This window comes from Rattus norvegicus, chromosome 11 (genome assembly GCF_021556685.1).
Source record: "Rattus norvegicus strain SHRSP/BbbUtx chromosome 11, alternate assembly SHRSP_T2T, whole genome shotgun sequence".
In the NCBI taxonomy this organism is placed as follows: Eukaryota; Metazoa; Chordata; class Mammalia; order Rodentia; family Muridae; genus Rattus; species Rattus norvegicus.
Genome location: NC_141544.1, coordinates 45,795,275 through 45,850,274, shown reverse-complemented (window position 1 = coordinate 45,850,274; position 55,000 = coordinate 45,795,275). Strand labels below are relative to the sequence as shown.

Sequence of the window (55,000 nt, the reverse complement as noted above, 5' to 3'; positions counted from 1 at the left end):
CAGATGGGATACACAGTCAGTTCTTTTCTCTTGCTTCTCTTGTTTCTCTTGCTTCTAAGATGGGCAACCCTGTCAAATGTTCTAGTCCCTTTGGTTTGGACAACTTATTAGAAAATGTCTTAAGTTTCTGGGTTCTACTCTTTACTTTCTCATATCTGTCTCTTTGTAAGTCACCCGTTCAACATGATGCTGAAAGTGGAAATCAGAGGTGCCAAGTCGGAGCCCTGCTGGGTAAACCCTTGCTGTACCCATTTAATTTTCTCACTGATATGTTCAAACACCCAACAAAGGCAACTTGAGGAGAGGAGGGTCTGCTTCGGATCCTGGTAGATCCATCATGAGCTGGAAGGCATGGAGCGAAGGGAGGCAGCAGGCCATGCTGCACCAGTCCGGAAGCAGCGAGAGATGAAAGTGGGAGCTTGGCTTGCTTTCTCCTCCTAACTCTCAATTCACAACTTACATTTAATTAACCCCGCCTAGACAATCCCTGGCTGACATGTCGGGAGGCTTCTCTCCTCAGTGCTTCTGCCCCCTGCCATTTGATTATCAACAGGAAGCCCTGCCCTCTCACAAATGAGTCCAAATCTGATTTCTTCCTGGGCCATAACAGAAAGGATGTCCAGTGAGGACGGCTGCCCCTGTGCCTCACTGCTAATTAAGAGTCAGTGTGTGGTAGGAGCAGAGACAGCATCGGTTTGATTTAAGCCAAAACTAACAGGAAATTGGAACTTCTGTGACTTTATTTTGTGTGTGTGTGTGTGTGTGTGTGTGTGTGTGTGTGTAGTGTGTGCATGTGTGCATGGGTGTGAGCTTGTCTTCTTGTATGCTGTATGCATGGGTCTAGGTGGGTATGAGCTTGTCTTCTTGTGTGTAGTGTATACATTTGTGCACAGGTGTAGGTGGGTGTGAACTTCTCTCCTTGTATGTTGTGTATACATGTGTGCATGGGTGTGGGGGGTATGAGCTTGTCTCAATCTCACTTTCTGAGACAATATTTCTTCCTGGATCTGGAGTGTACCCCATTTTGCTAGCCTGTTCTCTTTCGTCCTTACCATTCTGTCCCATCAGGGTTGGGGTACAGGCACACATTGCTACACTGGCTTTCCCATGGGGGTTGGAGATTCCGCCTACTCGCATCCAATCACCATACCCATGAAGCCACCTTCTTGGCACATTGTTACACTTCTGCTTGTTTGTGGCCTGGGTGTGCTATGAACTTGCTAAGGTTTTTATAAAACACAAATCTATTCCGTGTGAAGTATCTGGAGCAGCCATCCGGTTGGTGGTAGTCTTTGCTGTTTGGGATTTGGCAATGGGTATTCCAAGAAAGGAAAGAGAAACTCACCGAACATGAGGAAGGAAAGGCTTCAAAGACAAGCAGTGCCGGATACCTCAAAAGTGGAAGCTCTACATCATAGCCTTCCCCAACACAGCACGGCCTCACCTTTCTTCTATGGTTTCCATGTTTCCCAGAACCACGAGCTGTTTACAGCCAGGAGAATTTTTGCTGTGACATAAAGTAATTCTGTCCTCTGGGATCCCCTAGGATAGCTGAGGTTTTGGAGAGTTCCAGAAACAAGAGCTTCAGGTCTCTGTAGACTTGCTTTGCTGTTGTAGGTCTGCCTGTTGTAGAAACTACACAACGGGGCTAGTTTTTCATGTTTGCTACTTGGGATCACTCACCCCTATCCAAATGAGTTGTGTTGTTTAAAAAAACAATCAAGGAAACTACTTTAAAATGTTCTTCAGTTGTATCAACATACTATCTTTTAAACTCATTATCTATCAGCAATGTATTTCAAGATTATCTGAGACTAAAGAGAATGAATGGGAATCCCCCAGCTGAAACAATTCGATAAAGCGGATTCTTTGTTTTTATTCACTGTATCAACTTCTATTTGAGTGATTAAATTATTTAAGCTTAGGTGTGCCGCAAATTCTGCGTACCTGGTGCATGATGGCATGGATCGAAACAGTTTATCACTGAGTTTTGTGCTCATGCTCAAGAGCCTGTCCGAGGTTCCAGCAAGTCAGAGAGATCTAAGTAGAAGGCCATGCAAAAAATTAAAGGTAGATTGTGCTGGTCCCACAGTCATAAAGGCACATCCTGCTTTCTCTGCCTCCTCAGCCACTGGTCAGACTTCTGTCCACAAACCTGGCCTTTCCCTGGCCCCGTCTTCCTTCTTCCCACCTGTCTGGAATTGTCAAGGCATCTGAGCCGAGGCCAGCATCTCACCCAATGAGAGGATTGTTATGAACAGACATATGCAAATACATCAGCATGTCTAATTACCCATCCCTGTGACTGTGATGGGGCAGAGTCTCCCTCACCCCCCCACCCCTTGCTTATAGCATCAGATGCTGACTCTCCCCAGCATGCTGGCCCTCCCTTCTTGGGCCCCACCTCCTCTGTCCCCAAAGTCAATAGAAAACCAGGTGTGTGTATGAGTTCTGAGGAGGCCAGGGTGAGGGTGGGGAGAGGAAGAGAGGGAGTGGAGAGCCTTTGAGACAAGGAGATTAAAAATAGGATCAGCAGGAACTGGGAGTCTGAGTTTCTCTTCTCTGAGAGTGAGCCCTTGCTGCTGTCATCTCTGTGAGCAGAGCAGTCATGACTCTCTGGGTAAGAAAAGAAGACACCCAGGCTCCTCCACAGAGAGCCTGGTCCCTTACACTCAGGCTTCAACCCTCAGCACACCTGAAGAGAACAGTCAGAAGGGGGGAAAGAATCCACGTCAGGCTTTGTCCAGCAATGCTGACATAGTTCCTTAATAGTCTCAAGTCAGCAGTGTCACCCATGTAGGAGAAGCTGCACCCTGCAGTGGTGGAGCCCTTCAGGTCCATGCCAGGCCACTGAGGTAGAGGCAGGAGCATGAATATAGATGGACTCAGTCCGGTCCAGCTCTCAGCACCAGGACACTCATGTTCTTCAGGCCTCCTGCCCTCCCCCTGCCCTGTGTGTGCGTGTGTGTGTGTGTGTGTGTGTGTATTTGTGTGTCTGTGTGTGTATGTATGTGTGTGAGTATGTTTGTGTGTCTGTGTGTGAGTGTGTGTGTGGTGTGTCTGTGTGTGAGAGTGTGTGAGTGTGAGTGTATTTGTGTGTCTGTGTGTGTAGTGTATGAGTGTGTGTGTGTATGTGTATGAGTGTGTGTTTCTGTGTGTGAGTGTGTATGTGTATGAGTATGTGTGTATGCGTGTGTGTGAGTGTGTTTGTGTGTGTGTGTGTGTGTGTGTGTGTGTGTGTGTGCGCGCGCGCGCGCACACATGCTGTCTGCATACTTAGAACTTCATCTGTCACAGCCTTACTTCCTAGAGCCTGAACTTCAGCACCCAGGGCTGTCGGGCCACAGATAAATCAAAGGCTCTTCTGAGAAGCTCCATTCAGCTGTCTAGGCAGGGTGGTGGGAGCTGCCTCTGTTGAGTCTGACATACGCCCACTCAGCCCAGCTGCAGGCTATCTCAGGCCACATCCCAACATGGCCACCTGCCCAGAAACAGGCTCAGCAACTCGCCTCCCCGGACAGGAAGGAAGCGCTCTGAACAGAGCAGACAGGCTTCTTACCCACACTGGGGGTCAGCTTGGGAATCTTCCTCCTGGTCCCATCTCCCCCTTGCCTTGGAGCTCAGTAGAAGTTATGAAAGGACTGACACACCAGTCTGCGCCTTCCCTCTAGAGGCCAGTCAGCGCTCGCTTGCTCACTGCGATTTAGAAACAAGCTCTGCCTCTCCACTTCCTGTGATCAAACATTCTTGTTAATAGCTTTTAGTAAAAGCCAGATCTCCCGGTGCATGGCTCTGCTGCACATGGACTGAATTAAGAACAGGGGGCTGTTTTCATGTCTAGAACTCAGCTAATGCCAAAACAAATGTACAGTAAAACATTGCTGGACACCCCACCTCCCACCCCCATCTCTTCCCTTTCTCTCTCCCATCGGAGTCCACGGGAGACACTGAAGGAAGTTAAGGAGTGAGAATGGTAGGGATTTGAAATCCTGCCTGGGGGAAGTGTTGGGTCCCCTCAGAACTTAAGTTTCCCAACTATTTTTCTTATTTTGGAGTCCCACTACCCTGGCTTTCTGGGGTGTCGCTTTACAGTACGTGTCAATGGCTAAGTGGAGCCCTTCCAGAATAGCTAGCTTCTTGCTTCTATTAAATATTTTCTTCATCGAGAACACCCCCCAACCCAGTTCTTGGAGGAAATACTCCAGAACGTGTTTTTAATACATAGGCCCACAGGCCTCACGGTATGGTCGTACACAGTTGCCCTTGTGAAATGTCTTCCAGGGTAACCCAGTAAAAAAACAAAGCACTGAACAGGCATTCGCTTAAAAAAGAAATACCTTTATGTTAGTCTAGGATTCAGTTGACTGGGTGTCCTGCATATTTTTTGTGGGAGTTGACTCAGAACAAGGCAACTCATTGAATAGTATGACTCTTTAGCATACAGCTGAACCCATCCTAGAAAGTGACTGTTCCTTTGAAGTGTTTTATTGCTTAACTGCTTCTAAGTAGCAGGTACTGAAGATGACTGACTGTTCAGGCTAGCTCACCTGACACCGTGTTGCTAGCTCGCTATCAGATCCGGAGGCTGGCATCGCTACGCTGTGGTGAGAACCTAGAGACTGTTTCTAGCATGTTTTCTGATAGCTTCAAGACCTATTGACTGGAACGGGAAGAAAATGAAGCTCTAGTCTGCAGCTTTCTAGAACTTTCTAGATCTTCCTAGCTGGAAACTCCTAAGTAGGAAGAACAAATACTGAGTTCTCTCTGTGAGATCTAGAGTCAGGAGGGAGTACCTGTCCCTTGGGGAGTGGTGCCAAAAGAAGGCTTCCTCTAGCTTATTCCAGATTCACAGTGTTGTGGGGGGTGGGTACCGTGGACTGAGCGGTGTAAAGACTCGGAGGCTTGCAAACTTTCTTTCCAGTTCACATGCCAATGTCAATGGAACCCGAGTCTACTTTCCCAGATCCAGCACTCAAGATCTAAAATTAAACCCAACGGTCATCAGTTGGCTAGGCTCTATGACAGGAAGATCTCTGAGTCAGCAAGAGGCATAGCACTGGGCCACAGCTCTTTCTCTACAAAGTGGCCCAACCAGGAGCTAAGGGCTACTGGAGAGAGAGGCACCAGCTAGAATGGGGCACTATGTCTAGGATTTCTGATCTCCTTTGAGGCGAGTGTTCTCTTAACCCTCCAAAGGAACAGAATAATTCCCCAAGTGACTTTTAGGTGCACTGGTTTGTTTTTGGGGGGGTTTATTGGGGGGTGTTAATCATGGTCTCATTGCCTGTGGAGCTCTGCCTGCTCACGTGGAGCATCTCCTGGGAAACTCCGAGAGATGCTTTATTTAGAAGGCACTCAGCCTGTGAGTCATGCAATTTTCTGCTGTGTTTTTCTTCTTCAGTCTTCCTGCTTCCATAAACATTTATGTGAAGACAGCCTATTTCGCTGTGTTTCCAGAATCGTCCGCCACAGCTGTTCTCTCTCCACCTGAAGTCATCAACTTTCACAACGAGAAATAGCCCCTGTCTGCTTCAAACGTTGATAAAGACCAAAAGTCAACACATAAATAGGGTTGAAAGGCAGAGCCGTGACCCTTCGGCAGAATGGCCTCCTTGCTCGGTGGGTTCTCAGGAACCCCAGTAAATCTCGACTATAGTTGTTTAACAGTACCGTGCACCCTGTGGGCAGAGACACAGTTTCATAACACTTGTGAGATTCCAAGCCAAAGAAATCAGCGATGATTTTGTCTCCCACAGGATCCTTGGAAAGTTGATTTCTATCACTTTGGGGAAGGAGATAGGAAACATTGGGCATTGTAGGAAGCAGACAACCGCTTCCTGCTCATATTTTCCTGTAAAAATTGACACTTCAGTCAGCCCACAAGTAGCTATTTATTGAAACAGAATTCTCCAGACCTAAGACTTCTGGTATGATCTGGTTTGGTCCTGCTCCAGTCCGGGGAAGGCATACAGGATTCTAAACATTTGAGGAATAGGCAAATTCTTGTGTGATCTAGAATCTCTCTTTCTCTCTCTTGTGACCACAGCATGCCTCTCCTAATTGCAGTTTCCCAGCATCCCATTTTACGGCAAACAGCAGCCAGGACTTTGCCATTCTTGTTTTTCCTCCAATGCAGAGTCATCTGTCTTCCTTTCGGTTATTTCTCTCCTGTGCTCTCACCCCATCGGCCTCCGGTGCCAGAGAATTCAGGAGCCACGTTTCCCGTATGTCGACTATGTCACTTCTGTGGAAAATCCGTGCTCCTGAGAATGCATTGCTTGAGAGAGGGGAGGCATTGTTCATGTCCGCATTGCTGTCCTTGTATGGGAGTCTCCTGAGTTGAAGACACCAGTGGGGTGCTGTGATGGCGGTGAGCACCAAGCCAGCCAGCCACATGGCTTCAGCTCTCAAGCCTGTTTCTCCTAGGTGTATGGGCCTTGGGAGGAAGCATTGTTGCTAGGTTCAGTGAACTCTATCTCTAGTTCCTCCATCTCTAAAATGAGCTGAAGAATGGGGCCCAGTTCCCTGCACTATTTTTTTGTGTGTGTGAAGATTGGAGGAGATGCTCTTTAGACCCTAGAGAGTACTTGGCTCGAAGTCCTTACAGTGAAAATCTTCCTATTGTTTCCAGTGAACATTCAGGCCTGAGAGGGCATAATCAATGGGTGACCACAGTGACTTTGCACACCATGATGTGAAGGAATGGATGCTACTGAAGTGCATCCCTTGGATAAAACCCTGATGAGCCCTTCCCTGTGCTAAGTGCGGCACTGAGTGTACATAAGAACGAACAAAGCTAACGGCACAGAAAGTGCTTCAGGTAGCTTGGAGTCTGGAGGGAGAGCCGAGGGTGCGGTGGGCAGGACAAGCTGCCTTGATCAGAGAGCCTTTGGGTTGAGTCCAGTTCCATTAGCGGGGAGGGATTCACTGGGCGAGCCGATCTTCTCACTTGTCAAACGGGAGTAAGCACTCACTCACCATGTCATTAAGAAAAGCAATGACGGTGGCTGGGGAGATGGCTCTGTCGGTAAAGTGTTAGCTACACAACTGTAAGGACATGAGTTCAAATCCCAGAACACACATTAAAATGTGTTCGTAATCGCAGCACTGTGAAGGAAGATACAGGTTTAGAAGTATTATGCAAGTTCTTAGATAACTGGAGCTGACTTATGTAAGCACCTGCTCTGCCCTCTGGCACTTACTGGGCAACCATCCAGCGCAGCCCACTTAGTGAGTCCCCCACCGGTGGGAAAAACCTGCCTCAAATAAAAGAAAGTATGGGTGACAGGTGAGGAAAAATACCTGAGGTCCTCTGGGTTCTGTTTGCACACAGCCATGCACATGTGCTGCACATACATGTACACGTGCACACACACAAACATATCCATAGTTAGAATTGGATCCTTTCAATATGTTTTCTACTATTGTAACCATGTCTGCATGTGTTTATGTAGTCAAGACAGAAATGAGAGAATATGGTCCGAGGGGACAGTCTGGCAGGGAAGGTGTAGAAAAATGAGAGCAGACATGGGAGGGCTAATCATGCAATACTCAGAAGCTGGTGCACTTGGAACAGTTGAGAGTCCAGTACCATAGAACATGGATTCAAGGCAAGGGAGGAAGAACTGACACTGTACAAATGACAGGGCCATGCTCACATCCTGACCAGTGCTGACACATTAAGTCCTGACTGCTCCATTTTCAACAGCCACCTAGTCAGACAACCCCAGAGTTCTGACCTGCTGCTTTTGTTCCAGGCCACTCTCTACACCTTTTGTAAAAGTCCTTATCTTAATCACAGCACACAAAACAATACTTAATAAAAGAAAGTAGAAAGGAACAAGAAAGCACTAGGCCAGACATAAAGACCACTCATGTTTCTCGAAATGGCTCAGTTATGACGGTTGGCTAATTTTGGATGTCAGTTCAATACAAATTAGATGTCACTTGGGAAGAAGGAACCTCGATTCATAAATTGTTACCTTCAGACTGGCCTGCAGGCTGAACGTGGGGAATCATCTTGTGGGAGGATGGCAAGCCCACTGTGGGCGGCACCATCCCTAGGTGCTCATGAAAGCAACCTGAGCAATCTGATGATGCAGCTTTTCCCTTGGTTCCTGACCTGAGTTCCTGCCTTGGTCCCTCGAAGGTGGACTATAACATGCAAAATGATGTGAACTCCCTTCTCCACTAAGTTGCTTGCGGTCCTGGTTATCACGGCAACAGCAAGCAAACTCTAGCAGTTGTCTTTTCCAAACTGGCATCTCTAACTGGAATGGGTAGGCAACTGACGTCTATTCACTCTCTTGACTGATCTGGGTATATCCCGGTTAGTGTTTTGAAAAGTGGCATTTTTATCTAAAAGACTTATTTCATACCAGATTGTGTTTTTCAAAAGCTTATTGTGTTCCTAAGACTGTTTCTCACAACGTTTCTTTAAGAAATATTTTTTTAAATTTGGGAGTGGGGAATCAATAAAAATTCTGGCTGCACAATTCATCAAGATTGACATCTTTACTGTACAAATGTGGGGGCTCCAGTTCTAAAGGGGAGCTTCTGTAGGCAGGAAGGACCCACATTAGTGTGGCTGTGAGGTTTTCCCCAGTCACTGCAGTGTCTTGGAACAATATATGTGGTGTGTCTATGGTGGTGGCTAATTTGCAGTTTAAAGCCCGTTAGTCATTTCTAGGCATTTAATCCATCTACTGCTCGTTTTCCTCCCATCTGCCTCCCACAGTCACTTCTGCTCTCTGTTTGTTCCCCTGTTAGAATTTGCCTTGGATACATCAATTACATACAGTTACATTGTATCCATCAATGCAACTCTCACGGCAGACACAGGGTCTGAACCATGTGTTCTCATCTCATAAATCTAGACCCCACTGTGGTCCAACGGCAGGCATTTTATTCCTCCCTATCCTTTCTTTCTCCCATCCCCAAAGCAAGCAGAGAAAGCAGAGGCACGAAGCCGTCCAGCAGTTCTGTGATAGAGCTCACGCTGTCTGTCAGAAGGTACTTTTTGCTCTGGTTCCATTCGATTTGAAGTTATGACTGCTGAAGCTTTCCATGCCCTCCACAGTGACTCAGCCCATGTCCCCAGGGTATTTCCAGCCTCTGATGCTTGGTTCTCTTGCTCTGCTTATTCATTCCCAGTTGCTGGGTGGATGGAGCCAAGATACCAGTGATTAATGACTCAGTGCTATATCAGGAATCCCCCGAGCTGACTCAGCCCCCCTTCTCTACAGTCACCTGTCAGAAGCATAGCTGCAGACACCATGTGTGCCTCTGGGTGGCCAGGGCTCCAGAAATTGCCATCGGATCAGAGCCCTTTTGCCCATCCTACTTTAGGGTTCTCTTCCTTTGAGTGAGGTCTCTGAAGCAAAAGGCTGCTTGGCGTTGGCATCATGAAGTCACCAGAGACCTTCATAGTGCCAGGGTGCAATGAAACATTTGTGTTTGACAACTATTGATCGAATAGTGGCATGATGTAATCTTGGGACATTGTGAGGATAGTTTTGTGAATTGGTTTTGCTTAATACAGAAAGAATGACTAGAGGAAGAAAGTATTTTAGCCTTACGCCCGACAATGTATTGAAACTTCTTCTAAATAAGGTGTGCTTAAAAACATAGGAGGAGAAATTAACAGAATGAACCACGTGCAACTTCACCAGCACACAGCCTTGTGGCCCATCATTCTGGCGATCTGGACTGTCCTGCACCTTGCCCTGTGGTTTCTGCCACTGACATTCACTCCATTCTTTTTTTTTTTTTTCCTTTTTTTTTTCGGAGCTGGGGATCGAACCCAGGGCCTTGCGCTTGCTAGGCAAGCGCTCTACCACTGAGCTAAATCCCCAACCCTCCATTCTTTTACCCTCATTTTGACCCTTCCTTTAAAAGTGACAAAGATGACGTAAGTATGTGCATGGTGCCCAGTGTCTCCAGACAACTCTTAAGAGTCATTGATTCATTAGAAATACTGACAAGATTCGACATAGAGACAACTCATATCTACAGTTGATTATGGTAAAAAGATGCAAGAAAGCCAACAATGCAGACGGCTCCATGATGTACAACAGGGAGCAAGCTAGGCTCGAGCTTGGAGGAGTCCCCTTTCCCAGCATGCCCAAGCAGGATGTGCTTCCCTCCTCTACCAGAGACTTGCTGTGACACATATGCACTGCTGGAGCTGGGAAGACCCAGGGCTGAAGGCGTTCACCTGCGCTGTTCACATGGCTCCTTCTCTCTGATGTATGTGAGAATTTCAGCATCCAAGAGGAAACCCAGCACCAACCATTCTTCTTGGTGAGAAACAACTGGAAACACTGTGAAATCTAAACCTTCAGGTTTGCAAATGGAGGCAAAGATTCAGCCTTTCCAACAAGGTCTGCCTAGAAAGGCCTCCATGTAAGCATCTCTGAATAAGCCTTCAGGATCCTGGTCAGGGTCCTGAGCTGTATCTGCCTCTGGAGAGCAATGGGCTCCCAGGGGATGGTGTATGCAATGGGGTGAACCTGGTCTCCTCTAGTGGCCTCATTGAAGTGGGATGGCCAGAGTCTCCTCACTACGGTGGGATGAGCGGGGTCTCCTCACTGCAGTGGGATGGACGGAGTCTCCTTCAGTGGTCACTGCTGTGTCATCTCCTTTCTGTATACATGTGTCTCATGAACTCATTGTCTTCCTCTACTTTGGGAACATCAGCACTACAGGGCTGGTATCTTCACTCAGACCTGAGCATCTCCTGACAGAGTCTTCCCATCATCCTTATGGAAGCAGTCTTTCATTCAGCCACGTGTTCTAAGTTTAATTTCAGAGACAATCTCCATGTTGGCTGGGATCCTTACCCATCCATTTCTATTTTCAGTACCTAGAACCTCCTGGCCCCCTGTTTGTCAGTAAATGGTTCTGTAGAATGAGCTGGCACTGTTGAAATCCCCCCACTCATTGACCTATTGCCTGTAGCTCCAGAGCACCCCTTACTCTGGAATGTGAGGGAAAACAGAACTGCTTCACGTCTTTCTATACCTCTAGCTGTTATAGCAGCACCAAACAATAGCAAGTTCCCCTGGCTATTCAGTGAGTTAGTGAGAGTGCGTGTATGTGTTTATGTGTGTATTATGTTTATGTTTGTATTGAGAGAAAGAGAGAGAGAGAGAGAGAGAGAGAGAGAGAGAGAGAGAGAGAGAGAATATAGTATATGTACCTGATAAAGTAAATGAATTACCAAAGGCTGTCATAAAGCTTCATTCCTTCAGGTGGGGGACTTTCATTTAGTCCACTCAGGGGGTGGGATGATAATCACTGGGTTCAAAAAAAAAAAGAAAAAAGAAAAAAGAAAACCCATAACCTTTCATGAAACCTTGAAGAGGGCAAAGATAACTCCAGGGGCAATAGGAGTTCCATGCTTCTGAACCCTGTGAGTCAGGAAGATTCGGGATTTCTATGGGAGAATGGGGGTGGCAGGCTTTGTTTCAGATAATGGCTGTCATCATCGAAGGCTCCCTTCAAGCAGCATGTTTGGGGTTTGCTGGGACTAGATGATTCTGGTGCCTCCAAGCAACAACTTTCAGAGGAGCAGTGCTGACTGTGAAGGAGGAGGAGGAGGATGGGGAGGAGGAGGAAGAGGTGGAAGAGGAGGAGGAGGAGGAGGAGAAGAAGGAGGAGAAAAGAAGAGGAGAAGGAGAAGGAAGAGAGGAGGAGGAGGAGGAGGAGGAGGAGGAGGAGGAAGGGGATGAGGTGGAGGAGGAGTGGGGGAAGCACTCGCCCAATCTGGGCATGAACAGTTACTCATGAAGGAGGGAGTAGAGAAGATGGGTGGAGTCAAGATGTCTGTATACACCCAGTCAACAGAGCTCTGAGGGCGACTAATTGTGGGTGAAGGAGCAAAATGCAATCTTAAACTCTACTTCTCCCACTTAGGAGTGAATGGATGGAGAACACACAGGAAAGACAGTTATGGAGAGAGAGTGAATTCAGCCTGAGGAACATGAAGTTATGAGATGCCAGTGACTCACATGGTACAGAAGAACCAGCTGGGTGTAGAAATCTGGGGTCTGTTGCTCGGAACCAGTGATTATTCCGTGGCGGAATAATCTACATTTGGTCATAAAGCATTTGACTGACATGGGTCAATGAAATCCTAAAACAGGCAAAGCCAGGAGACAGGAGCTGAACAGAGACTTTTGGGCAACAATGTTTCACTCTTGAGCACAAGAAAATGTTTCTGCAAAAGAAACAGGGAAAGCAGATCCAGGGATTATGAAGGGGGGAGGGGCCTGTGGGGGTGGGGGTGCGGGGTACCAGGCTCAGCTTTAGAGGAGATAATGTCAAGATCTTTGCAGGATTTTGGAAAAAATGTCTGAGCTCCCGAGTTTGCCATGGAAAGCCCTCTATTTGGCCTTGGCTGGACCCCTTGCCCCTCCTTTCCTATGGCTCTGTCACTGGCAAGTCAAGAGTGGGGGACTGAGCTTGACTTGCTAATTCTCAGTAAAACACTCACCATGGCTCCCTGAGAGGGATCACCATTTGTTGAGAACTCAGGCTGCAGAGTTCTTAGGAAAGCATGCAAGGCAGCGGGGACAGCCAATCCTGCAAAGACATAGGCAGACAGTGATGGGTGCTGAGTGGCAAGGCCTGTCTGGAATGTTGAGTGGGGGAGACTTAAGGAGTCGGAAATGCTGCGTCTTATGAGGAAGGAGGACACATGGGTGGAGCAGAGATGATGAGTGGGAAAGGAAAGGGGAAAATGCTGTTAGAGGCTGTGTGTGTCCTCCTGAGAGAAAGATGCCTCTTGCTCTGAAAGAAGAGTCACCAGGTTCAGGATGGGTCAATTCCATGCCTTTCTTGAAACTACTCACTGTTGACTGTTCACTTTTATTTCTTTAGGAAAGTAGTTAGTGGATTTGGGGGTTTTGTTTGTTCAATTGTTTTTACCTTTTTTGTTGTTGGGGTTTTGGGGTTTTTTATTGTTTTGTGTGTGGGGTTTTTGTTTGTTTTGTTTTCTCAAAACTGAGGCATTTGTGGGATAGCGTTATCAAAGAGAAAAATGAGTGTTCGTAAAAGACATTCAAGAGACAATCAGCTACCCAACCATAAGCAAACAAGGCACCACAGATACATTGTAGCATAAGCCTGCTCTGGTGTTTGATTGAGTGCAGGTTGGGAGGCAAAGAGGTTTGTGGTGCTTGATCAAGCTTGGAGAAAAGGAAGCTGAAAGAGACACTCTCTGATGCAGCCGAGTCAGTCAGGGTCATGGTGAGTCCAGAGAGTGGATCCTGAGAGGAAATAAAACAAAATGACTCCAAGTGTTTATCCAAGAGCACCATTTGCATTTACTAACTCATCCGTGGAAAATTCTAGTGTTCGCCTTAAGAAGGAGTGAGTGTAAGGGGGACCACTAGAGACATAGAAGTGAAGACTGGCAAGATGGCTCTGCTGGGGGGTGGGGGGTACGGGGACGGAACACACGCCTCTCACCAACCTGATCACCTGAGTTCCAGCTCCACATCCCAGAGCAGAAGGAGAAAGCTGACTGGCAACAGCTGCCCTCTGACCTCTGTCTACATGCACTGTGGGGCCCATAGTAGGACATGCATGTACACATGCATACGCACAACAATAATAAACTTTTGGAAAAAAAATCTAGAGGGGAGAAGGAAGTTAGAGGTGGCTTCATCCTTGTGAACCCCGTCACTGACAGCAGTGGATTGCTTGAACTGGGGTAAGGGGGACGGTGTCTCTGGGATCGGATTCATCATTGAGTGGAAGGGAGAAGACACAGAGAAGTGGCCCAGGATGGTGTCGAAAGAAAGAAACCTCAAAGGATCAGCGAGCTTTAGCACTCGGTGCTTGGTGGAAAGTGAAGACAGTCAGTCTATCTCTGGCACTTATGGTTACGGGGATGATTGACATTTTTTCTAGGCCTGCAGAGAACTGTTGTTTTCGGCAAAATGCTTGGGTTCTAAAGAGATTTAGAGCCAGACATGCTGGCGAGAGTCCGGAATGCCCGCAGCTGAGGAGAAGAAGCAGGGTGATGGGGAACTCAGGGCTATGTAATGAGTCGGGCCAGCCTGGGCTACAAAAGAGCTTGTATTGAAAAACAAAAGCATCAATTAATTTAAGTAAGTGCTTCGGGAGGCTTGCTTGCTTGTTTGCTTGGGTCAGCTTCCAGTGTGTTCGTGCGCATGGAATGAGCTGCTTTGGAGACAAGGCCTAGGTCAGAGCATGGGAACCATTTGTACTTCATACATACTACATGTAGTTAGTCTAGGGTAATTGCACGAGGTTATCTGCCTGAGTTATTACTTCAACTTGCCACATTGAGGCTGCGGGTGGAATTTCCCATTTATAACATCGTGTCAGAGCAGAGAGAGGTTCAGGTTTGGGAGCATTTTGGAATCCATACTTTTGGATTGGGATGATCAGCCTGTGTGTTGTTCAAAAAGAAAACAAATTGCTAAACCAAACTGAAGTCACCTTCTATGGCTGAACTCCCTGCAGTCAACTCCAAGATGCTGTGGGTTAACTCTCAGTGTTTGGCAGGTGTGGTCACATCAGAAAGTCCCAACAGTGATGAGAAAACATCTCTATCTAAGCCAGCATGATACAGCCAGGTTCACATATGTGAAACACATCTGTCTTTAAAGAATTATGACTCTCTCTCTCTCTCTCTCTCTCTCTCTCTCTCTCTCTCTCTCTCTCTCTCCTTCTCTCTCTCTCTCCTTCTCTCTCTCTCTCTCTCTCTCTCTCTCTCTCTCTCTCTGTGTGTTTACAGAGGTAGTGCACATGCACATGTGTGCATAGCTGTAGGAGGGAGCATGTGGAGGTCAAAGATCAACCGTGGATGTCACACCTCAGGTGCTTTCTATCTTGTTTAAGACGGGGTCTCTCACCAGCCTGGAACTCATAGCTCTGCTGACTAGCCAGTGAGCTCTGTGGACCTTTCTGCCCCTGTATCCCCTGCTCTGGGATCACAAGTTCATGCCACCATGCCCAGTTTCAGCAACTGAGCTGTCTCTCCCTAGCTCCTACATTATAAGATTCGTAAAACTAGTTTTGCCAGTTAATCAATAAGAATTCAAAGCTTGATTTTTTTTTTAAGTAAGACTGGGTGTTTTTCAGCAATGTCTGCCTGCTGTATCCAACACGCTCTGGTTTTGGGTTAAGCGACTTGGTATAGAGGTTACTTTCTTCTGGGGGAAATTCAGACACTAGAAGTGATATTCGGTCTATTACCATGACTGCACATTTTCAAATATTAATACCTGGTTGTCACTCAAGATTAATGTGTGATTATTTAGAATAAAACATGTCAAAGCCATCAAGCTACAAAGCACCCCATTCAAATAAATAGATCTAAGACCACAGCATCCCGCAGAAGCAATTGAAATGTATAAATATATCTACTCTGTCCATCACTGAAAAGTTTTTATATAGTAAACATTTGAAAGATTGGTGTTTTATGTAGAAAGCAATACCCTTGGCAGTTCTGGTGCCAGAGAATCAGTCAGTCTCATGCACTTGCTTTGCATCTTTCCCAGGATCACTCCCCAGATACTTTCTAGAGTGGTCACTGTAGAAAAGCAAGGCTGGTGTAGAAACAGGATGACTGACAGGCGGTTGGCATAGGAACAGGGTGACTGACAGGTGGTTGGCATAGGAACTAGGTGAATGACAGGTGTTTTGCTCTTGCTGTGCTGTTGTAAAAATATAAAAAATTTTAAAGAAGTATCACTGTCTTTTATCTCCACTAGGTCCTGCACCGAGGTGTCCCAAGATATCTGCTAGATATCTTGGCGGAAACACATCCCCAACTCCGTGGCAGCCCAGTGTCTTCTGCTGCTGCTGCACACTTTCCTGCATTCAAACCGTCACATAAAAGAACACACAATGCAATAATCTTTGACCCAATTGGTAAGATATAATTGCCCACCTAAACATACCAAACCCAGTACCACCCATCCCTTAAGAACATTAATAACAACATGTAAATACACAGAGCAGAATCTTAATGTTACCTGCCATGGCTTCTTGCCCTCTCCCTCCTCTCTTTTCCTCCTTTCCGTTCCAGTCTCCTCCTCTTCCTTCAAACTTCTCTCCTGCCCATCCTTCCTTCTCCTCCAATGACAGGCCTCCTTCTATCCTGCACCTGCCCTCACCTGTATTTTACAAATTCAATGGGAAGAAAGTTCTGGTGAAGTCACCTGAGTCCTGAATACTGACTAGGCAGCTGTCCTTGGGGCAGTGGAATTAGCATCAAAATACAGATAACTCCAGGGCAAGCCACAACATTATTGTTTTGGATTCTTTCAAACATCCCATTTAGGGATGTCCTTCAACTCCCCTGGAACTTCAGGTCCTGGGAATTGTCATCAAGAGACTCATAAGATACTCATAAGAGCTCATGATATTAGCATTTGGTCTGTACCCAGCATTAGGGCCAATGCTTTATTTGCCTTTATTTTTTTTCCCCAAAGTACCAAAGATCCTAAGATAGATGCTTTTCTTCTTTACATTTTAACAAGTGAAGAAACTGTCACGTGACAGCTGCATGGTTCTCGTGCTTGCCTGGAGAGTATGGTGACCTGGGATCTCTGGAAACCACATAAAGGTGACAGAAGAGAACTGACCCTCTCCAGTAAGCTGCCCTCTGCCCTCAGCTCTGGAGCCATGTGTTCCCATCCCCCAATCATAATGAATAAAACATAAAGGGGTTTTTTTGAGTGAAAAACTGAAGCCTTGAGGATTGAGTAAGCCAAATCCCAAAGCCATTAAAGGTCTAGCTGAGAATCGAACCCAATTCAGCCCCAGCAGAATAGATGCTCATCCATTTCTATGACCTTGGAAGAGTGATTGCCATGAGCAGATCCTCAGGAAAGGGAGGCTGGCAGACCTTCTCATGGTCGCCCGTTTGCCTTCCACTGTCCACATGGACGGCCCTAAAAGTTAGATAGCACGAAGAAAACTTTAACTCATTACCAAACCATTTTCTTCGACATTTTCCTTGCTGTGTCTCTGTTTCTAAAATTGGGTAAAGCTGGAGAAAGCAAGCACAGAACTCACGCAGCCTGGCTTTTCCATAGAAAGTTTCCTTCACGGCTTTCTTCAGTGTTTGAGGTGTAGCTTTGGATTGAATCTTACCTACCAATAAAGTGCTTCTTGTGGACTTCCCTGTCTAAGGGCCTTGTTAGGACACTGATTCCTGATTTTACTCCTCTCCTCAGGTCCCCTGCCCTTCATACCAAGCCTGTCAGGTTCTTCCAAACCAAAAGAACTTCCAATCCCCAAGAGATGCTGAAAACACATCAAGGGCATCTTCCTGTGAACCAGCAAGTCATCTAACCTTTGCCAACCTCACACAGAAACCCAGGAGCCAGAGGATGATGACTCTGGAGACAAATCCAGCTTTCTCGCCAATCTTAGGAGTGGTTTTCCTCAGGAGTGGAGAGCCTAGAAAACAGACAGAATAGAAGATTTTTTTCTAACTCCAAAGTCCTTCAAAGAACTAGGGCTACACTTGCAGCTCAAGAGTCATCAGTTCCACAGAGGGAGTGGAGCTAGATGAGAAAGAGATGGAATTATATGTTCAGTAAAATATATTTTAAAGAAACGGGAGAAAGGAGGTACAGTTCTGTCTCAGAACACCTAGGGAAACCAGAGCCTGAAACTACCTCTGCTCCTGTGTAAACGTCCCTGAAGTATAATTTGAAACACTAAATTTATCTATCTATCTATCTATCTATCTATCTATCTATCTATCTATCTATCTATAGATATCATCTTCTACTTATGTGTCTGTCTTTCAATCATATATATATATATGATACATATGTCTGTGGATCATTATTTATCTACATCACTTTGGTCTGTTCTTTTATTTATCTACCATTCACCTGTGCATCTATTATATATCTATTATGTCTTCATAGCTTTGTGTCTTTCTGCTTATTTATAGTTTATCTGATCCTTCATTTCTTTGTTATGTGTCATGTTTGTTTATCCATATATCCTCGTGTCATCAACCTGTGTATTTTTTCTTTGTATCCAACTATATATCTATCTAGTTTCTGTCTATGCATTGTTACTTACCTATCATGTGTCTACCATATCATCTACCTATTATCTATCTATCTATCTATCTATCTATCTATCTATCTATCATCTATCTATCTATCATCTATCTACCTATCTGTCTCTCTATCTAATTATCATCTAAATCTATCTATCTATCTATCTACCATCTATCTATCAATCTATCAATCATCTATATCTATCTATCTATCAATCATTTATCTATCACCTATCATTTATCTATCTCTGTCATCTATCATCTATCTGCCTATCTTGTCTACCATCTACTCATTTTTAAAAATTATTTTATTTGTTTACATCCCAAATGTTGCCCCCAGTTCCCCCTTTCATCAACTTTCATCTACCTGTATGTCCACCCATCATTACCCTCTCCTTAGATATCAATCTAGACCAATGCGTTATATTTTATGTGTATATAAAATGATTGGTGACTGCTTAGAGAGGATATTTTGCTAATAAAATAACATAGACCTTAAAGTTTAGGGTATGCATCAAACATACTGCCATGTTTGTTTAGTCACCTGAAATATCAGTTTTCCTTTTTAGAAAGTAGGGAATGGCTCCTTATCTCTGACACTCAGGTAGACATTTCCGTTTTCTTTTCTTACACACCAAATGTCTCTCAACCTAAAACAGAAGCCTGTCTTTTGTAATGTGAGCAAGTTTTCTTAAGGCCCACTGAGTTTGGGGGGTCCTTTTCCCCACAAAGGGGTTTTGGATGGATCCCACTCTAGGGGATTTTTCAGTGGTGAAGTTCACACATCCCCAGCATCCTTTGAGCAAGGCCAGGTGTTTCATGCCATTTCCCATCTGCCCATGGCTCCCTCAGGGAAGAAGAGCGGAAGTGCAGTTTTGGCATCTGTGCAATGAAAAGCAACAGAAGATGATCCAAGAGCATCCTGAGGCATTCTGCCGAACCCAGCAAGATGATCTACAAACAGTAACGTCTTCAGTACGACACAAGACCCTTCTTCCCCTCTCCCTTAAAAAGGGCTCCTTCCTTCTCCTGTTTAAACAACAGCTATCTCAGATATAGCAATGTCACATTGGACTCAGTTCAAGCCATACACACAAGGAGGGAAGTGCAGCTGTCAAGGAACCAACCCAGTCAGAAGTACCCCAGACAAATGGCTTCACATCTCTGCCTGGTTTCAATTAACAGCAGACTCTGGGCTGGTTTTACTCCTACCCTCTTCTTCGGTAACTTTAAACAAAGTGATTTGTAGTGTTCTGTCTTCTATGGTATCTTTCCCAGTGCAGACAGAGGATGCTCATGGAAATAGCTTGAGCCAAAGTTCAAAGCAGATTACAACATCTAAGGGATACCTTGAGATTTTTATCTTTGCCCTGGAAGAAGAAGGACTCAAGTTTATTCATTGTTCCTGCTAAAGGGCCAGGACTTGTGAAGTGGGGTTACCCAATTATTAACAAACTCTATCGTTAGTCATGTGACCTCATTTTCAGGACATTTTGTCCTGTAGATAATAAACGAATGCATTAGGCTGCAAATAGCTTCAGCTGAGATAATCTGCTGAAGCTCTGTTTAATGACAGACTTCTTTTAGTGAGCAAAGGCATTCCTCAGCAAGTGAAGGCTTCCTCCATGTGCAGGCACTTCTGTAGTTATCAAATAGCAAAATGCTATTGCTGAAAGATCTTAGAGTGTGCAACCTGACTTTGTCAGTATATGCATAAGGAGGAGGAAGGAAAAGAAAGGGAAGAATAAAAGGAGGAGGAAGAGGAAGAGGAAAAGGAGGAGGAAGAGGAAAAGGAAGAGGAGGAGGAAGAGGAGGAGGAGGAAGGAGGAGGAGGAGAAGAAGAAGGGGAAGAAGAAGAAGAAGGAAAAGAAGAAGAAGAAGGAAAAGAAGAAGAAGAAGGAAAAGAAGAAGAAGAAGAAGAAGAAGAAGAAGAAGAAGAAGAAGAAGAAGAAGAAGAAGAAGAAGAAGAAGAAGAAGAAGAAGAAACCAGTATACAAGGTTAGAGCTTTTCAAGAGGTCATGAAATTTGACTCATAAATTGTCTATTACTGCATGTATATTCCTATGAAAGAAAAGAGTTCAAAGTGATTACACAATATTTAACCCATGAACAGGGCCCATCGGCTTAAAAACTACCACTCCTCTTTCCTACTTGAAAAGTTACAAGCACAGTGCTCCTCTGCCTTGATGGCCAGTTATCCACTGGAAAAAAGCAGAACTAGAGTCCGTCATTCCCCATGCTGTGCTTGAAGTCACCTGCATGAGTCCTTTCAACATGGACTGTTGCCTCAGGAAGGCAAGGCTCTTTGTCACAGAGCAGCACATTTCTTCACAGGCCGCACTGTTCCCCAGAAAGAGCACCGTGTAGAAGTCTGTCCTCCCGGACTCTTACACCAGTCTGCTAGGTCCGCATCCTGGGTCCGCCATTCACATGGTTGGTAAAGTCAGAAACTCTCAGCTTTCTCCATCTTGGTTTCCTCATCCAAATAGCAGACAGGCAGAGTGGTTGTCAGAATTAAATGTCACTTGGAACAGAGCTTAGACAGTTCTGTGGACAGGCTGACTGTCACAAGCACTATTTCCCTTACTCCATCCAGCTTCCAATGACCTCCAGGTGTGTTCCTGGGTCTTTATTGCTCTGTCACATCATCTTGGATCCATTCGCCAAACTTTTTATGTCTCCTGAGAGAGAGAGAAGACTTTGAAATTCTTTTAATTTCAATGAGAGTCGATTAATTTAAAATGGGATCCAAGAGCAACCCATCACCCAGTGCCACTTCTGTGGCTGTCAGAGGAGCCAGGTAGGGTGCAGTCTTGTCCCTGTGTGTGAGTGTGTGTGAGTACATGTGTGTATGTGTGGGGGGAGGTTTCACATCCTCATATGAGGGTGATTCCACACCAAGCTTACCACAGGAAAAACATTCACAGAATTAAGAAAAAAAAATACATCCAGGAGCTCAGTGGGTAAAATCATTTGCCCCCAACCTAGCAACCTAATCTGACCCTGGGTCTTACATGGTGAAAGGAGAGAACGGACTCCAAATGTTGTCTTCTGCCCCCCACCAGAACACCTGCAGTTTCACATGTTGCACACACACGTACCACAATAAATAAATTTTAGTAAATTCTCACTGCTTAAGAATACATATAAGTGGAATATTGATTATATAATTTGGTGAGAAGTTACACAGTCTATCAGACACTGATAAACTATAGTGAATTAGCAAAATGTGACCAAGGAGAAAGAGTGTCCCATTGTGTATGGCCCACTCCTTACTTAAGTGTGGCCCATGGATGAAGTAGCGTTCATAGTTCTTAGTGGTGCTGTCAGAGTTACACATCTACAATTGAGACTACTTGTAGCTATTAATAGCCAGAATGTTTATGAGGAAAGTGTGCTGGTTATTGAACCCAGCTACCACCAAGTCACACAAAAAGTCTTAGAGTGTATAATTTAATCTCCCGGGAGCCAGAAGACACGTATGGTCCTTGTAATTTCCGAATTCGAGATTGCAAGTGTCAACTAAAATGGAATCGTATCGCGGTTAAAATTGTAAATCCCCAAACATCACCAGGTACACTGGTTACCTTTGTTGCTGGAATAAAAACAACTTTTTAATTTTTTTTATTTATGAGACTCAAAGTGGCCTGTGGGTGACTTTATTTTGGCTTATGGTTCCAGTGAGATAAGAGGCTGTCATGGAGGAGAATCATGGTAGCCAGTGGCAGACGCGGCAGCAGGAGCAGGGAGCTTAGAGATTGTACCTTCAATCAATGCAGAAAGTGGAAAGTGTGCAAGAAGTGAGGTGGAGCTGTGGGCTCACAAACTTTGCACACACACATGCATGCACGCACACACACACACACACACACACACACACACTCACACTCAGCTTCCTCCCACAATGCCTCACAACCTAATGTTCCATAACCTCTCCAAGCCAACAAACCAGGGTTGAAGGCAGAATCCACCACTCACTTGGTGTGTGATCTTTATTGGGTCCCTTAATATTCCTCAATGTTGGCTTTCTCGTTTGTTTGAAATCATACAGTACAATGGTTGTGTCATTCAGGTGAAGTTGGATCGGAGGACTTAGCACCCAGGGAGCACTGTGAGCTTGGGGAATGGTCATCCAACTGTAGTCACTACTGCTTTACCTCTCCACGAGAGCAAGCTACTTATGTACTGGTAGAGGGTTCGAAGTAGACCACAGTGTCCTCTTGAGCAGAATAATCTCTTCAATAACCGTTCCACGTGGTGCGTCCGTTAACTACCCATGCACTACCACACGGGCTTACAGGTTGTACCATGGTTGTCACAGGTGAGAAGCTCATAGAGAGGAGTAATTTTCATGGAAACTCCATGCCCTGTTTACACTCTCCTGACAGTCCCCCACACCAGTGCTTACGGCTCTATGTAAGACTCCATAGCCCAGCACTTTCTAGAATCCCCTGGAATGCTTGCCTCTGTAATTGGCCTCCAGAAAGAGTCAGAATGAGACCAAATTCACACTGACACCACTTGGCTAACACCGTCAGGATGAGGCTGCTCCAGATCCAGCACTGGTATGAAAGAGACATGTGCAGCATGCAGTCTAGGTGGGAAAGAACTCTGGGTTCCATAAGCTGCTCAGATTTGGGACAGCATGAATTGCTATAGCGCTGTCTTACACACTCCGATTTACATACTGCTCCGGCAGGAAAATCTATTTCTATAGAACTTGCTAGTAAACCTGGAGTCTCTAGTGTGCAGATTATCCCTTGCCTATTTTAAAACACATTTTCTCTCGAAAGAGGACAAGAAAATCCTTGTAATTTGTGACTTGAACATGTAAAGTGTTAAGGAAAGATCAATGCTCCAAGATCGGAACTGTAAGGCAAGTCTCTCCTTGTCCACATTTGAAATCTCTTACATGCTTACATCTGCTTCTTCGTGGGTCAAAAAAAAAAGTATGGATTTTCCTTTAGGCTTACATAACAAGTGTTTCCTTTTGACACTTCAGTGAAAATTATACAGAAAATTTCCACAGACCTGAAAGGCTGACAAAACAAGACAGAATCTCCAATATTTGAACCCGGGCCTCCCAGACAGATCTCTCTCTCTCTCTCTCTCTCTCTCTCTCTCTCTCTCTCTCTCTCTCTCTCTCCTCTCTCTCTCTCCGTCTCTCTTTCCCCCCTCTCTCTGTCTTTCTTCATCCTCTCTTCCTCCCTCCCTCTCTTCCTCACTCACTCCTTCCCTCCAAGCCCCCAGGTTTGGAAGCCAATAAAATCTCTCCCACTCTCATAAGAATCTCTGAAAATATCCCTCTGCTGTGAGAAATGAGCTTCAAGCATCTTCAAGCAGAGCATCAGAAAGCTTTAATAATTTGAGAAAGAGGAATGACATTTCTTTCTGTCTGGTATTCCTGCCCTGGACCTTGGTTCACACATAAACTATGCCTGGGAAACGAGGCTAACTTGTTTTCATTAACCTACAGCTGTCGTCCCACTAATGGATCAGACTCCCAGGCTCCGCCTTCTGCCTCAGGACCTCTCCCCCTCAGCACCACTCTGTAGAAGTGTTTCTTCATGCCATCCTGGGAGGATGTTAAAGGCTGGTTTGGTTGGGTGTCACATATGTGTTAAGTGCATGTCATAAATGTAGTAAAACATGTACTTCCCTCCTCTTAAGGAATAGTTTACCCTGCTGTACTGCCTAGTAAGCCATTGGAAGGTTTCACTGCTGAGTCAGAGATAATGGTACAGGGTGGAGACAGAGGCAGGAGATCACACATTTAAGGTTAGCCTGGGCTAGAGAGTGAGCTCAGGGCTAGCCTGAGAAACTCAACAAGACCTTTATTCAAAATAAAAAAGCAATAGGTGCTAGATAGACTATTTGGTACTTAAGATCCCTTTCTACTGTTTGAGTGGACCTAAGTTCAGAGGCCACATAGAGAAGGGAAGTAATCTGATATCTTCTGGACTCTTCAGATACCTGAATACTCATGGTACATATGTATGTACACACACACACACACACACACACACACACACACACACACACACACACACACAAATTCTTCCGAAAGTAAAGTGCAGGGGTGGAGTGCTTACCTACCATCAGGAGGCCTAAAGGACAATCCCTAGCACCATAAAGACATCAACAGTGTGCACAGAGTGAGTTGTAGAATGGGTATAAACTTGACCCATTGTGGGGAGCAACCACAGAGTCGATGGCAAAGCATGCTGAGGGCCCCACAGACCCAGCCTGACTGAGTGGGTCCCAAACACCTCTTGAAAGGCCAGAGTCAGGGATTTCTGTTTTCCCCTTAATGCCCTCCATTGACCTAGCAGAGCAGCATACCTGTCATCTCTACTGTGTGATCCTCTAACCAAAATTACAAATGAGAAACAATAATGATGCAAATACAAAATATTTTATTAATAATGACTGCTGATGTAATCAAAACAATAGCTTCACAGGAGAAAGCATTTTGTCAGAAAGACCCCAGTTCTTGGGGGATCCCAGCTATCCCATGAGGAAAGCAATCAGTTGCCATTTTTGTTCACTGACCCTATTTATAAAGTGTATTCCCATCAAACACCCTTCTCAACATGATTGCCTTCAAGAACTTCTAGATCCCATGGCTCAGTTCTGATTCTCCCACCCCAGGAACCCCCTCCATCCCCTCCCTAGGTCCCGACAGTGGTGGCCTGTCTCTCCCAGTGCTAACTATGGTTCCTTTCTGTAGCTGTGAGACAGTCCATTGGCCACAACCTCAAAATGATGGCTTCTCTGTTCATCTTCCTTCAATCTTTAGATTTCGATGGTTCTGGTTTTTCCATCTTTAATTCTTGCAGTGGCTGTGATGGGCAGTGTTGCTGTTTTTCTTGTTCTGAACACAGGAGAAGCTGAGGCTCAGACAGGGTTAGCATCTGCAAAGCTCACACACCCAGCATCTGTGCAAAGCTCACACACCCAGCATCTGTACAAAGCTCACACACCTAGCATCTGTGCAAATCTCTCACACCCAGTATCTGTGCAAAAACTCACACACCCAGCATCTATGCAAAGCTCGCAACCCAGAAGACAGAGGAGCGGTCATGTGATTCCAAGGCTCTGGCTCCTCTTACGTCCTCCCCATGCTCCATTTCACAGCTGCCCTGCCATCCCGCTGCTCTCCACCAGATACTCTCTCTCATTTTGCATCCTGTCTCCCCTTTCAAGGGAGCTTTAGGGAAAGGACATTTGCCAGACAGCACTCTGAACGGTGTGTCCTCTATGAAACTCTCAGGCTAACAGACTCAACACTGACACCCATTCCACAAACAGAGCTCACATGTTAGTGAAAGCATGTCAACTTTGTGTTCTAAGGTAAGCATGTATCATGTATGACACAATAAACCTAGTTAACATGTACCTGAGATTTACCAAGACAGCACAGATCTTGAGTTCTCACCACACATGCTTCCATGAAGTTAAGTTTGAAGTAATGAATATGTTAAATTGCTTGTGTTTGAAATTACTTTTGTGTGTCTGGACTTGACAAAAGCAATGTAAGGAATGGAATGAAGGTCTTATTCTGGATTACAATGTGAGTAGGCGGCAGCTATGAGAATAAGGAGATCATGGTGATAGGACATGAGGGAGCTGGTCACACTGAGGTCATGGTGCAGGACATGAAGGAGCTGGTCACACTGCAATCATGGTGGCAGCAACATGCATCAGAGTGTGGTCACACCGTGTCCACACTCAGGAGGCATAGAGCAATGGATTCTGGTGCTCGAGTCACTTCTTTTTTATCCAGTCCCAGACCCTAACCCACAGGATGGTATCACCTGTACTCAGGTGGGTCTTCCCATGTCGATTAAACTATTTTAGAAGCTCTCTGACAAACACATGCAGATGTTTGATTCCTATGTCACCAGATCTCATCCCATTGACAGTGTTTGATCACACATTGGCTGTGATAAGAATTTCACAATGTTACTATATCAAAATGCCACATCGTACACATTATATACTTACAATTTTTACTTCTCAGCTGTATTTCAATAAGGCTGATGTGATGTTACAGGTTTGGAGGTAGGGTCATGAGAGGTGGGTCAGCCATCAATGGGTACCGCACCAATTGCAAGTCCCACTGTACCTCTATGGCTCAGAACCTTCCTGGGACCTCCCACCTGCTACTTTCTCCAGGGACTGATCTCTGTGAGTGGAGTTATTTGTGGGGTGGTTTTGCTTGGATTATCTGTGTCCCCTGCAAATTTTACATCATGGGGGCATTTCTGTTTAAACATCTCAACCCTATGGAAGATTGCTGATTCCAGGTTTTTCTTTCCCCAGTGTTTTATCTTTAAGGGAAGATGACTTTTCAGACATACACAAAATGGAAGTGATAATACAGAAAGCACCCATCGTCTACATCCGGCAGTTATGACTACTTGATTTATTCTATTCTATTTCTACCTGTTAACCTCTTCCCTCCATCTGCCTTATTTTTTGATGCATTTTGAAGCAAATTGTACCTATCAGTGGATTTGATGTGTACATAATTTCCTGTGCAGATCATTTTCAGGAGTCCAGTGTCTTCTGTGCTTAGGGGAGAGATGCCTACAGTGAAATATATACATCCGGCACATACCGCTCTGAGAGTTAGGGCAGGTTGTATATGCATGTACAATTCTACACCTGTTAGACTAGAGCAAGGCTGTCGGTAGAGCTCTCTCACGCTCCTGCCCAGTTTATCTCTGTCTAATTAAAGGCATCCAGTTCTTCCGTTTCTTTTGCATTATTCAGGAAATACTGAAAGAAGGAAACTTTGGGTTTATTTACATAGTATGGTTGGAATTTGGGGACGAGTTAACTATTTAGAGCCTGGCTTCTTAAACTGTGGGTCATAACCCTATGTGGGGGTGTCATGAACAATGTGACAACAGCACAGAGTTTCTGGATGTGCAAAAGCCAAGAATCAAAGCCAAAGAAAATGTGTGACAAGTCCTATGTTGCAGCCTGTGACTCCATAGCAACCGTTGCCCTGAACCTCACGAGCATTTTTGCACCGTGGACACCTTCCCATCATGCAACACTGACAAACACTGCCCAAACACCTTGGCTCGGATTCTACATTATCGTATGTCATGAACTGTGGTATTTTTATTGAAATATATACAAGGCATTCTGTTTGTATAGAGGCATAATGGCTCATTAACAGAAAGCTGAGCCATTCCAGCCTTCTCTGCCACCATTCCTGAGAATCAAGTTTGAACAATGTGAGAATAGGTTTGTGTTGAAGTTTTGATTTTAAGAGTTAATGACTCGAGTCACTTAAAATCTATCTGAATGTAGTTTGGCTTGGGATTAATACGAAATTTCCAACAGTTTTGGAAATGGCTCTCATAGTCTGCAATCTCGTGCTGCATGGTCATGTGAAGCACGTCCCAGCATCAACAGCTATTGAGAATCAAAGCATCAGTGAACCCTGAAGACATTCTATAGCTGTACCACGTCAGACATTCAGCCACGATGTAATTCTTTAGGGAAATATAAATGTATACATCATCTCACTGATGTACACTTTGGTTTTCTCCTTTAATAAACAATAGAATCACATTTGCACCAAAGTGGTGTTATACAATTCATTTTTTTATCATTTGTTACCAGGGACTGTTTAATTTGACGGTTGGGTGGTTGTGGACACAGGGTCTCATGTAGCCCAGACTGGCCTCTAACTCACGATATAACTGAAGCTGGCTTTGAACACGTGATCCTCCTGCCTTTACCTCCCAAGTACTGGGACTAATTACAGGCATCTGTCACTGTGCTCAGCTAAATGTTTTACCTGTATGCTTATTTTATACACCTGCATACAAGAGTGGCTATAACATACCTTTCAGGTAAAGGAGGTCACGAGTGTCAAAACATCAAGAGCCTTGAGCATCGACATGCAATCATGAAATGCACAACCTGCCTTTGGAACTATTCACTCGGTTGGTCCTTTCTCTGGATTCTCTACCACTGGCTGAGGCTTGACACATCCCCCATGATTGTTTGAGCTGTTTAACAAGCTGGTTAACTTTGTGCCTCTCCTGTTTGGCCTCCCCAGATTCTGCTGAGCACTGAGTGTGAACAGCACGGGTTGCAGAGATGACTCACAACAGGTTAAGCCTGGAGATTTTCCTGTACTCATCCCCCAAAGGTTTCTTGGCCCAGTCTGGCATTGCCCATTGGACACGGGGTACAGTTGGAATGCTAGGGACACCTGTTGAAGCTGTGGTGCACAAAGCCCAATTCAAGTCTACTGTGAGTCACCCAGCACATGCTCCTGACTGAGCTGCCTTTGTGTCTGTGTCACAGGATGCCATGCTCGGAAGGATCCTTGCTGGCATGAGCTAGTACATTCCTCTGCAATTAGTGAGGTTTTGTTGGATTTTCAATGTCAGGATCCTGCCAAAGAAAGTTGAAGGAGGAGGAGGAGGAAGAGGAAGAGGAGGAGGAAGAGGAAGAGAAGGAGGAGGAGAAGAAAGAAGAGAGAGGAGAAAGAGGGGGAAGAGAAAGAGGAGGAGGAAGAGGAGGGGGAAGAGAAAGAGGAGGAGGAAGAGGAGGAGGAAGAGGAAGAGAAGGAGGAGGAGAAGAAAGAGAGAGGAGGAAGAGGGGGAAGAGAAAGAGGAGGAAGAGGAGGAGGAAGAAGAAGAGAAGGAGGAGAAGGAGGAAGAGAAGGAGGAGGAGAAGAAAGAAGAGAGGAGGGAGAAGAGGAAGAGAAAGAGGAGGAGCAAGAGGAGAAGGAGGAGGAGGAGAAGAAGGAAGAAATCTGTAGTAAAGGGCTCTCGGTACTGTAAGGAGAGCCCCCTTGGCAAGCTGTAAAGATGAAAAACTTGGAACGAGTTGTATAGATGCCCTTGGACAAAGTGTGACATCTCTATGACACTATGGATGACCGTCTGTGGATACAGAAAAACTCCCAAGGATTTTGTGAAGCAAGGTGTCCCCAGATTTCTGAAATCAATTCAGCATGGCTGCTGCATGGGCTCAGAAGCCTGCTCCTTCAGTCCTCACCTACAGCCCTCACGTGGACACAAGCTGTAGGTTCTTGCTGAGGATTCTAGAGTTGCATCACAATGGCAGAAGTCCCTGCTAAGATTCTTTGGTGCTTACCATGTAAAGCTGTCGGGCTTCTAGCAGGAGGCCAGTGGCCAGCCACGAAGTGGTTGAATCTGCCTAGAGTAACCATTGACCAGCCCCAGAAACTAATCAAGGGTGAAATACATGTGAACTGGCAAGCCTAGATTCGAGAGGACAAGCGGGAAAGAGTGTCATCAGAGAGTCTGCTGGGAGAGAATGGATAAAAGAGTGAGTGAAAGGCAGGTCTGGACCCATGACCTGGTTTCCTGAGGAACCAGTGAGGCAGGGAGAGGAGCAGTCATTGTTTGAGTTGGTGATGCAAATGGGACACCCAATAAGGTGGTGTTTGGAGCGTGGGAAGGAAGGTGCAGTTGGAGTCACCATGCACAAGACAAGAGATAATGTATTCACTGGGGAGAGTACTCTCTTCAGGGAAGGACTAGGCTTGAGTCTCAGTGTCCCACCAGAGGTAAAGACTCTCTTACCTGAGAGAGGCATTCCCTCATGTGCAATAGACATAGCCCTCAACAACTAGAAACACCTGCATCCTCTGGTTCCTCCAGATCTCTGTTCATTCTAACATCAGGCTACAGCACTGAGCTTCTAATGAGAGAGGATGGAGCTCGTAGACGCTCCAGTTGGATCGTGGCCTTTGATTCCGTGTGGCATCCTGGCTCCAGGGTGGCGTCCCGTGGCACCCACTCATGCTGTGGTTTGACGTGAGTGAACCAGCTAGAAAAACCTGGCACATGGGTTTCAAGTGTCGGATAATTTTGAGATCTGACATCTCTGAGGTACAGGCTCTCCCTCCAACCTTCTGAAGGCCCTCACTACCGAGATACCTCACAATAGAAAGGCAGAGGTTGGGAGGACTGTGGGGAGGAAGACACCCTCCTCTGACTATACTCCAAGATGGACCCCTGGACACCTCAGGCTGCAGAACTCCATCAACATGACAGGGATGCAGGGGTCTGTCTTTCTTTGTCTTCCCACGTGGGCTCAAGCTGTTTCCCCTGCCCAGGGGCAACTGGAGACTTTCACACCTCCTTCCTCTGTCACCCTGATACCTTCCACATGTGGGACACAAGGGAGGCCTAAACCCGTTTCCTTCTTTGACTCTGCTGATTGATTGCATATGCCTACTCCGTGTGGGTCTGGGCTGCCGGAGGATCTGACACACCCATAACCCATCTGCTCAAGCTTAGAGAGGGCAGAGACCTGGAAGCCACACGTGGCAGAGGTCTGCCTCTCTGCTCCTTGACAGGAAATACACTATACTGCCAGCTCTCTTCCCGTTGAGCATGTAACTGTGAAGTGGGCAGCCTCCTAAAGACCCTCATATATTGCTGGGCAGGTTGTGCAAACCCATTAAGCCTCGCTTTCTTCAGCTGTGCAATGGGGCTAAAACCAACAGACATTAAAGAATGGGTTGAGCTGATTCTGGTAAATTCCTCCTCATCAGTTCCTCCTCAGGGAATTCTGCTTGTCATTTCGTTCTTCGCTCACATCTGCTCACATATGTGCACCCACAGAACTCTTTACTGTCTACCTAGGGAGGAAGACAGACAAGGAGAGAGGGCCACAGGATCCCTGTGCTCATTTGTCTGAGACCAACCTGCACGGTTTCCAGTAGCTCTCCCCGAAGCCACACTGCTTCCCGTCAGATGTCTGGTGCATGTTGCCTTCCCCCACCACCCAGGCAGCCCCATCCTGAGTTGATTTAGGGAAGGTCTTTCATGTGGCCCCCTGGATCTCTAAACCCCTCCTGGAGTAGATTTATTCATCTCAGTTCCCATGGTGCTTGAGTTTGATTTGTTCCTGGACTTCCCAGCCGAGCCTCGAGATGGGGAAGGAATCTCCTGTTGATGGCAGCTATGAATGCTGGGAAAGAGTCAGCCGCAGCTGGCCCCCAAAGCAGGGCAAATGGGGTGCAGAGTGGAACACTCACCTGGTACTTAGCCGTACTCCTGTTTATGTGTCCACACACCCTTTTTCTTTCTTTCTTTCTTTTTTTAAAAGCTATTAGAAGGACCCATAGCCCTGATGATCTGGAAGACTGCACAGCCATTGCAATGCCTTACTCAACTTGCTTCTCTGCTATCATAGATGAAGTGTCCGTTATCAAATCATAAGCGTCCCCACGCTTATGCGAGTGACCCTTGCGTTTCCCTGGCCACTCACTCCATGGTGTTTTGACAAGGTTGGTACTTTATCTCAACTTCTAGCTATTGGCTCAGAAGTGACAATGTGCGTTTTTCAAGTTAATGGCACAGAGGAAATTAGTAAGGTGTGTATAAACTGCTGTGTACTGCACGTAGTAGGCTATCGACCTGAAACGGTTGAGAAGCCCTGATGAGATGGGCTGTAAAAGGCAGCTTCCAGAAGGCTCCCTGTGCATCAGAGCTTCACAGCCTAGACCCACATCAGCAAGTGTTTTCTTTTCCTTTTTTTTTTTTTTTGGTTCTTTTTTTCGGAGCTGGGGACCGAACCCAGGGCCTTGCGCTTCCTAGGCAAGCGCTTTACCACTGAGCTAAATCCCCAGCCCAGCAAGTGTTTTCTAGTGAAGGTCTAGACAGCGTGTTTGACTTTGTAAACCATACAGTCTCTAGCAGCTATTCTACTCTGATCTCACAACCCAAAAGCAGTTTATGTGGGACACGTACTGAATGACCATGGCTATGTACCAAAACAAACAAACAAACAAACAAACAAAATGTTATTTGTAAACACAGACAGTGGGGGCCAGCATTTGTCTATGGCCCATAATCTGCTGCCCATTTTCTGAGAATAAAATTTGATATTTAGGACAGATAAAGACTGTAGAGTATTTGCCCAACATGAACAGCAAACCTAGCCCCCAGGAGACAAGCCTGTCTAAACTTAGTGCTTAGAAAGTAAAGGCGAGAACATCAGAAGACAAGGTCATCCTGAGCTACATAGAGTTTGAGGTCAGCCCCGGCTTGATGAGACCCTGTCCAAAAACAAAGGCCTAGGTGTCATCAGAATTGAGACTACGGAGCCGGAAGCAATGTTCATCCTTCAGTGTTTGAGCTTTGGACATCCTGTGTAAAAAGTTAGCTCCCTAAAACATGAGAGCTCAAGTCTCCTGTCCAGAGCATTAGCCACAGCAGCACAGCCCCACTGCAGGGAGGAGACAAGACAGAGCCCCACTGCAGGGAGGAGACAGAGCCCCACATTCCCCGCAGTCTATGAGCCTCTCTGGGAGTAAGCAGCTTTGATTTTTCTTCTTCCCCAAAGTCTGAAACATAAACAGTGAGGCCTCTTAGGGCCTAGACTTAAAAAATATTAGCAGTAGCACTGAAAGAACTCAGACTGAAGTCAGAAGAAATCACACAAAGGAATCGGTCTCAACTAGGGGTGGTTTGGCCCCAGGGGGACCATTTAGCAGTGGTTTTTATCTCTCTCTCAAATTACTGAGCAATGTGGGTCAAATCCTCTCAGTAGTTAGACAGGCTGTCCCCATGTCACTTGCATACATGGACATGACAGGAAAGTCAAAGTAACCGATAAAAACCATTCTGTGTGTCTGTTAGACTTTCCTGTAGAGACCACAGTTGCCGCCAAGCACCCTGCACAGGACAGCTCCCTTCTGGCCCCAGTGAAGAACTCTGCTGGTGTTGAGACAACATGGACCGGTAAATAGGAAGCCCTTTACTGGCTGACAGGGTTGATCTGCGGTTCGCACAGTGCAGCCTTCCTCATTGCTGTGCAGGAACTCCCACTTCGGAAGAATGAATGAAATTACGCATGCAACGCCGGTGCGGCCTGGTCACTGGTTGCTGGGCAAAAGCTAAGTCCTCACTGCCAGCTAACTCATCCTGGAGGGCCTATGGCAGACTCTGGGACATTCTTCAATTCTTCCCACCCATCCCCTCTTCGCTTTAGGCCTTGTTTCCCATGGCCGTCTCCTCATTGGGAACAGGAGTGGCCTTGGACACCTTTCAAATGCGGGGGAGTTGGGAAGCCACACCTCAGTCTGCTTTTCTATCTGCCAAATTATTAAATTCCTCGTAGCCTTTCCTCTGGGTTCTAGTCTTGAAGGCTTTAGTTATTTGGGTTTTCTCCCCATTTGCTCTGTTCCTCTCATAAAAGAACCCGCAGTCTATCTTCCCCTTGGAAGGACTTGCCCAGTGATTTTTATAAGTCACGTGGCCTTCCTTTCACATCTATGTATGAGGGCAACTTGAGTGACAGTCTGTGTGGCTGCCGAGGGAATCTGGCCCACTTGGTTCAATGAGAAGTAAAACCTATGGTGTTGTTCAGGGGGAATGGCTCTAAAGACCTAGTTTAGTGCCTAGCTGGTATCATGCACCCAAGGACACAGTGGGGGACATAGGTGACAGTTTTTATTCTTTGGTCATTATGGGTCGATTTGTGCTCTTCCCCTCCACAATGAGACCCAGGGCTGAGGACATGGCTCAGTCAGTAAAGAACTTGCTGTGCAGATACGAGGAGGTGAGCTCAGTCCGCAAACCCAAATAGGCAAAGGCAGGCACACTGTGCTCACTTGCAATCCCAGCAGTGGATGACAGAGCCAGGCAGGTCCTTGGGGCTCACCAGCCAGCCAGACTACCTACTCTGTGACTTCAAGGCCAATGTGAAAACCTGTCTCGAAAACCAAGGTAGACCGGACCTGAGGAATGGCACCTGTTCTCAATTCTCTTCGAGATTTATGAGATGAGGAACAGCTGGGTCATACGGGAAATTTAGCTTTCTGGGAAATCACTAGACTTTCCCCACGTCTGTAGCATTCATGGTCCTAGCAGTGATGTGTATACACATTATCTCTTCTGCTCTATGAATCTGACAAGGTTGGTGCATTTTATCAAGAAGGTTCCTGAGAGTGAGGGCTGCTGTACAGCCTCGTGCTTGCCTCACTTCATCAACTCAGAATTCGATACCACATCTGTGGGTAAAATTCTCGGGTCTTCAGCTTCCTTCTTCAGAGAAAAAGAAAGATCATCCAGATGTTTATCCAGATGTTGACCAGAAATTATGAGAAAATCCCAACACCAGTTGTTTAATATTATGTTAAGACAAATGTATTTTTACACACACATGCATACATACTTTACTTTGATACTATATAGACATTAACATATATATGATCACACACATATATGTAAGTGTGTGTATATATATACATATATATAGACATACAAACACATGCATGCACACATATATGTACATACAAACACACACACACACACATAATTTCCCTAGGGAAACACGAACATATAACATCTCACCCTAGGAATGATTTCAACAAAGTCCACCTTGATGGCCCAATGAAATTATTGGAGTTACTTACAGGAAATAACTAATGGGTTAGTGACAGGAGCACGGTGACATCCATCAAAAGCCCACCCAGCATGGGTGAGGACTCATGAAAGCCCTATCCCCAGAATCCCCAGTACAACTGGCAGTCATCTGGACATGTCAGAGCCACTTTTTGAGTTTTAGTGAATCTCCCTCCATGGTGGAGTAATTTGTTTTTCTGTCTGTCTACCTATCATCTATCTATCTATCTATCTATCTATCTATCTATCTATCTATCTATCTATCTATCTATTATTTATCTATCAATCTATCATCTACCTATCAGTCATCTATCTATATCTTTATGTCATCTATCTACCTATGTATCTATCAATAAATCAATCTTTCATCTACCTGTCTATAATCTTTCTGTCGTCTATCTGTATCTCTATTATCTATTAATTTTATCTACATATTTAACTAATTTAAGTGTCTACTGTCATCTTCTATCTAATCTGTCATTAGTTTAAGTTTTTAACTAATCTATTTAACTTACCTATCATCCATCTATCTAGCATTTATTTAAGTATTTAACTGCTCTCTATTTAACCTATCTATATATCATCTACATATCTGTCATCACAGAATATTTGGAATACACACATGTGTTTACGTCACACACTCAGCGATAGAATGACACATATCCTATGCTGAATCTTCATGATAAGTTTGTTGAATGGTTCATTGATTTTGTTCATCTTTTTGGATGAGTAAGTTAGCCATCCTGGAGCTGACTGTCCTATAGCTTCTGTCTTTGCCACTATGACATCGCCAGAAGGAATAAAGAACAGAACCAAGTAGATGGAACACAGCTCTGGAAATTCTAGAAGTACACCCTTACATTCTATGTAGGAAACACATTTTCACCTAACCCGGGCCAGATCAGTGACCCAATACCCGCCCACAACCTATAGCCTGTGCCGTCCAGGAGGTCGGCAGTAACTGAAGATATAGGACAACTTCCTGTCACTTCTTCCTTTGAAGCAAATCCCAACTCCACAATACCCTCAGGAGAGAATGTGGCCATGTTGTGGCGGTCAATGTACAGAGTGGACACTCTCATTCTATCCAAGGAGGGATCAGCCCAGCAAACCCTTGCGACTAAAATCAAAGTTCCAAGATCTGCAGTTCCAGTCAGGATTCTCCTCAAGTGCCGTGACCTCCACCCTCTCAGGCACCTACAGGTGCCATGTTCTCAAGACTCATCTCTCTGTTGTCCTATGCCAGTGCCCTGTGGAGCTCATGGTCACATGACCCATCAGAGCCTCTAGCTGTCTACCCAAGAGGCCCATTCCATCGGTCTCCTCAGAGAACAGGGATCACACAGTGGAGAATCCATCAGGATGAAGATTGCTGTTGTGGTCCTTACAATCCTTGTGATTCTGGCCTTTGAGGCCTGGGCAGCCAGAGACAGACCCACCCTGCAGCTGGGAAATACTCTGAAGAGAAAGGCGTACATCTTTCAAGCTGCCAGAGTCTGAGAAATGAATCTGATGATCCAAAGTTTTCTGTTGATGGAACTGGTGTGAGAGAAGGTCCCAGAAGCAGATGTGTTTGGGGTTCAGAGGAAACCGGTAGGTTTGTTATGACATGCTCCCTGAGTAGATGAATTACTGTCCCTCCACAAACCAGTGGCCTTTGGTGTCTGATCCAGCTCTCTTTTGAAACTATTAAGTGATGGTATATGCTGTCCCATTTGCCTGGAATTTCTTTCACATGGTTGATTGTGTTTTCCTATATTTCTTTAAGGGATTGATTCATTTCATCCCTAAAGACCTCTGTCATTCTTGTAAGATTGGATTTAAGGACATTTTCGTGTGTGTGTGTGTGTGTGTGTGTGTGTGTGTGTGTGTGTGTTTGTGTATTGTGTGTGTGTTTGTGTGTGTGTTTGTGTGTGTGTTTGTGTGTGTGTGTTTATGTGTGTGTGTTTATGTGTGTGTGTTAGTATACTGCTATTCTATGCAAGTAGCTGGGCAGGGGTTGTGGAGGGGAGAGGCTTAGTTGGCGTTTCTAGCAGGCCTCCTAGAAAGCATGTAGGGCTGCGTGGTGGGGGACGGAGTGTGTGATACAGTCTTACTGCTCTTAGGTAAGCATGCAGGGGAGTTGGCAGGCCAGGCCTTGGAGGAAGGAGGATTGCCTGGTGTTCTTCAGGTAGCCCTCCAGGTAAGCAGACAGAGTTGTGTGTGCTGCTGTTGTGTATTTTAAAGGAACATATCAATAAAATGACTCCTAGATCAATGTCTCGCTGAGCCATTATCAGAGAAGCTTCCTCCTGCGAGAGACGGGGACAAATACAAAGATCTGAAATCACCGAATCCTGAATCGAGCGTCTGCGTCTTTCTGGGCCCAGGACACCCAAGGAACAGGAGTTGGAGAAATGACACCAAGGAAACTACGTTTCCAGACATGAGAGGCTGATGCCAATATGGACTCACAGAAACTGTGGCTGCGTGCACAGAGCCAGCACAGGCCTTCATGTGCTGAGGGAAGATGCGGACACAGAGTTCATCCATAGCCCAGGAGCTACCTCCAATTGATAAACACTTGCACAGGAAAATTGAGTTTTTCCAGCATGTCACACTGGTGTGCGAGCACACGGAAGGGCGGCTCTCGTGCCCAGCAGTATGTGCACTTCATACAATGACCCCACTGCTGTTTCTGGAGGTCTTTGCTTATAATGCGTGTCTTTTGCTTATGTTATTTCTTGTTCTGCGCTCTTATGAGATTTCAGTAAATCCACATTGTAGATGTGTACAAAAATCACCAAATGACACACCTCAAACACATACAGTTCTATCGACAAGTGTTCCAACTATGATGAGGGAAAAGATTGTTTCTTTCTTTTTCAATTTCTCCGTTGTGTGACCACTCACTTTATTGTGCCTGATGTCATTTCAGTGTAAATGTCAGTTTATATGGAAAGTATTTTGTCAAATTTAAATACTACCCCCATAATATAATCTTTTATAGTCTTAAAATATGATACTGACCCTTCCACTCTTCTCCTTCCAACTTCTCCTATATTCCTCTTCCCCCAGTCACTCTAAAAACTGATAGGCTGTTTTTCTTTGTTTTACACACACACTCGGGCACACACACACACACACACACACGCACACACACATGGGCACACACACATACATATATAGTGGTATATAATGCATATCTGTCTATATGCATGATTATGTAAATCCGATCTGCTGAGCCCATTTAGAATTGTTTGTACATGACTTTGGAGCTCACCATATGATATTGCATGAGAAACTGAGGCTATCCCTAGAGAAGAGATTCTGTCTCTCTCAGCATTTCTTATTTGCCTGTTGTCTAGGGCTAGTGCCTGTCAGATTTTCTCCTACCACATTAGAGTATCTACTGGTGGTGTTCCTCTTCAGGTCTTTAGGCAGCCATGTTGTTGAGGAATCATGGGAGTATCTGTCATATCTCAGAGGCACAATCTCACAGCAGATTTCCAGGTCTTATGGCACTTAGAACCTTTCTGCTGCCGCCACCTCCTCCCCCTCCCCCTACTCCTCCTCCTCCTCCTCCCCCTCCTCCCCCTCCTCCCCCTCCTCCCCTTCCTCCCCCTCCCCTCCTCCTCCTCCTCATCATCATCCTCCTCTTCCTCCTCCTCATCATCATCCTCCTCTTCCTCCTCCTCTTCCTCCTTCTCCTCCTCCTTCCCCTTCATCATCCTCCTCCTCTCCTTCTCCCCTCCCCCTCCCTCTCCCCCCTCCTCCTTCAGTGTTAGCTGAGCCTTTGGTGCAGGAATTCCATTGCAGGTGGATGAGTTGGAGCTAAGAACCTCCCAGTCAGTTGTTCTGTATAATTTGACCAATTGTAGTTGTCTGTAATGGGGGTCTGCCTCCTAAAGGAGGCAGTTCTATAATGAAAGGCAAGAGGTACACTTAGCTGTTATTTTTTTTCCATTGTTTTGAAATGGAAAATACATCAAGAAAATATATTACACAATGTTTCCCTGCAGTGTGAGCCCATGATTCACTTGTAGACTAGTAACGTATTTGTCTGAATAATTGCAGGTCTGAGCACTTTGCAACCGATAAGCTATTGCCTGTGAAAGACTAAGTCTCTTTCTTCTAGTGGTCATTGTTTTTCCATACTTCTCTGTCTATGCCTGGGACCCCATGAAAATTTGACCCTAAAATGCTGATACTACATTGTTCTGGACTTGTTTACTTCGTGTGTGTGTGCGTGTGTGTGTGTGTGTGTGTGTGTGTGTGTGTGTGTGTGTGTGTATACAGACAGACAGACAGACATAGATATCTCCTGTGTGTCAGGAGTGTACTTCAAATACTGACAGGTCCGGCTCACTGACTAGCTGTCCCCCAGTTTGTTAACCTACAAACAATTATCTCTCTATACGTTAAGTACCATGTGATCATATCTATGTTATTTTTATCTTCCGGGATTTGGACACTTTGTCAAAACATAGACAGTGTCAAGACCAAATACTAAACCTATTATATAGTTAATAAAAAGTCTCTAGATCAATCAGTTAAGAAGTGATATTACCCGGCCATGTTCGTAAACATAAAGGGAAACAAATGGACTGTGTAGACTGAGTAGCTGGGTACGATGTTCCGCCCCAGGGCTTTGGCAGGGATTGAAATGAAGTGTTTTGAAATAGCACGAACTGGCATTTTTCTGAGTGCTAATATTCGCTCTCCCCAAGCAGGACACCTGGCTCAACTCCCCCAAACAGCCACGCAGAATTACAGTCTGGGCTGTCATGCAGGAAGTAACCGAGGGCAGAATGAACTCCTCCAGGAAATGATGGTTTTACTTCTTCCCTAGGGACAGCTGCTGTCTTTAGAGGATGAGTTGGTACTGGTGGGATGGGGAAATGACAGAAAGGCAAAAAAAAGCAGAGAGGAAAATGTGGTTGTGGGAAAGGAGGGGTGGAGAAGAGTAGAGGACTCTAAAAATATGCCTGAAGGGGGACCTGGAGAATATTGTCAAATTTATCCCTTGTAAACGGACACAACCCAAGCCCACTCTTTCCCTCTTGGGAATACTAAGTTGTTGTAGACTTTTTAAAGCAGTTGCTCGTTGGGTCTTCCCACCTCTTGGGACGCAGAAACTTTTATCAATTTAACCTTTCTGTTCTAGTAGAAGTAAATGGTTAGACCACATTCTGCTTGTCCCCATGGAGAAGCTGTGCCCTGTAGGATGTCATCCTTGTGACCACATGAGCATATCTGTATGTCGCTGTGCTTTGTATCACGTGAGCAAGTGTGCATGACTCTACTGTGTGATGCTACTGGGTGTAAAAAGAGGCAGGGAATAGCACTATGAAGACCGGTTCATGTGGGACACAAGTCATTTGCCTCAATCGCTTTGAGCCCCTGGTGTCTGTCTGATGGTTTCCCATAACACTCCATGGCTGTGTTAGGAAGACTGATGGTCTCCCATAACACTCCATGGCTGTGTTAGGTGAAGATCGATGGTGTCCCATAACATGTCCATGGCTGTGTTAAAGACTGATGGTGTCCCATAACATGTCCATGGCTGTGTTAGGTGAAGACTGATGGTGTCCCATAACATGTCCATGGCTGTGTTAGGTAAAGATAAGCAAATGTAGAGCCCGGGCATTTGAGCCTGGTCTGCATGAGACCTGAGAGAAGAACAGGAGTGCAGCATAGCTGGTGGGCAGTGTAGACGCTGGGGGGAACAAGGTGGCAGTAGGGCCCAGCTGTTGGTCAGAAGATGAAACCAGGACAAGAGCTCTGACTTGAGGGAGGGATCTACCCTTCCTGTGTGCTAGAAGGCACCTCCCATCTTGCTAAATGACACTTCTTTGTTATCTAGTATCAACTGCAAAGTTGTTTAGTCATCCCAGTGAGGATTCCAAAGCAGTTCTTACTAAAGGTAGCTTTTAGAAGATGCCATCTGGTAGGCTGACAGTTTACTAATCAGGAAGTCAAGCCAGAGGGTCTCACAGTCTCCCTGTGTGCCCTGCTTAGTCAGGGAAATGCCCGTACCATGTTCCTAGCATCCACCAGCCATGTTGACTATGCCTCTTTCTAAGTACCATTTCTCACACCCTGAACCCTCATATAGGTGACATCACTTCACTGACAGGGCGCTCACTTCTGACCTCAGCCTTCACAACCACTTCCAGAATTATTCTGGTGGTTCCGGGCGGCTCCAGCCCTTACCCTGCCTGATGGTGAGTCTCAGCTCTCCACAGGACCCTCTGCTCCTCTCTGGCTTTCCCCATTGACTCATCCACGCTTGCTCTTGGTTAGGGTTCCGCTCTTGCTCTCAGCTAATACTCCACTCTCACTCTTGGTTAGTGCTCCACTCTCACTCCTGGTTAGTGCTCCACTCTTGCTCTTGGTTAGTGCTCCACTCTCGCTCTTGGTTAGTGCTCCACTCTTGCTCTTGGTTAGTGCTCCACTCTCGCTCTTGGTTAGTGCTCCACTCTCACTCTCAGTCAGTGTTCCACTCTCGCTCTCGGTTAGTGCTCCACTCTAGCTCTCAGTCACTGTTCCACTCTTACTCTTCATTAGTGCGCCACTCTCACTCTCAGTCAATGCTCCACTCTTGCTCTTGGTTAGTGCTTCACTCTTGCTCTTGGTTAGTGCTCCACTCTTGCTCTTGGTTAGTGCTCCACTCTCACTCTTAGTTAGTGCTCCACTCTTGCTCTTGGTTAGTGCTCCATTCTCGCTCTTGGTTAGTGCTCCACTCTCACTCTTAGTGCTCCACTCTCACTCTTGGTTAGTGCTCCACTCTTGCTCTTGGTTAGTGCTCCATTCTCGCTCTTGGTTAGTGCTCCACTCTCACTCTTGGTTAGTGCTCCACTCTCGCTCTCGGTTAGTGCTCCACTCTCGCTCTCAGTCAGTGTTCCACTCTCGCTCTCGGTTAGTGTTCCACTCTCGCTCTCGGTTAGTGCTCCACTCTCTTGGTTAGTGCTCCATTCTCTCGGTTAGTGCTCCACTCTCGCTCTCAGTCAGTGCTCCACTCTCGCTCTCGGTTAGTGCTCCACTCTCACTCTTGGTTAGTGCTCCACTCTTGCTCTCGGTTAGTGCTCCACTCTCACTCTTGGTTAGTGCTCCACTCTCGCTCTTGGTTAGTGCTCCACTCTCACTCTTGGTTAGTGCTCCACTCTCGCTCTCGGTTAGTGCTCCACTCTAGCTCTCAGTCACTGTTCCACTCTTACTCTTCATTAGTGCTCCACTCTCACTCTCAGTCAATGCTCCACTCTTGCTCTTGGTTAGTGCTTCACTCTTGCTCTTGGTTAGTGCTCCACTCTTGCTCTTGGTTAGTGCTCCACTCTCACTCTTAGTTAGTGCTCCACTCTTGCTCTTGGTTAGTGCTCCATTCTCGCTCTTGGTTAGTGCTCCACTCTCACTCTTGGTTAGTGCTCCACTCTCACTCTTAGTGCTCCACTCTCACTCTTGGTTAGTGCTCCACTCTTGCTCTTGGTTAGTGCTCCATTCTCGCTCTTGGTTAGTGCTCCACTCTCACTCTTGGTTAGTGCTCCACTCTCGCTCTCTGTTAGTGCTCCACTCTCGCTCTCAGTCAGTGTTCCACTCTCGCTCTCGGTTAGTGCTCCACTCTCGCTCTCGGTTAGTGCTCCACTCTCTTGGTTAGTGCTCCATTCTCTCGGTTAGTGCTCCACTCTCGCTCTCAGTCAGTGCTCCACTCTCGCTCTCGGTTAGTGCTCCACTCTCACTCTCGGTCAGTGCTCCACTCTTGCTCTCGGTTAGTGTTCCACTCTCGCTCTTGGTTAGTGCTCCACTCTCGCTCTTGGTTAGTGCTCCACTCTCGCTCTTGGTTAGTGCTCCACTCTCGCTCTCGGTTAGTGCTCCACTCTCGCTCTCGGTTAGTGCTCCACTCTCACTCTCGGTTAGTGCTCCACTCTCACTCTTGGTTAGTGCTCCACTCTCACTCTTGGTTAGTGCTCCACTCTTGCTCTTGGTTAGTGCTCCACTCTCACTCTTGGTTAGTGCTCCACTCTCACTCTTGGTTAGTGCTCCACTCTCGCTCTCTGTTAGTGCTCCACTCTCGCTCTCAGTCAGTGTTCCACTCTCGCTCTCGGTTAGTGCTCCACTCTCGCTCTCGGTTAGTGCTCCACTCTCTTGGTTAGTGCTCCATTCTCTCGGTTAGTGCTCCACTCTCGCTCTCAGTCAGTGCTCCACTCTCGCTCTCGGTTAGTGCTCCACTCTCACTCTTGGTTAGTGCTCCACTCTTGCTCTCGGTTAGTGTTCCACTCTCGCTCTTGGTTAGTGCTCCACTCTCGCTCTTGGTTAGTGCTCCACTCTCGCTCTTGGTTAGTGCTCCACTCTCGCTCTTGGTTAGTGCTCCACTCTCGCTCTCGGTTAGTGCTCCACTCTCGCTCTCGGTTAGTGCTCCACTCTCACTCTCGGTTAGTGCTCCACTCTCACTCTTGGTTAGTGCTCCACTCTCACTCTTGGTTAGTGCTCCACTCTTGCTCTTGGTTAGTGCTCCACTCTCACTCTTGGTTAGTGCTCCACTCTCGCTCTCGGTTAATGCTCCACTCTCGCTCTCGGTCAGTGCTCCACTCTCGCTCTCGGTTAGTGCTCCACTCTCGCTCTCGGTTAGTGCTCCACTCTCGCTCTCGGTTAGTGCTCCACTCTCGCTCTCGGTCAGTGCTCCACTCTCGCTCTCGGTTAGTGCTCCACTCTCGCTCTCGGTTAATGCTCCACTCTCGCTCTCGGTCAGTGCTCCACTCTCGCTCTCGGTTAGTGCTCCACTCTCGCTCTCGGTTAGTGCTCCACTCTCTTGGTTAGTGCTCCATTCTCTCGGTTAGTGCTCCACTCTCGCTCTCAGTCAGTGCTCCACTCTCGCTCTCGGTTAGTGCTCCACTCTCACTCTTGGTTAGTGCTCCACTCTCGCTCTCGGTTAGTGCTCCACTCTCGCTCTCGGTTAGTGCTCCACTCTCGCTCTCGGTTAGTGCTCCACTCTCGCTCTTGGTTAGTGCTCCACTCTCACTCTTGGTTAGTGCTCCACTCTTGCTCTCGGTTAGTGTTCCCCTGGGTTTGCCTTCAAAGCTCCTTGCATCTCAAGTCTAGACACTGTCCTGGAGAGCGGGTTTCTTCCATTTGCTTTAACTATCCCTTCCCTACAGTGAGTCAGAGGCTTCCTTCCCCAGACCCGTGTCTCCCTCGGGCTTCAAAACTTTGCCTTCTAGCTTGAACCAAATCTTTTCCTCACTAAAGGCATCACCACCAAACCTTTCTCCTAAGCTCGGTGTTCCTCTTTTCATCTGGTTTCAGGTGGGCCATAGTATCTATGTGCTTCCGTTGTCTTCCTCACACATGTTGTGGACTGGGTTGGCAGAACAGTTGCTTTCACCACACTGTCCCTGGCCTTAGAAGTCACTAGTGATGAGCTGCTGGGCCATGGATACTGGACACTGGGAGCACCCATCAGGCTCTGTGTTTGATACCCAGGACCACCACAAAGCCTTCCTGTTTTTCAGTAGGCTATTGCTGAATCCCAGCTTCACCTCCACAGCCTCTGGCCTTTACAGAGAAACCTTCATCTCATCACCCAGATAAAGTATATTCCAACCCAGGGCAGTTACTCCTTCAACACGCCGATGTCTTTGCCTTTCTTGCCTCCTTTAGCACTGGGTCCCTCCCTTCTTTAAAGCACTTAGCCCTCTCCTCTTTGTCTCCCCTTTGTAAAACTCATTCCTATTCTTGCCCATTGGTTTTAGACAGACTTCTATCTACAAAGCTGCCATTCCTATGCTAGCCAGAGTTCCTGCCCACCCCTACACCCTCTGTCTTGTATGTGTTCCCAAGGCCTAGTCACATACCTGGCTCTCCTGTTCCATTAAACTCCTGTACTGGTCTAGCCACATCTCATCCACTCTCGAAGCCCTAAACTGCCTTGCCCAGTTGCTGACATTTGATATATGCTGGCCACCATTCCCTGCATTTATGTTGGTAGTGGGAATTGAACTCTGGTCCTCATGCTTGCAAGGGAAGCACTCGTGCCACCGGTGTTGAACTAGCGGACAGAGAATACATATCCAATGAGGTCATCTCCAACAGCTTCTCTCCTTCTTCCCATGGTAGGATTTGGTTACTAAGGCTCACAAGTGGAACACAGAAACAAATGGGAAATTCTTCTGATGGAACTTTGTGGAACACCAGGGAGGTAGGAAGAAGACATTTCATAGGACTCTCACACTACAGGCCTAGCATATTTGGGGGACAGCTGAATGAAGGGAACGGGAAGTAGTATTCCTTAGCACCATGGAAAACTGTTACAGTTGCCCATTAAGAAAGAAAAGGCTCGTGGTGCTAGTCTGCATTCCTGAGTTGGCTAGGGGATAGTATATGTGGAACACAGGTGATCTTGAGGGTCCCTATGCCTTCTGGTTAAGCCCAAGAGAAAAGCACAACAGTACAATTACAGGCTCAGGAATGGCTTGGACTTTTCAGAGATGCGGGCTTGGGTCACCTCCACCAAATGATCCCCAAAGAAGGCATTTGTGGAGAGTCAAAAGTATACACAATGGGTAGAGGTAGGAATATGTGATTACCAGTGGTGACCATCTGACCGGTTGCAGAACCCATGATTCTAGCTGCCCTTCCTTCTTTTGCTGTACGTATATCCGTGTGTGCGAACACAGTAAAGGTCCCCGCTTCTTCCACCCCCTGTTTTCATGAGATGCACTGACTGTATCAGAGCCTACACCTGAGCATTGCTCAGTTCCCATCATTGTTCTTCACACCCAGGGACTCGGGCTTGAGGCTAACACCCGCCAGTCAACACGTCTTCTGGGGTAGAGCGTAGTCCATTTCTAGCTGTGTGTTCACTGCAGCTTGGAAGCACAGGGAAGCAGAGTGACAGCCACGCCACTCTCTTCATTTGAAAAGTGCTCGAAAGGGATCCTCAGAGTGAGAAGAAGCAGGCTTGGAGTTGTTGGTTTCATTTGTTAATGTGACTGGAGGACAGATAGTGCCCAAATAGTTGGGCAAGCATTATTCTGAGTGTGTCTATGAAGTGTCTGGAGACGACTGGAGCATCTAAATCTCCCTCCCTGCCGTAATTTACATAAAGAGTGCCCAGCGCAGCCAACCTTTAAAGGATGGTCGTCAGATCATTGAAAGCGTGCCTGCCAGAGTCCCAGCTTCTCTTCCTCCATGTCCTAGTGGTGATGAGCAACTGTCTCTACTTCCGTTCCTGTCCTCGTGTTCTGCTGGTCACAGTATCCAGTGCATCAGAGTCAGCCATCCAAGCACCGAAACCTCCAAAACCATGAGACAAACGTACCATTCCTTCCTGTAAGTTGATTCACTCCAGGTCTTTGTTAGAGTAACGAGAAACTGGCACTCTCTCTAATACACACCCTCCTCATCCACAGAACCAAAAGCTGACCCTCCAAAAGAAGACCATGTTCCTCCAGTCTGACCACCTTTGTGCTGCGATATCACTCATTTCCTAGTGCCTGGCTCAGATGGAAATGTTAGCTTTCCTTGGATCTGGAACCTATTAGTTTTCGGACTTAAACTGCACCGTCAGCTTCTTCCAAAGTCTCTAGCCTGCTGTCTCTTTTGCCAAAGAACTCTGACTAAGACTGGAACCAACATTCCTTTTCAATGAAATATAAACAGTCATTATTAACCTTTAGGTGAGAAGAAGACATTAAGCTGAAAGACAGGGAGTGGGCATCCTGTGTAAGGTCTTCAGACGTGTACTGTAATGGCCGTTCCTGGTTGTCAACTTGACTGCATCTGGAATGAACTACCGCCCAGAATTGGAGGCTCACCTGTGATCCAGATCTCGAGGCTGGAAGACACAGGCTTCTTCTGACCTGGATCTTGACATAGAGATCTTGAGGCATAGTGGCCATGAAAATCTTAGGCCTGAGCAAGGAAGTATATGCCTTTAATCCCAGGAGACTAAGGCAAAGAAACTTTTGAGTTCAAGTCAGCCAAAAAGCAAGTCCCACATCTAGGCTTGGTGGTGCACACCTTCAACCTGGGCCACGCCTTCTGCTGGAGGCCTACATAAGGACATTGGAAGGAGGAGGACTCACTCTTCTTTGCTGCTTGCACTAACTGGCCAGCACATCTGTTGAACCTACTTCTTCAGAAGTCCAGCTGAAACACCCAGCCTCGTGGGACTGAGTAACTACTGGATTCTTGGATTTCCATTCACAGCTGACCATTGTTGGACTGCAGACTATAAGTCATCACAATAATTTCCCTCAATATAGAGACATTCCATATGTTCTGTGACTGCAGAGAACCTTGGCTAAGGCATGAGCCCACTATGATGTGTCTGGGGAATGAGTGGTACACACACACCAGAATCTACTTCAACTAGGTGTCTGTCTGTAGTCGCACCTCTAGGAAATCTTATGCGTGAACTAGAAGTATGTAAAAATAAAGATACCTCTTGTTCCAGCTGAACTCCTAAGACCCATAAGCAGAGATTTCAATTAATGAAGTCTGACGTGAAGAAGGTCTTCCATTGCTTTTTTTTCTCCCCACTGTCAGGCCTTCAGGGGCCTCAGCCTAGTGATGGCTCAGTTGGCTAAGTGTTTACCATGCAGGTATGAAGACCTTAGTCCAGACCCCCAGAACTAACTTAGAAAAATCTGGGCGTGGTGAACTGTGCTATCACAGTGTAGGAGGGTGGAGACATGGTGATTCCTGGGGTTCAGTGTCTGCCCAGCCTGACAGCTTATGTGGTTCCAAGCAAGTGGGAGACCTTGTCTCTAAGGCATGGGAAACACGCTTTTAAATCCAACAGAAGCAGGCAGATCTCTATGAGTTTGAGGCCAGCCTGGATTACACAGCAGTTCCAGGACAGCCAGGGCTACTCTATGGCTTTTTGTCTGTCTGTCTATCTGTTTTTAAGTTGATAGTGTCTCAGAAAGACCCCTGAGGCTGACTGCTGTTCACCTTGCAGTTCTCTGTGCTGAGACCTCTGCACTGTGCACACACATGGCCCCCACACACGAGCCTTCAGTTAGATGTCTCTAGTTGTCTTCAGAAGGAAATTGGCCCAGGTCACCTGAGTCACTTCTGTCACTGTTGTGGGAACCAGCTTTCCCTTGACGGTCCAGGGGATGCTCCCCTGGCCCTGCCACCGTTGCATTCTGGGAAGAACTTGAAATTCATTGCTTCTGTGTGTGTGTGTGTGTGTGTGTGTGTGTGTGTGTGTGTGTGTGTGTGTAAATGACTATTATACAATGGTATCCAGAAAAGAAGTTATGCTTAATGTTAGTGTTTTGTTTTCATTTTTTTTTTAACAAATTACTTGGCTTTTCTAAAGCTGCGGGTAGGATAAGTGTTTCATGAGATTTCAATTTACAAAAGGCTTAGATTTCAAAAGACTACAATGTTGCTTTCAAGTTCAGAGCAGTTAAACAAGGAGCCATTGTCTTCTCTTTTATGGGAAGTTAAGTAAGGAAAACCGTCTGACGGTTTGGCTGTGACTCATCCCTCTCTGCGACACTGGAGTCCTCCGGCTTTCTTTTTATTTAAAAAAAAATGTATCTCTCCTTTTATTTCCACTGTAATTGTACACAGTGAACACTAGATGGTCAAAGGTCATGAGATGGACAGGTGCAGAATGGGCCTTTATCCTAATGTCTCGAGGCCATGGAGCCAGCAGGCAAGAGGATCTGAATTCAAGGCACATACCTCACATTAAAAAGAAAAGGCAGGTGTGGTAGGTGTGTGCAAGCCCAACGAGGATTGGTGGAGAGGGGCAGGTACCTGGCTCACTGTCCAGCCTCCCCAGCTTAGCTGTCAAGCTTTAGGCTATGAGAGACCCAGCCTCACACACCAAAGCAGGTAGAGTTAGGGGACTAACACCTAGGGTGACCCCCCACCTTTAAGAACATACCTGTGCACACTCACATCCCCACATGCAAGTGCATACCTGTGTGCGCTCATGTTCTCAGATCTCTTTCCTTAGTTGAAATAGCTATAAATTGATAGGAACCGACAAAGGTAATATAGCCTGATGTACCCTCAACCGGCTTCCCCTAATGACAGCCTTCACATAAGCAGATATTCAAGTAGGTGGCAGCCCTCGATGAGTCTTTGTGATTGCTGCATGCACCCCTCTCTTAGATTGTGTGTGTGTGTGTGTGTGTGCACATGTGTGAAAGTGTATGTGTATGTGTGTGTATGTGTGTATGTGAGAGAGTGTGTGTGTATGTGTGTGTTTGTGCATGCATGTGTGTATGTGGGAGTGTGTGTGTATACGTGTGAATGTGTGTGTTTGTGTGTACACATGTGTGTATGTGTGTGAGAGTGTGTGAGTGTGTGTATGTGTGTGAAAGTATGTGTGTATATGTGTGTGAGAGTGTGTGAGTGTGTGTATGTGTATATGTGTGTGAAAGTATGTATGTATATGTGTGTGTGTGTGAGAGAGAGTGTGTGTATATGTGAGATTGTGTGTATGTATATGAGTGTGTGTGAGTGTGTGTATATACGTGTGTATATGTGTGTTTGTGTGCATATGTGTGTGAATGTGTGTATGTGTGTGAGTGTGTATGTGTGTGTGTGTATGTGTGTGAGTGTGTGTTGTATGTGTGTGTGTGTGTATACACTACCTAGAGTAGATTTGGACAGCCCCCAGCATGTCTTTCACACTGCATCATCATGGAGGAGCCTTCATGTTCCTGTCTTAGATCTGCACACCACCATCTTTGTTTCATTGCTACCACCAATCACTGCATCTCAACCACTCTGTCCTTGTAAGGATGCCTGCCCTGCAGAAATGGAACCCAACAGTATATGTCTAGTGAGGTGTGTTGTTTTCAGTAGACAACACGTCCCTGAGTCCCAGCAGAAGTGATATTTCAATTTATTTTACATCTTTCCTTCTACTTTCCACTTTGGAAGCTTTTCTTTTCTTTTTTTTTCATTTTCTTTTTCATAGAATGAAAGTTTTAGACCCTAGGAATATCATAAGTAATGAAAAACCATAAGCAGCTCTAATGGCGTGTTTCTAATGGCCTACTACTAGACCCTCCTGCTCAGAGTCAGTTACAATAGATCGCCCCTCCCCAACATCCCTTTTTCTATCTGAACAGCTTAGATCAGGTCATCTGAAGGCCATGGAGATAAGCCTAATCCAATAAGGACTAAGTCACAAGCTGATTCCACGAAACTCGAACGATTGGCTTTGCTTGAGGCAATGATTGTGTCACTCCCCAATCACTAAGAATCATGGGATGGATAACTTTGTAATCACATGCATATACCTGGCATCTACATTTAAACAGAATTTTTTCCACTCTTAGCTCAAGTTGATGACTTCCAAGATAAGAATTTAATTCGTTGACTGTAAATCGTTTCCGTCTCTTCTTCATCTTCTCCTCGTTGAAGGTTTGTATTGTAACTCGTCTCTGGGTTTGAATGTCTCTAGTAAGCTTTTCACAAGAAGAGAGCATTTCTGGAGTGATCAAGAATATTTTCATCTAAATCAAGAGCAGACATTAATGATCTGAAGCCTTAACAGTTCTACTTGGAATCCTAAAGGAGCATTTCCAAAATGAAGTGTTGGCAGGAAGAAGTCTGACGTATGCTTTCTCCAGTAACCACCTCAAGTTATCTAGTGTGGAATAGGGGAACCAGGGGCTCTGGCCTTCAGCTATAGACTTTCTAAGCACTGGGCCAGGAGAACACTCAAGGACCTGTACACCCTCGTGAGCTCAATTTTCAGCATTGATTAGACCATTTCAAGTCGGGAAGTACCCAGGATGGACAAAATTTGGGAACATAAAAGAAAACATCATCCCTACACGGTATCTTACATGACTGGATTGCCCAACAAACACCCATTGAAATCACAGGCTTTGGGATGAGGTCACAGAGTTGTGTTCTTGACTTAGCAAACATAACCAAGTCGTTTTTAGCTTGAGAAACTATAATCACAATCCTGAAAATATTGACATCCACAGCAGATTCACTCCCAAATCACCTTCAATTCATCTTTGGGATGCGCTGGATTTTATTCCCAGAACTTTACACTTTTATGTGAAGCTCACGCGTGGCTGCCAATGCTGATATTGTATGCAGGGAAGTCATGGGCACACTCTGTTCACATCCGTGATCGCAGATGAGTTTGTCTTCATCTAAGGTTTTAAGGTTCATTTATTCTCTATGCTCTACTGTTTTCCCTCCTGTAGCTGGATTATTTTAACTGCGTTCTACTCCTACTCCGGTATTTCCCTTGTAAGATGTTTCTGTCAGTCTTAAGCATTAGATGCTTTGAAATATTTTTCAAAGTGTGACTTCAAACCATCACCCCTGTCCATTAGTGCTTCCTGATCGGTGTTTCCACCTCAGGGGGTAGAAAGACTTGGTCAAGTTTCTCAAGCACAACGTGGCAGCTACCAAAGAAAGAGGGTCTTCACTGGGCTGCCCAGTGTGTACCAATGAACCAAGATGCCTGAAGAGTTAGAAGGTACAAGTTGCTGAAAATGGACTGAAATTATGGGATATTGGAGACACTGTGACTCTAGTAAAGGTAGCATGTCCTTTCTAGGAAAGGAACCTAGACAAGTCCCATGAAAGGTAATGCCGGGACACCACACATCACTCAGCTGTCAGCCAACATTTAAGTACACTGGGTTTTAGGGTATCCATTGCATGTTAGGGTTGCCTCCAAATAGGAAATTCATAGATTTGAAAAAAAAAAACAACAGTGGGTAGATGCTTAGCCATTAGCCACATTATTATGGAGAGGTCACCCACAGTGTCCAGGACTCTTATAGTCTTCATATTCAAACAGGTGGGAGGACTTAAACACTAATGAATGACAAGTAGGGACATTTGTAGAAGTCAAGGGAAGGTGGCTTAGAGTGTCCATCATACACGGGAAGGTAATTCATGATGTCAGGAAGGAGAGAGCTCCTAAGAGACAGAGCCCCACATTAAGTACAAATGCCATTCCTAATTTTGTACACAGTTTAATGGTCAAAGAGCTGTGCCGTAAGGCGTGGGGAGGAAGTGGCTGGGGAAATCAATGTTCCCGAGTCTGTGGCAAGAGATTTGGGCTTACAAGCACTTACTGGTTTCTTTTTAATGGTGACAAAAGAAAACCAAGTCTCCTCACTTACAGCCAGCGGTCCACGTACCTTTCAGAAATGCCACTCGATAAAAATGTAAAGAGTGTTTTAAACACTGTCCCTAATGAGTCTATCTGGCAAAAATCTCCTCTCTAACAATACAGTGTTGTTTTTAAAATCATCTTTTCTCTTGGAATGTGCTTTTCAAATGTGGAGTGTCCTGACTTGTAGGAATAACAAACAATCTTGAGAGATTAAAATAAATGACTGAAGCCTCCTTTTCAACTTTCGGCAAAACCTTTGTACGAAAGAAAGAATCCCTCTCCTTAAATAACTAAAGAATGACATCACCGATCATCCACATCCCCCGTGGATGGAAGTCAAGGTGAGGCACAGTGTGTGAAAGAAATTGTTTCTTCGGAAAAGAAAAGCCATCAGGAATTCAAAGTTCTAGACAAAGGACCTTCTCTTCCTAGCTCAGCGCCACCCCATCCCACAAAACCGTACCAATCCCCACCCCAGAAGGAAGTGCCTATTTGATGGTGGAATGTGCCAAATGTCTTGATGCACTGTCTTGATCTCTAAGGTTGAATGTGGAAATGTCGGCCGTGGGTTAAAGGTGGTTTGGGAGAAAGTGTTTTCAGATTATACCCATGTGGACTGAATTGGTAGAAACGGACTGCACTGAGGCTAAGATTTATTCAGTGGCACCTGTTTTCTTCTGTTTCCTGACCGTGGGTTCGGATCTATCTGGTAGTCACTGTGGAGTTGGTTTGTGACCACAGCTCCTGCTGACCATAACCATGTCAGAGTCACCACTGTGATGGGATAGGAAGATTGAATGTAGTATTCTCTTCAGGGGATGATGCTCATCCAAGGGGCTAGAACTTGGCATTTGGGAGTTTCAATAGCTTTTCACTGATTCTTAAAACCTCTGTGGGCCAGCAGATGGTTCCACAGGTGATTGTACTTGAAGCCTGAAGAGCGAGCTAGGTCCTGAGGCAGGAGTGAGCTGACCCCCTCCAGAAAGCTGTCTTCTGACCCCTGCACATGTGCTCATGACCTCATGATTGGTACATGTGTTCACTTTTCTGTTGATGGGACATCTGGTAGCTAAACATGAGAACTCGCTCTGTGCCAGGTCTCTCTTGCTGCACTCCTGAATGTCCGTCTGTCTTGATTACAATTCTCAAAAATTATCAGAGATAAAAAAATAAAAAAAAGTATTGCTTTGAGGGTGCAGAGTTGGAGCTCTTCTTTGACCACAGTCGCAGAAACAGAAAGTGGTTTGTCTAAAGTCCAAGTCCACCAGTCTATGAGTATTTCCCTCCTCAGGGGACTCTTACCTACCAGCAGGACTTTGCAGTTGTTTTGTGGAGGCTCAAGGCATATCCAGCCCAGCAGCAAAGTCTGTTGTCTTCAGACCTGGAAGTTGTCAGCTTTTCCCAAACTGGAGGTTGGATCTTCATTCACTCTGTCAAGTTTTCTAAAAATAAGAAAAACATCACGGCGAGGAAGGTCATGAATTATTAGAAAAGTGGCCCTCAAACCTTGGTTCACACCAATCCAGGTGATGCCAAATTCAAGCTTTTAAAACCAAGCCCAGATTTGATTCCCTTTAATATGTAATAGATCCGGATCAGAAGGAGCAGAAAGCTGGTTTCTGTTTTGTGTGATATGGCCTAAGATTTGAACATGGAGCCTTGCTTCCGATGATCAATTACTCTGCTACTGAGCTACACCCCCAGCCCCTTCACTCTTGTCCATTTCTGGACAGGGTCTGGCAGAGCTGTACACGCTGGCCTTGAAATCACTCTCCAGTCCAGGCAGGCCTCGGCCTTGCCTTCCCGCTGCCTCAGCCTGCTGAGGTTGCTGGCATTGCAAGTTTGTAGCAGGGAGCCAGGTTTCTTGGTTTGTGTTTGTAGGGTTTTTTTTTCCCATATAGCTGTATTTTGACAAAGTAAGCGATAAGCAAATGTGTCTAGATTTTCCTGAGATGCCATCTTGACTTCCATTTTCCCATCGGCGTGACTTTAGACTAATGTTTAAGTGAGCCACGTGAGAATGGGTGTAGGTTTCTGAGAAAGGCACTCGATGCCTGCCATCTGGAATTACAATTTATGTTTATCTCTTTCTGGATTGGAAGTATATTGCATATGGGGAACATCTGGATGCCCCATACCTGCGTTTTGTGCAGCCAGCTGTGTCCTGGCTCTGTAGCAGGCTGAGTGTGTTGTAATAAAAATATAATAATAATAATAATAATAATAATAATAATAATAATAGCATTGGTGTCTTTTACCCCGCTAGGTCCGCACCTCGGGTGTCCCAAAATATCTGCTAGATATCTTGGCGGAAACACAGCCCAGCCGCACACTTTCCTACACTCAAACCCTCACATAAAAGAACACACAACACAATAATCTTAGATCCAATTGATAAGATATAATTTCCCACTTAAACATACAATGCCCAGTACCATCCATCCCTTAGGAACATTAATAACAACCTGTAAATACACAGAGCAGAATCTTAACATCACCTGCCATGGCTTCTCTCCCTCTCCTCCGCCCTGTCTCCTCCTCCCTCCCCTAGTCTCCTCCTCTTCCTTCAAACTTCTCTCCCACCCATCCTTCCTTCTCCTCCAATGACAGGCCTCCTTCTATCCTGTACCTGCCTCACCTGTGACATCATCCTACATGAGCGTGTACCAACAGAGATGGAACCCTCAATAGGTGGAAGGATATTTTGTATACAGTGCAAATATTTTTCTCTGTGTATATGTGTGGGTGTGGGTGTGTGTGTGCACGCACATGTGTTTGCAGACATATGTGTCCATACAGGTACAGAAGCCAAGTGTGAATTGAATATCAGGTTCCCTTCCTAATCACAGGCATGGTCTCTCCCAGAACCTGAAGCTAGGATGGTGACCAAAGAGTTCCTTGGATCATCCAGCCTTTCCTGTCAGCACTGGGCTTGCAGGCCTGCATGTGACTGTGCTCAGGTATTTTAAAACCAGATTTACTTAAACATTTTATTTATTTATGACTACACACTGTAGCTGTCTTCAGACACACCAGAAGAGGGCATCAGATCTCATTACAGATGGTTGTGAGCCACCATGTGGTTGCTGGGATTTGAACTCAGGACCTCTGGAAGAGCAGTCAGTGCTCTTAACCACTGAGCCATCTCTCCAGCTCTGTCGGATTTTTACGTAGGTTCTGAGCACTCAAATTCAGATCCTAATATTTGTTCGTCAGACCATGAGCATGCCCCTCGCCCTTGCACACAAGGGCTGATTTAGATCGACTTAACAGGGCGGAGGAGGAGCTCTTGAATGCATGGGGAGCCAGGTTTGATCCCCCAACACCACCAATAAGCAAATAAGCTCGTGGAAAGTGTGGCAATGGGTGGAACATTTTACCTAACAGTTTACTGACTCTGCCACCCTTCCCAT

At 45.9% G+C, this 55,000-nt stretch overlaps 2 long non-coding RNA genes across 6 annotated transcripts in view; both read left to right on the top strand.

Moving 5' to 3' along the window:
* Positions 1-29,175: 29,175 nt before the first annotated feature.
* On the top strand, positions 29,176-33,221 carry LOC102548550 (uncharacterized). 4 transcript variants are annotated; one of them, XR_015633328.1, is made up of 5 exons: positions 29,204-29,393; positions 29,729-29,884; positions 31,272-31,365; positions 32,720-32,821; positions 32,899-33,221. It is a non-coding gene; the product is annotated as an uncharacterized LOC102548550 (long non-coding RNA). The 4 variants fall into 4 exon arrangements; XR_015633329.1 differs by having other exon boundaries at positions 29,205-29,393; positions 29,752-29,884; XR_015633327.1 differs by lacking the exon at positions 29,729-29,884 and having other exon boundaries at positions 29,176-29,393.
* Positions 33,222-49,771: 16,550 nt separating this feature from the next.
* The window catches only part of LOC134480976 (uncharacterized), a 14,988-nt gene continuing 9,759 nt past the window's right edge, over positions 49,772-55,000 (top strand). The window contains exon 1 of one of the 2 annotated variants that reach the window (XR_015633323.1): positions 49,772-49,858. This is a non-coding gene — a long non-coding RNA (uncharacterized LOC134480976). Of the gene's footprint in view, positions 49,859-54,436; positions 54,548-55,000 lie in introns of those variants that run through there. The other variant, XR_015633324.1, reaches the window with a different exon arrangement.